The sequence below is a fragment of the Akebia trifoliata genome, chromosome 11, assembly GCF_017979445.1.
Source record: "Akebia trifoliata isolate Shusen 1 chromosome 11, ASM1797944v1, whole genome shotgun sequence".
Classification (NCBI taxonomy): Eukaryota; Viridiplantae; Streptophyta; class Magnoliopsida; order Ranunculales; family Lardizabalaceae; genus Akebia; species Akebia trifoliata.
This window is the reverse complement of record NC_141385.1, coordinates 39,267,947-39,340,035: the sequence shown is the minus strand read 5'-3', so window position 1 is coordinate 39,340,035 and position 72,089 is coordinate 39,267,947. Positions and strand designations below refer to the sequence as shown.

General features: G+C 33.5%; 2 protein-coding genes and 2 pseudogenes across 9 annotated transcripts; 2 read left to right on the top strand and 2 right to left on the bottom strand.

The window, feature by feature from the left end:
- Positions 1-5,456: 5,456 nt before the first annotated feature.
- LOC147391587 (CMP-sialic acid transporter 2-like) lies at positions 5,457-7,015 on the bottom strand. The gene is made up of 3 exons (XM_086460009.1): positions 6,594-7,015; positions 6,435-6,514; positions 5,457-5,715 (listed from the first exon to the last, which is right to left on the bottom strand). The coding sequence occupies exons 1-3, from the start codon at positions 6,675-6,677 to the stop codon at positions 5,565-5,567; spliced, it is 315 nt and encodes a 104-aa protein (XP_086316135.1). The 5' UTR covers positions 6,678-7,015; the 3' UTR covers positions 5,457-5,564.
- Positions 7,016-10,718: 3,703 nt separating this feature from the next.
- On the bottom strand, positions 10,719-13,285 carry LOC147391586 (norbelladine synthase pseudogene; annotated as a pseudogene). The gene is made up of 2 exons (XR_015182954.1): positions 12,970-13,285; positions 10,719-11,018 (listed from the first exon to the last, which is right to left on the bottom strand). The product of XR_015182954.1 is annotated as a norbelladine synthase pseudogene (transcript).
- Positions 13,286-28,252: 14,967 nt separating this feature from the next.
- Positions 28,253-29,044, top strand: LOC147391585 (aspartic proteinase 36 pseudogene; annotated as a pseudogene).
- An 8,065-nt stretch (positions 29,045-37,109) lies between these two features.
- LOC147391584 (uncharacterized) lies at positions 37,110-43,239 on the top strand. 7 transcript variants are annotated; one of them, XM_086460258.1, is made up of 10 exons: positions 37,110-37,249; positions 38,176-38,327; positions 38,683-38,754; positions 38,905-39,049; positions 40,885-40,959; positions 41,058-41,287; positions 41,754-41,910; positions 42,084-42,150; positions 42,254-42,488; positions 42,855-43,236. In XM_086460258.1, the coding sequence occupies exons 4-6, from the start codon at positions 38,957-38,959 to the stop codon at positions 41,253-41,255; spliced, it is 366 nt and encodes a 121-aa protein (XP_086316384.1). In that variant the 5' UTR covers positions 37,110-37,249; positions 38,176-38,327; positions 38,683-38,754; positions 38,905-38,956; the 3' UTR covers positions 41,256-41,287; positions 41,754-41,910; positions 42,084-42,150; positions 42,254-42,488; positions 42,855-43,236. The 7 variants fall into 7 exon arrangements, 6 of the variants coding, with proteins under 6 accessions (XP_086316384.1, XP_086316386.1, XP_086316388.1 ...); XM_086460260.1 differs by lacking the exon at positions 38,176-38,327; XR_015183343.1 differs by lacking the exon at positions 37,110-37,249 and having other exon boundaries at positions 37,324-38,327; positions 40,823-40,959; positions 42,855-43,239.
- Positions 43,240-72,089: the final 28,850 nt, after the last annotated feature.

The window sequence follows — 72,089 nt, the reverse complement described above, 5'->3', positions numbered from 1 at the left end:
CCACTCCTATGGACACATTAAAAATGGGTTAAATGCATCTGATGCTAAATGTTTGTTATCTGTGGTTGGTAGTTTGGTTAGCCACGTCAACTTGTTAAAACCCACTATTTCATTGTAAGGGATTTTTTTTTAAACAACGATTGCTTCAATTTTTTAATAATTTAAATTTAAATAACATATTAACAATTGGAAATTTGACCGTTTTGTTCTCATATACCTTACACTATAAATTCTTTTAAATGTTCTCCAAATTTTCTACACTATCAAAATTTCCTCAAATTCTTTCATTATTTGGTTTCTCCATTCCTCATTCTCCCACTATCGATCATCCACCTCCATTCTTCAATCAATATAACCACTCCCAAGTATGTTCACAATTTGATTCTCAGTATATGTTTAATCCACCTCAATTTTTTCTAATCAATCACAATTTTTATCTCATCAACCTTCTCAGACTAATGATACACAACCTCCCATAACCCCAAAAGAGAAAAAAAAATCAAACACAATAAAATGAAATGAATCCTAATTGGAGTAAGGAGGAACACAAAACATTGTGTAGAGCTTGGTTGCATGTTTCGAAATATGCAATCACAGATACCCATCAAGAAAGAGAAAAATTATGGGATCAAATTTGTGACGAGTTTGACAATATTTTGGGTTATACGACAAAGAGAATAAGCTTAGATTTGATGAACCGATGGTTGAACATCCAATTCCACCTCAATAAGTATTTTGGATACGTTCGCACAAATAAGAGATATCCATCAAGTGGATACAATGTTGAAGATTCAATAAGTTAGTTAGTTGACATATATTTCTCATATGATTTATTTAAATTAAGATTAATTTCAATTATTTCATATTTGTGATAGGGTTATAAATTAATTATATTATGAAAAAGAATCACATCATTTTAAATGGGATGGTTGTTGGCTACTGCTCAAAGACAACCTAAAATGGTTTACTTATACCAAATAACATAAACAAAAAAAGATTACACAAAGAAAGAGAGAAAGTATCAATGTGGATGTTGATGAAACTAGAGATTCATCGAATCCTTCTACTCCAACAACACTGGGTTTGGCTGTAGGATTCATTAGCCTCGACGCTAAAGATTCACCATTCAGTCATGAATTTCACGAGTTACCACAACTTCCTAAAAGAAAAACAACAATGAACATGCATTGAAAAAAGAATGTAGATGCTGTAAACTTAGTCGTCCAAGAATTTAAAAACTTGAGAAAAGACCAAAAGATGAAAAATAAATTATTATGGCACATGAAAGAGATCAACTGATAATTTAAGCAAATAAGAACAATAATGATTGATGTTAGATGCTAAATGCGAATAAGAACAAATCAAAATTGCCATCAAACATAAGCAAGAGCGAATGAGGTGGGAGAAATATATCATGATGACTAATCTAAATTTGATTCCTACAGAAAAAGGGAAAACCTAGGTTATTACACTACAAGAAGCAATTTTGACTTGAATACGAGAGTGCTTTGGAAATGGATCAACTGGTAGTAGAGTTTTACTTAATATATGTAATATGCAGTGATTTTAATTCCATAAATATATTTGGTACTACTTTATTTTAATATAAGTAATAGATAACGTTTTAATTCAATAAATGGAATTTGAATTTAAATTAATAGGTTTTAATTACTTAAATGAAAATATATTCTTTGAGAACAATAACACGATTGAAAAATCACAAAAATAACATAAATTTGAAATACCAAATAAGTCTCTAAATGGAGCAATATTTTAAATAATTTGATCATCGAACTGATTTCACAAATGTTCAATAAGATCAAATTTCAACAACTTATTTGATCTTCTATTACAAATCTCATTAAGATGAGATGTTATGTGTGCTACCAAAAATGTTGGGTTTCAACAGTATTCTGGAGGAAAGATAATCTCCTCTAGTGGAGGTATCCATCTTTCAACGTTGATGCCTCATTCGTTTTCAATGATCGTGTTGTGTAGTGTTAAGTGCCTAAAATTATGTATTTTTCCATTAGTTTATAAAGCACTTAATCATATTTTCTAACCTAGAGCTACAATTTCTTCATAAAATCATACATCATAGTTAATTTATATAAATTATATTTTACTGACTAAATTACATATATATTCACAAATTTTGAAGGTTTAATTATGTTTATTTTTGTAGACAAAACATATGAAAATTAAATAATTAAATAATGAGAAAAAATCAAATTTTAAGGTCAAAGTTAAAGTCAAAACACGGTCCAAGAGATTTGATAATACTGAATTGACATAATCAAAATTTGAATCTATCACATCATGCCATTTTATTAATAATTTTTGACTGAATTATCGAAATAAGACGATATTTTAAGGTTAGCAAATTAATTCGAAGGAAAGTAAATTCGTATTTCATGAAGCAAATCTCATTCAAACTTCGAATTATTTAAAAATGCATAACAAGTCAAAGACTCCAAATCTGTCATATTTGACCATTTTGGATATAATTTTTGACTCAATTAATAAAACAAAGCAAGCTCAGTGGAACTAGAACTCTAATTAAGAAGAGAACATATTTTTATTTCTTATAGAAGATTAAATTTAGACGAAAAAATGTATTGTCAAAGTAATCCTAATTTTATTTATGAAAAGATATTAAATCTCTAATTTTTTGTCTCTTTCTTTGACCTCTCTATTTCTCTTTCATTTCCTAATATATTTTTCTTCTCTTTTTATATTTTAGGTTTTAATTTATTTATTTTTTTAATTTGAAGACACATTGTTCAAGTTAATTCAAGAGATCCATAATAATTGAATATACTTTTGATTTTATGTTACTTATTGATTTCTATAATGAATTTTGACTAATATCCCAATCTAGGGAGATTGATGAAGTCAAGATTATTGTTTGTTTTTAGTTTATTCTTCTAGATCTTGATATTTTCATTGTTAAAATAGATTTCTATTTCAAATTTTATTTCTTCAGTATTTTCGATTTATTTCTCATTATCCTTCATCTTGATATAATTCGTTACTAATTGGGAGAACCCATAATATCAAATGTTTGTTGTGATGTAAGATCATTGGGTAATAAAAATTTTGAAAGAAAGGAAATGTTAGACAATTCTTAGATTTATAAAAACTAAGGATATTTATTATTATACTTTTCGAATCAAGAACTTCTATCAATTTCTTAATTTGAGTTATCCAAAAATAACTTGGAAATAAATTTATTTAAATTAATTATCCTTGGTGGAATCAGTCTCCTTAGATATTTTTCAATCCAGAAAATTTTTAGTTTAGTCTACAAAATCATATCATTTTTCTTTGATTTTCTAAAAATTTGAATATTAGTCCCTTAATTCTTAGTGAAACAACTTTACTTGTCAATTTAAAGTAGATTTTTAATTTTAATTTTATATTTTGTTCTTGTTCTTTTCAGAAACATCTTTACATGACGAACATGTAGTATGATGTGCATCTTCATTATGATGCAAAGATCATCTTTATTCTAATAACACATATGTCTTTGCGTTATACCCCAATTGATTTGCAAAATGCCAAACATTCATTCGATGTCCTTTTTTTTTATAACTTTTTTATTTTTTAGCAAACAATTTCACCTTTCCTGTTGTTGGGTGCTCAATCATTTGTATCAAAGTTTTCCATTGAGGATATATATCATTATTTAGATAATACCCTAGTGTATGTTGACACCTATTTACCTTGTAATTAACCAGAGAGATTTTATCATGGATGAGATTGTCGAGTAGTAAGGAATGATCTATGACATTCATGCCATTGTGAGAACCTAGCATACCAAAGAAAGCATGCTAATCTACAAATCTTTCGATGTAAATGCCTCCAATATGAGGGTAGGCTTATGATGATGACCTCTATGCCTGCTATGCCACGTAGTGAGACAGTTCTTTTACTTCTAAAGCATATAGTCTAAAGAGCCAAGCATACCTAGGAATCTTCTTTCCTTTCCTTCTTGAAGCAAACGTGCAATGTCTTGCTCATTTGATGAACGCATGTACTGTGCCTTGTACAATGTAATTATAGCCTCACAAAAACGCTTCAAGCTTTGGATCATAGTGTTCTAGCCAATCTTTAGGTGTACGTAACTATACGTATTGCAGTTGTCATCTTTTGTATGGAAGAACACTCCAAACAATCATAACAATCATTTTGTTTGGACGAAGTATTTGTTATACGCTTCAATGTTATTCAAAATGTGAAAAAGCTCTCATCGCATTCGGTAATGTCAATGAAAGTAGTCAGTTGGATATGTGCAATTCTCAAAGAAATAATCTCTTTATATCTGTAGATGGGTTCTTTCTTTATCACACTTGATAAACCGTCTGTTCCCTACTAGTTGTAAGAGTGTTGCTAGCATTTGAGCTAGAAATAAATTAGTTGTCTTTTGCACTCATTTTTTATAATGCTGGGTAGCCATATCTTGATCCTCAATGGATGAGCTCTCATTGTTTGAAGAAATCAAAGATTTAGAAGAAGTAGATTTGATCATAAGAATAAATTGGGATGATGAAGCCATATTTCTTACAGCACTCAACCCAAGCCCAACTAATCTAAAGACTCGGGCTTTTAGATCATAGCATAATCCCAAATACTCACTACTCAATACAGGCCCATGCTCATATTGTATCCAGTTAGATTGGATAGTAAATTTAACTAAGGATTCACAATGTGAAAATAGCCCAAATTTGACGATCTTGGGCCTTCAATTTTCATAAAATTCAATGGACCAAGAGGTTGAATTGGCGTCAAATTTTTCATTGTTAAAATTTTTTTTTTTTACGGGCTGAAACTATCAAATTAATGAAGGATGAGAGAAATTCGATAGTTCTAAGCCGTCAAATTTGATAACATCAAGAATTTCGACGGTCCTAGACCGTCAAAATTCAGTTTCTAAAATTCGTGGGCCTTGGCCCGTCAAATTTTCCAGTTTTTACGTAATGGTTAGTCATCATATGTTATCAATACTGTTCAATCTAAATCTTTCCTAAATCCTTCTAGAAAACACTACAACAAATATGACAATTCGGAACGGTTATAAACCGTTCCTAAGTCACTATGAAACGGATTATAGACCGTCTTTAATCGTGGCGTCGTTAATGAATTTAAACGGCTGGCAGCCGTTTTAGATCTCAACATTTGGAACCGTTAAAAACCGTTCCAGAACTCAGAATTTGGAACGGTAAAAAACCCTTCCAATCTGCCTTTATATACTAACCCCAAAAACATATTACACATCGGATTTTATAAGACTGATGTCCAAAGTTTGAGACTCTAGACCTCGGTTACAAACCGATATCTAAAATTGTCATAAACTGATATCTAAACTTTTTTTTTTTTTTTTAATTTAATGTTTTTTTTATATGCTCCTAGTACCCACGGTCAAAATAGACCTAAATAGAAAACATCAAGTTTCTGTATCACATTAATTTATACACAAAAAGAGTTATAATTAATCATAATTTACAAATCCAAATTACAATGCATCGATAAACCCTTCACAATCGTTACACAAGCATAAGTGCCTACAAAGAAGCAATACCATCCCTCCCTATCTTCTTTAAGATCCCCACAATGCCCGCAACTACCAATCGAACAGTCTTTCGTGTCACCACATTACATACTCTCACGATGAGCTTCCGCACCTTCAAATGAGTGTCTGAATAGCAAATGCTCCTGATCAACCAAAGACTATAAAGTGAGAAACCTTCATGTCCACTGTTCAACTCTAAAGGTAGTCCAATTAGAAGCATAAATAAATTGAATACAAATAAAAATACCTAAGATAAAGGACTCAGAGTCCGTGTTGACAACAAAAAATCAAATTTTATTAGATGTTATTATTTTTTAAACATTACCAAGTGAAGGATTCTCAATGAAAAAGTGATGAAAATGAAATTGATAAAATAAAAAACCGATCAACAAGCAAGAAACTAATCATGTTGTAATCATAATTATTATAAATGTGCTTTGAAGAGAAGCAAATATGTCAGCCAAGAATTTTCACTATCTAGTATGCATAAGTTACTTTTACCAAAAAACACAGTTCTAGATCTTAACAAGCAGTTCTTGAACACTGTCACCAAACAATCATGTTGTAATCATAATTATTATAAATGTGCTTTGAAGAGAAGCAAATATGTTAAAGCACTTCAGTAGAGGTGAAACTTGACTATAACACATTGTACTGAAGAAAAATAAAATGGAAACTAGAACTAGAAGACTTAAAATGTTTTAACGTGAACAGATGAGCCATGAGGCACTCATGGATGCGTGAACATCATTCATTCTAAGGAGGGAGGCTTGCACCTCACGCTGTTTTTTTTTTTAAAAATGCTACTAAGTTATGCTTCACAATGGTGACACTGCCATATGTCTACATAGAGAACACACACCTGTGGTTGTTCTGAACATCCATCATTTCCAGAGTTCCATTTTGCGGTTCGTCTTTGACTTTTGAAAGAGGTGAAAAAAACTGAAAAACAAAGAAAAAGAAAGTCAATATAAAAGGAGCACACACAATTCTCTGTTTCTTTACTTCAATGATTAATTACCTGGTGCATTGAGATAAACACAACAGAGATTCCTAGCATAAAGTTTATCGTCAGTTTATGACCAAATAATGCAGCTAATGCCATGCCCGTAAAAATTGTAGCAACGGTTGATGAATATTTCTTCAAAATTGTGTCTGCATGTATTAAAGAAAGTTTCGATTAAAATGGATTCTACAGAAATATTTACTAATGTATAGAACACTAGTTCATAAAAGCCACCAATTTAGAATGAGTGTACTAGAGAGTTGTATGTAAAAACTAAAGCAACAATGCATAAACAATAAAAATAAAACAGAAAAGATAAATTTATTAAGCATTTTCCCCTACAACTTTCTCAAGATGTCTGACATGGGAATTTTTTGTTCTCATTTTAGTGTCTGTGATACTTGATGCAGTATATCCTACTTAAAGATTTGGTGAAGAATAAGAAAATTGAAGAAGAACAATCTAACTTACATATTTGAAGAAAAATAAGTACAAAATTCCCTGCGCTGCATTGTTTAATATCCAAAGCATGGTAGCTTTCGAGTGTCCTTGAAGGATATCAAAGCTATTAGGCCTTAGAAACAATCAATATAAAATCAATTATGAATATGACATACACAAAAAAAATAATATTGATTGCACCACTGCTAGGGGCCACTGATGCTAGCAAAGACAAATGTAGGACAATTAACACATCAAAAGAAGAAACCACCTTATATTCCAACAAGCATGGACTCCAAAAAAGTACATTACCACAACTATCACTCAAATATATAAAATTTAAAAATAATACAAGTTGCGATTTCAAATAACAGAATATGTTATTTTGTGCTTATATAACTTGTAAACCTATTAAAATGGATATTGTGGCTAAAGTCCTGCATCCTACGATGGGGCAGGCATCTCAACAGATTTAAAGTGTTCCTTTCATATCACTAGTCCTCATAGTGATCCATATATAGAACTCATAAACAACTAGAGTAATAGCTCCTAAGCATATTTGGATTAAACATAAAGCATAGACTACTACTTAAGAGACTCTCTTGTCTACTTAATCAAACAACTCTTGCAATAAAAATGCACCTCATCTCTGGAAGAGAAGCACTTTATATCTATACCAATTAATCATGAAAACATACATATAAGATTAGCAAATTGTAGCAGCTTTAGTAATAAAACCATATAAAAATGAAAAGCAAAGAATAAAATAGGAAATCGAACAAGTTCACATGAATGGACATCATTTTTGTCAGGATTTTGCAGACTATATAGATATTCCAAGATTTTTCTCCCCCGCTTCAGGCATAGGCAACAAAGCCCATATAAGCTATTGTACCTGATATACACTAGGTTCTAATGCCACCCATGTGTTTTGGATTGATTAGCTTTCTGTTGCATGGTACTATAGCCTGCAAAGTTATATTACAAATAAATGTCCACACTTAAAAATAGATGTTCTCAAAACTGAAATATTGTGTTTATTACTAAAACGGCAGAGAATGGCCAATCGGACCCAAACAATCAATCTTGGTTTGAATCCCACCAGTTCCCAACCATTGCAAATATTATTCATATTAACACATTCTAATATCCCTTTGAATAAATTTAATATTCTGAAATGCCCATAGTTTGATGCACCTAGTATAGTCATGTGTAACAAAGCAGAATGGAACTCAAGGTAAAACCAAAATACTACTGTTTTATATGCTTGATTATAAGAAAGTACCTTTGCAAAAGTAAATTTCCTACTCCAACCAACACCTATTCAGTCATTATCAATATATTCCACAGGGCCAGAAATGCGAGTTGGAGAAGCATATTCAAATACACTGCAACTGTGATGTTCATCAATCAACACAATTGAGCATTTTTTGTAAAACATAGAATTCAATTACAAGCAAACAACTAGGTAATCCCTCCTATTACACAAGTTCTTCAACAATGACCACATTCAGTTTGGCCCGGTTTGCCGTCCATAGGGATACCCAATTATCAAAAAAAAAAAAAAGGATGCTGCCATGATCCAGGATCAGGATCACTGAATAATTTTTCTAATATCAGTTCTGTGATATCTTTTTGTAATTCTCTCTAAAATAAAACTATTAAGGCCTGTTTGGATTGTAGAGTTGGATTTGAAATTTCCATGAATCAACTCTAATTCGTGGATTAAGTAGGCAAGTTCCAAGAGTTATAAATTCCCAAATCCAAGAGGACTACATGCCCTCTAGGCCTACTGTGCCATGCCACCCAGATCTATTGAGCTGGAATTCTGTGTTGGAAAACCAATTGATAGGGTTGGGTGTCTGAGTTGCTAAACAAGCAAGAGATTAGCAAAAACCCTAAGTAAAGAAACAAAAAATATTCTTAAAAGATCAAACAAGACATTAAACCCTACATCGATCAGAATTCCACCTAAGAAATGCAACGATCTCAACTGAAAACTAACAAACCAAATCAGATCTAACTAAGAATCGATAATAGGGTTCCAAAATCATAAAAAATGATAGATCGAAAAGAAAATTAAAAGAAATCAAGATCTTACCTGAGGGACGAGGGGATTTTGACGATTCGAACCTTAGGTTTCGTAGATCTTAGACGAAGAACCGATCGACATTGAGGGACGAATGGATTTTCGCAGATCACCTTCCCTGTCCTCTCGATCTAACTCTTTCTGCCTTTCGTCTTTCATTCTAGTTAGAACGACAGAATAAGGACGATTTCTTCAGTCTGGTTCGGGTTAAAACCCATGGGTCGCGATTTAGAAACGGCTCCAAACATAAAAAACAGTTTAAAACCATCTTTTATTAGAAACGGCCAAAATCCGTTTCACTCTCCTGTTCCAAAATAGCCATTTTTTTTTGTAGTGAAAAGGAAATTCATCCAAAATTAATTATATATAGGACAAATTTAGTGCCTAGAAAGCTTGAGTTAAGACTTAGAAGAATGATAGAAGTTGTACAAGAAAATTGAAATGTATTACATATTACATAGTGATTAATTTTAGGTTGGTCAAGGTCATAGATCAATTAAGTGCAACATACATTTTGGATGGACTCGGGGAGCCAAGGCAGGTTAGGTTGTTTTTTTCCCGGGGGAGGGAAGGCAGAAGCTGAACGAGGAGGTCTTGAATTAGGGACCTTAGCTTGAAGTTTAAGTAATTTAGAAAGCAAGAAGATATGACCATAATATGACAAAAAGAAAATAAGCCAAACCCGATCAATGCCAACTAAGAGCCGTGCTATTGTCAAATTGAGCTCATCGTGCTTAAGTTGGGCTCATCCAAGTTCAGCTCGTGACGGGAGAGAAGTCCCCCCATCAAAACAGCTGTAAGTAGGTATTGTAGTTACAAGTTAGGGGCATTGATAAATAGGATGGTTAATTGTAGAAGTTTTTACAGTAAAAGACCAGTGATATATTTAAATATATGTAGATGATTGGTACAATAATATTGTTTTTAGATATTAAATGATCATTTTAGAGAGTAGAAAAAAAAGAAGTCATGCATGTAGAATTAACAAGGTATTTTAAACTAAATAGACAAAGAACCAATGAGCGTTGGGTGCAGTGGGCAAGGCATCCTTCCAAAAAGAAAAAAGTCCTAAGTTCAAGCCCCCTCTTTGGCCAACCACATAGATTTTTTCCCACTTCCTTGGTTTGTGTGATTTTGCATATGCTGGGGGATTAGGGTGAGAAATTGTGCTTTAAGAAGCAAGTTTGTGGGGGTATTGCATGTACCAAGGGATTTGGGTGAGACATGATGTTCTATGAGACCAGTTGCTTTGCCCTTGCTAGTTAGGCCTACAGGTCCATAACCCCTTCATAAAAGGAAAAAATACTAAATAAACATAATTTTTTTAGGGTGATTTAGACTTACCCAACTATGGGAGGATTTATGGACGATTTTTGAGTTATAGTAACAGATAACAATGGCAGATAAAGAAATCCGCCTCTATTGCCCCCACAATTTTTTTTCCATCCTTAGCTTGCCCCCACAAAGTTTTCCACTCTTAGTTGACCCCACGTGGGAAAAATTCTGGCTCCACCACTGTTAATCCAGCTATATGTTGGTGAAAATTAGAGATAACCCATGTGTTTTCAAATTGATGGGATGCCCCATTTGACAACGGTTATCTATATGGACTAATTAAAAAATGCCCAACTGCTTGCATTAGCATTCTTCTCGATCAAATACTTTCCAATAACTTGAGAAATGGCTTCCAATGGTTTGATAGAGACGAGAAACATTTGATGCTGACTCTTCATCAATTTCATACTCTATAGTTGATTTGATAATGGATGAATCTGTATCTTTCTCTATGATCTCGAAACTCACTCGATACAGACTATATCCAACCTCCAAGTATCCTCCTTCAACCACCTCTGCTTCCTTCAAATGATTCTCGTGGTCGATCTTTGTGAACTTTTCTTTGTAAGATGTTCCTTGAACCATTAGGGAAACAAGTTATTGAATTAAATTAAAATCCCATCAAATAAAGCATAACAAGCATTGACCAAGTCATTGTTTTAAAACTCGTCGAGTCAACTCGAAACTTGATCAAGTGAACCGAATCTATTTGGATTTCAAGGTGATTCAGTCCTACAGCTCGAAGAAACAAACTTGTTGAGTCAACTTGAAAATTCATTAAGTCAACTCATAAACTCGGTCGAGTCAGAGCTCAAAAAATGCAATGTGTCTGAGGTCCAGATCCACTTGGGAAAATTATGGTCTGGAGCCCGCAAAAGTAGGGTTGGGCTAAACATTTTCCAACCCATTATGTTTGGGTTAGGTTAGGGCCTAAACATTAGTAGCTCGATTCGATTAAAAATGGAGATTGGACTCTTATTTTGATTTAAATCAATTTCAAAAGGTTCTAAATAATTTTTAAAAGTATAGGAATTTAATATTTTTTTACAATTAGATGGATCAATTTGAGCCCAACTTGCATGTTAGGTCTGGTTTAAGGTAAAACCCGTCTCTTTAACCTTGTTTTAAAAATATGGGCCTAATTATTAGGGCTATTTGGGAATTTAAAAAATATGGGCCCAATTGGTAATTTTGTGAGGCCACATTTTTGGGTCTCAGGCCGACACATTTAAGTTGGCTTTAGCTGGCCTTACTTTTCTGAAACATATTTTAAAACAAAATCAATTCAAAGTTCAAAAACATGAGAAAGAGAATTGGAGTAGACCTTTCTTTGGATCAAACAAACAAAAGCACAAATCTGGTTTAATTTTAAAACCAAATCAGTCAAAGATTTAAAGATGATTAAATTCAATCACAGTAGTTAGAGGACTTTTTGATTTTCTTAAATATTTTTTTTTTCAATTTATTTGGTCAAAAATTCTAGCATGACTTGTCCTTTTAGAGTGAAAGATCAAACCTGAAATCTGATTTGTTTCAATTTGATAACTTAGGGCTCAAATCAAGGGTTTGGATTCTGACAAGATTCCAATTTGATAATCTATTGGATTAATTTTAGATCAACCATGTCACAATCTAGAAGAGATCCAATTGCATATATTCAACATATGCATTTGCAATCCAATTCTGATCTAATTCAATTTTCGGCTGACAAGGCTCAATCCAAATTGGGAACTAATGAATCATCAAGTTAATTCAATTCGATGGACGGCAGAATCGGGTGAACTTTTAAATGTAGCAGAAGATACCCATATCATTTAGAATCCCTATAAAGGAAACATTGTCGATTCAGAATATTCGGACTAGAAGTCAATTGTTTAAGGTAGTGAAAGCATATATAAAAATATTTTTCAATACAAAAAAACATAATTTTGGATGCACAATTAAATGGAAGAATATGATTCATTCAAATGACCCCAAATTATTTAGATGGTACTTTGATGATAACGGCCTAGACAGGAGTGAGTGAGTTAGTGTATTGTCGAGTTGACTCTCTATAGTTTTAGAACTTGATATTTCTTCTCATCTTATCTCGTTCCACATTGATATTGAGATGACTCGGTCAAATTTTTTTAACTTGGCGTATTGTTATTTATTTATTAATATATATCTTTATTTAAATAATTATATTTATGTTTTTTTATAAAATAGATGCATTTAGAAGTTTTTAGTCAAGTGATCAAATTTCTATTTCGATAATAAATACTTAAATTATCAAAAATTTAATTGACATTGAAAATCCAACTCGTTCACCAAGGATACCAAGCTGACTTGGATTTGTCATCTTGAAAGTCAAGTCTTCACTCGTCTGACGTGGTACAGACACCAATCCATAGATTCTTTTCCTCGGGAAACACACTTGTACAGATTTTACTCTTTTTTAAAACCATGGTTGACTCAAATAGTGCTAATAGCAATAAACCTACACAGATCATGACTGAATATCTTTAGAAGCTAAAACAAACATACCAGATGAAAATGTAAGTTTCAGAACTGTGTCAACTCCACCATCACCTTCCATGACTTCAAACTTTTCAACAACATCGGGAAGAAGTTCGCAGACAAGCTTCGCAAGTTTGAGTGTACTATAGACATCCCAGAGTTCGTTAGCCGACACGCTCACTTCCAACTCGGATGAAAGTTGTCCCATCACCATCTTCAATTCCTCCTCCAAGAAAACCAACCTAAGCTCCTAATTAGGGTTTGTGGTGAGGGTTATATTGTTTTGTTTATATGTTCATGTACCCTGCAAGTTGATATATTTATAACATTGTTAATTAAATACTTAGGAATCTTAGGTACATAGCTATTGAAGATGCCCTGACGATAAGAAAACAAATGAGAGCCTTAAGTTTCACCGACCAATAATAACAAGATTGTAATGACACTCCTTAATGTTTTGGTAAATTTTAAAATGACCCAGTGTTTTGAAAACTGATGACATACCCCTTTACCAAGGTCTTTTCTAAGAGACTAAGAAATAGACGATTATCATGCGTGGGAAATTAACTAGAATCCATGGATGGTTTTGAACTTGAAAAATGTTGAACTTCACATGTGATGAAGGTTCAGATAGGAGAGCTAGGCTCAGGCATTTCTGGTCTGCATGAACCTACGTGTCGTAAGTGTTGAAAGTAAAAGAATCTTGTATGAGCACTATTTATTGACCTGAGATCTTGAGCACCATAGGGATGAAAATTGTGACCTGCATTCAAATTGCCATCTATTCTATATAGAAAAGGAATATGATTAATAAGGAAAACCACTCAAATATAGTTTTAGCCATGACCAGGAAAAAGAAATGCATGCATAAAATGGGGAAATGATGTGAATATGCAATGGTGTGAAGTGTGGACCATCCGATATGTTTGTAAGTTCATGCTATTCAGGACAATAAGCAAGACCCAACATAATTGGATAAATGATACCCACTCCTGTAGGAAAAAAAAAAAAGTGAAAAGCCAATCAACATAAATCCATAATGTGAAAAAATCCCAAATTTGACAGTCTTAGGCCGTCAAATTTCATAAAATTCGACGGACCAACATTACGTGAAAATCTCAAATTTTAACCAAAAAATTTGTTGGGCCTGGTCCGTCAAATTTTAATACTCCAATTTCACGGCCTTCGAACCTCGTTTCTGATCTCATGCTCGATCTCACTCGCACTCTCACTCTCTAGATCTCATCTTTCTCTCTCTCTCCCTCCTTCTTTGTGTCTCTCTCTCACTGTCTCTCTTTCTCTCTGTCTCTTTCTCACAATCATCAATCGATCGACCTCTCAATATCTCTCTCTCATAGTCTCTTTCTCGATTAACCTCGCTCTTTATCTCTCGATCGATTGATCCAACTCTCCATCTCTTTCTCATAGTCGCTCTCTTGATTGATCGAGCTCTCCATCGATCTCTCTCACAGGTTCTCTCTTGATCGATTTCTCATTCGATTTGTCTCCTTCGATAGATTTCATCTCCCACTCTATTTGATCGATTGATCTCGATCTAGATCTAATCTTCGTTCTCTTTGTATCTCATCACTACCTGTCTCTAATAGCTCGAATTGACCTATCGATCTCCCTATCTGTCTCTGATAGTTTGAAGTGATCAGATTGGTCACAAAGACACTCTCACCTGATGCATCACCTCACGCGACAAGCTAGGAATCATTGCGACTATGGGCTAGGTACTCTCCCTAATCCATCTTTTCTTTATATAGACTATATTAAGGTTTTTTATCCGATATATTTAGATTTGAATTGAAGATTTAAGTTTTTTATCCGATATATTTTGTATCAATCTCGATACCAATAGATTCCTATATTTTGAAGTATGTAATTTCATAGTCTTTCTTCCAGATCTAGGGCGCACGCTCAAATAGTGAGGATTTTCCCATCTTAAAATGAAAAAAAGAAAAGTGATATGTAGATGTAGAGGCAGTAGCCTTCTCTTCACAATTACTCAAAATTAAAATCAGAAATCGTAGAAACCAAATACTAGTAGTAATAGTAGTAGTCAGTTGCCTTGCCATAAGGATCACTTCCATTTCTAGAACCTCATGAACTTCCCTCTATGCTTCCAACGCTTACTGAACTTCCCGTGCTTAAATTTTCCATGCTGAACTTGCCGTGATGCCCAAGGAAACCATGTCCATAGCCCCCATAAACAGCAGCGACAACGGCAACACCACCAGTTAGCATTCCCCCAATGCCAGGTCCATGCCCTGTTTAACATTTCATTAGGATTCAATCGAAATAGAGATGTATAACTTCCTAAATAGGGGTCTTGACTAGTCTTGGTCAACTCTGAAGGTCACCAAAAAACTCGAATTTTAACTTGTCAATATATATATTCTAATGTCAAATTAGTCGGTTCTACAACTTATCACATCTAGAAATTACAGTTGTAAGTAGGATAAAATACCGATCACACACCACATCGAGCATTTCTTACATGTCAGGGGGGGGGGGGCAAATTTATATGATAAATGTGTTTATACAAATAGAAGTATTTTAATTTGAGCATTTCTTACTGTATGATGTTTTGACACTTCATACTATCGTTGGATACCACAACACATGAGGTTATAGTTGACAGTAATTCAAAAACAGATTTAAAATTTCACAAATGCAGGTATATCATGATATGTATTACACACGTATATACAAGAAGAATGCAACTGAATTAGCTGATACACATTTAAAAAAAAAGGTAATCTATAATCACGATATAAATAATAGGTGGAAACAAAATATCTAAAAGAAATTGAAATATGTTTAAAAAATTGTTGGCATTTGTATGCACATGATATGACACGGTGTTTGCACAACAATTTTTTCTTGATTAAAGAGTATCCAATGATTGATTATGAAACTCAAGAGCATGTTTTCTCAAACAACTACAATTCAGAAAATTCTAACGATAGCAAGTTTCCACAAACTCCTCTATAAGTGGTTGAGGAACCTTGTGTTATGACAAAAAACAATGGATATGGGTAAACCATGAAGACAATGAACAAAACACAACATAATTGGATCATAAGTTACTAAAACAATGGATATGGATAACAATCACTTATTATGTCCTTTCATGAAGCCTTTTTCATTATCTAATGAGGTGTGATGAAATAGATTATGGGAGGATACTAAAACTGGGTCAAAGTGGGCTATTGTGAATAGGTGTTACTTTCTTGTTGACCTACCAGAACTTGTTGGCCAACCATGTACTCCTAAAAATAATGAGGTGTGATGAAATAGATTATGACCTTTCTTTGTACTATTTTATGTTTTTTGCCTTTGTATTGCTTAAATTTATTGAACTCCATGTTATTGCAAACTAAAAAGTCCCCACAATGGACAATGAAACCGTGAGCGGCTTCTTTTTGAACTAGTTTGTTCAATGTCTTATCTATTACATGTGGAAGTTTATAAGATGTTATACTGTTGCAGGTGTATGAATTTAATCATGGTAGTACTGTACAGTAAAGGTTGTACAGTAAGGACTTACATGTAAGGGCTGGCTTAAATCTTTCCGTTTATTGGTGTTCGTTGCAACTCTTTTGGTGCTAGTTACATATGAACTATCATTTTAAAGGTTTATACTAGAGGATGCATTTTGAAAGTGAATGGTGAAAATTTGACTGGCTGCAAAATTTTGATTAGTCTCATTAAAACCTCAAGAGCTTTGTTTGTGTGAAATGTCAACTTTCTTCATGTTTCAACTTCCCTTGTTAAAACAATTCTTGCTCTCTAGCCATAAAGGAATTTCTTGTTTGGCAGAGATGGTATCAAGTAGAGCACCGAAGACATCCTTTCCATGCATATATTCCAGATAATCAAGGTTCTAGAATATATATGTATATACTGAAATGGTGGTCTCATCCATAAGATTGGTTTTGTAGGTTTTATTTTTTGCTTTTTGTTTTTTGGAAACTGTAGCCATAGTTAGTTGATTCCCAAATAAAGGATTAACTTGATAAATTGACACACACACACACGCCCTTTATGAGAACTGTTGTAGATATAAGAAACAACACCTAAACTTTAAGGTTGTGGGTTTGATTTCAAATGATCTATAAAAAAGAAAGGAGGTTTCGATATCTATATTGCACCAACTGTATGTCTGATCCATGACTTAATCGGTTCAAATACACTAAATGGAGTTCACAATCATTTGCTGTCCAAGCTTGTCCTTTACATATTTGTATTGTGTATATGCTTCTCATTCACAATCATTCTTTTTAAGACCAAAACATTGTTTTGCATATGGTTTTATGATGAACCAAATGGGCTTTTTAGACCTGTTACTGACTAAACCATGTTCAGTCTTAAGCTTTAGTATCTTCTCTAGGCTTTCCTTATGGGGCCATTTTGAGGTGCATCATGAGACCATTTTGAGGGCCATTTAGGATTTTATAATTGTCTTTCGTTACAATTCGATGAAAACTTGAATTGGGTGTCCTACTTTATATCTTGTTTCCTTTGCTGTTTCTTTTTAAGGATTTCTTTTGTGAATCTTTTTAGAGTTCTCTGTTTCTGTTTGTCACAGGTATATGTACTGGAAGAAGTCTTCAGAATTGACAAGAAGGGCAAGTCGATCTATGGCTTTCTCTTGCACACTAAGTAGCTATATCCCAAATTATATCCTTCACTTAAATTGTAATTTTAGTCTAGAGCTTCGGTATTTACATCATTTCAATTCGGATTTGGAAGGATTTATCTCAGCCATTGAAAACCAAGTGCCTGAAACTAGGTTTAAAATATATTGCAGCCTACAACTAAAACTAGACTTACATTTTCATCATTGGCCTCAGATTGTTCTCGCCAGCCACCAATGCGTCGATATCTGTACCATTTGATGGAAATGCAATCTTTGGATACATGATATTAGGTGAACTTTAATTTCCCTTATTTACTTGCTAATTGTAGTTTGCATACAAATTCATTGACAAAAGAGATCTTAAGGCATTAAAGTTGTTTGAAGGCGACTACGGTCTTAAAAATCATCCCAATCACTCTCTATTGTTTCATTCGAGTGGGTTTTTGTATATTTTGGTAAAATAATTAATTTTTTATATTTTATTATTTTAATACAAACTGCCATTGAAGTTATTAAAATATTCTTGCAGCATTCCTCTTGATCCATTATTTATGGAGGACAACTTGCCACCAACTCCTTACAATGTGGTCAAGGACCAAAAGTATTGTGGAGAGATTAGAGTTTGCCTCACATTCACTCCTGAAGTATTTGTCTTGATGCCCTTTAATCTATTTATATGCTAACTACTATACAGTAAACAACCTTCTCCATTAGTCACAAAACCTAGATGGGAAGAGAAATGAGTGAAAAAAAAACAAAAACACAACTTAAGTTCAAGCCCCTATGTGACTCAAGCACTACAAGATGGGCATAATATATGACTCAAGCACTATGGTTCTGTGCACATTCCACGTCAATTGAGTGTGTTTGAGTTTAGTATTATTCTTTTTAATTAACTACAGAACATGCTTTGTCTGTATTCCATCTTTTGTATGATCATTGATTTCTTCTTCTGCTTCTTGTTTTGTAGCTTCGGCATTGAAATCAGAAAAATGTCACACTTCTGTCGATGAACCTTTGATATTGATGGTATGGAATGATATCTTGGTAATCATGTTTAAGTTACATCATATAATTATTACATTTTAACCATTATATAGGTGCTGCAAATGTATATTTCTGTTCCCTCACTATTACTCAACACATTTGAGTTTGGTGTCTCCTTGCATTGAAGTGGATGGCACTTTTATTGCTTCTCCCTGCCCCCTCCAAAATATATATAAAGGTAATCTGGGATTTTTTGAAGGACTTGAATCAGCAGTTCATTGGTTTTATAAAAACTCAAAGACTTACCAAATCGGATTTCTGGTTTCTTTCCAATCTTAGCTTGTTAAAAGAACTGAACGTGGCATTAGGAAGATCTATATGGCTTTTTGTGTAAAATCTTATATCTTAAGAAACCCTTGAAACATTTGAGAAAATTGAGGGTCCACTTGATGTTGTATCTTGTATCTAACATCTCAGTTTAAGGAACTCTCTATGAACAGTTGCATCTGCTTCAGTTCATTTATTTTCTTCTTTGGAGGTTCAATGTTTTATGGGATGCTTATGGTTTCAATGGGACTTTTGGTGGGTGATCTGTTCTCGATTAATTTTTCTGAATAGGATGCTGTGTCTGGAACAAGTTTTGGTTGAACCCGGAACACCACATGGATCTAGGATCCTATCTCAAATGAGATATCATATTTTGTGGATGGAGAAAAGGGTAAGCCTATTGTTTCCAATCATAACTCTGATTTACGTTATGATCTCTTCCATTGAGGATGCTTAATCGATATTTTTATAGGAAGACACAATGTTTTTATTGATAAAAAAGGGAAGACACTATGCTTTTATCTATACTTGTGGATTTAGTATATATACTGTGTAGTTTTGCAGAGTTCTTTTAGTGCCCTTTCTATGTGTATACAAATTGAATGTTCATTGCTTTCAAGAAATGCTGTAAATTTGATAATCCAACTAATGAGGCTTCGAAGGACTTGGTGGCTGTAAAACATGGTGCATTTGTGGTTGCTCCTCTGAGTTTCATAGTTTCAACTGTCATCTCTGTTTATTGTTAGATATGTAGAAAATTGAAGCCAAATAATGCGTTATCTTTTGTTGTGGTTTTGTTGCTCTAGGTTCCATTGATTGGATTTGAAGAGAACAAAGAAAAAGATACAGGATTTTACAGATTATTACTCATTTTGAAATGTTGCCTTCCTTGCTGCTACTTGAACCAACTCTAGGCTGCCCATGGTGGCATTAGTGCGTATGATCGCTCTCATTTGTTCTTCCAAATGATGAACATGACCGACCACTTCTTGAGGTAAGTACCCCTCTTTCACCAAGCTCAAGCTGGCCAACATCTTGTTTGTATTGCTGATGACCCACTTTGTTCTACTTTCTTTACTACTAGTTTTATAATCATCAACATCGCATATATTCTAAATCTCCTTTTTCAGGTTAGACTTCTTTGTTGTTTTATATATCACCTAAAACTTCAACAAATGCTCTTTAAAATCTCATTCAGTAACTATGTTCTTAAATGGGTTTGAAAGTGATATCTTTTCATTGATGTACTTGACAAGAGAATACACACTCATGCAGTTTTCAAAGAAGGGGTCTTTCAGTAACTCATCTGTAGCGGGTCTCTTTGTTGGATCTTTAGCCAGGCAAGGAAACATCATTTCTTTGAATACTTGTGTAGAAACTGTGAACCTCCACTTCTTGTAATCATAGATGAGTAATGGGCTTCCTATCATCGTGAAATCAAACATGATAAAATGTTGGTCATTTTCAAAGAAAAGAGGAGGTTTACTAGAAATGAGTTCTAAAGCAGTCATCCCAAACAACCATATTTTTGACACGGCGGTGAAGTCTTCAACCATCGCAAAATCTAACCAATAAGGACTATCTGATCTAGAAAACAGTGGCAATATAGGGAAAATCCAAACCTTAAGAAAAATAAGAAGACACGATAGAGCGGGGAGAGCCAAAAGAGATAAAAGACATCACAACCATTTGCTTCTGATTGTGTTTTATTTCTAAGTAATTATGTGACTCAATTTCATTTATTAGTACCCAATTGTTTCTATTAAAGCTTGTTTAGTAATGGAATTTCAATATAAAATATGAATTTTGAGTTGTTTAACTTAATTTGGAGCTTTTTTTTATGATTTTTCTTTTGTTTTTTAATTTTCTGATTTTTTTTTTTAATTTCTTTTATTGTGATTGGTGAATTAGAGGATACTGCTATTGTTTGTTAAACCTCCAAATTCGACGGCCATACTCTATGGATTTTTTTATATTTTTTTTGAAGCTCATTCTCCAATAATTTGATAGTCCAGGGCTGTAAAAAAAAATTCTATAAGAAAATATTTGACGGGAGGGTCCGTCAAATTTCTCAAAATTTGACGGGCTAAGACCATCAAATATGAGCTTTTTTCACATAGTGCAAGGGGTCAAATTGGAGTCGAATTTTTCATTATCAAAATTTTTTTTTGACGCGTCAAAACTATCAAATTAATGAAGGATGGGAGAAATCTGACAACTCTTAGCCATCAAATCTAGGAACATCAAGAATTTTGACGGTCCTAAACCGTCAAAATTCAATTTCTAAAATTCGTGGGTCTTGGCCCATCAATTTTTTCTGTCGAATTTTCCAATTTTCACATAGTGATCCAATAGACAAATATGATCCATGCCTTCCTTTCTTGATAAAAAAATTATAGTCGTCAACTAGCTATTTGATCGGATACAAGATGAGGATTTTAAATTTTATGTCCACATCATTCATATCATTCTAATTGACTTTTATAGGATTTTTATTTTAATTTGTATGTTTATTATATGTTCCTATGAATTTTTATTGATTGGAGGCTGTGAATTATGGTGTTCATAATTAAGCTATGGGAGTGCAATAATGTTAGGGTAACAAATTTCTAGTAGTTGATTTTGTTTCTTAATTATATTTTCTTTGTTTACAATTGTGTGTCTCATTTGGTAGTTGGTTTTGTTCTTAATTCTGTTGTGTTTTCTTCTAAGTGTCAACAAGATGAATAAATGTAGAAATTCTTGTATGTCTGGTTTCACTTTTGTTTTGTCTATTAGGAGAAGATTAACTAAAAATGAGCAATGTTATCTACAAAATGGGATATGATTGTATACAGGTACATATATACATGGTTTATAATATATATATTCACTCGTCATAATGGACTAATAACGACTTCAAATGTGCGAGAAAAATGACTGTCATAAGCTATGGATTTTAGTCAACTTATATAATCCATCATACCCATTATTTTGCTTCGAGATTTATGTCGGTATTAACGATAGATCTTAGTTGTTTTTCAACTCGGTTGTTTAGCAAATTTGAAATAAAATGATGATGATTGGACCTTAGCTTGACTCTAGTATTTGCTTGTTGACCATAGGATTTTCTTGGATCGTAATAGAAATCGATCATCTCGATCGAGTGGGTTCGGTGCCTAGTACCTTCTGAAACCTGTAATCCGACCCCTTACCCATGTTTCTTGCCTGTGGACCGATTCAAATCTATTTTGGAGTTATCTATAATTTCTAGACTTAAACTAAGCGACGACTCCCTATTTTAATAAAATCTCCCCATTTTTATTAGATATTTTTTACTTTTTTGTAAAAAGTGTCGAGGTGATTTCAGTAGCGACTCCACTGAGGATTTTAAGGTCAAACTTGACCCATTCCAAGACTATCCTTAGGTTGGTTTTTCACTTGAGTCAACCTAGTTGACTCAAAAAGACCCTCTAATTAGGCAAGATTTTGTCATTTCTTTCTTCGGTATGTGATTGGATATGGATGATTGATTATTTCTTGTGATTGGTTTGATGATTGAATCATGTTGCTTGTATGATTGACTATTCTTGAAAATGCCTTAGGCGTACCTTTTCCTTTTGCACATACTCACGAGCATGCATAATCCTGTTTGCATCATGATATGTCCCTAAGCTAACCTGGTCCTCTAGGACATGGGGGGACGCATTTGAACGTTACAACTTCAGATAGTACCTTTGGGTATATCAAATTGGAATACCATATACTATTTGACTAGGTGAAACTGGGAGGTATATTGGTATTTCGGGCTGAAATGACCTTTGTTTTGTCTTAATCTAGCCTCAATCTTGTAGTGAACTTAGAAACTTGAACTTAAGTGCGGTTTCATTAGGCCACGACTCAAATCAACCATGGGAATTCTCAGATTGCTCTATTCAATCCAACCAAAAAATAAGTAGGTGGACCAGTCCATATCGCTTAAATTGAACCCATAATATCGGTTTAACCCAATCGACGTAATTGATGAGACATACCATATAATACTAATTTAAACTAGTTGGCCAAATTAGTAAATAGATATTATGGATCAATACATGGACCAGTTGGACTAATTGACTCAAAACATATTCGATGAAGTGATTCAATTAGAATATTTGGATCCATTGGGTCGAACTAGCCCAAACCCAAATATGTATATAGTCCCAATTACTTTGTATTAGCCAGTTTAATTCAATTGATTGAATATTTCATAATTGACAATATCGAAATCAATAAAAAATCATATTAAGGGTTGTACCAACTAGCATAACCTGGATCTTACTTTTTTAAGATGGTACAACCCTTAATCATGGTTTGAAATTTTTTAAGATTTCAAATCACTTGACAAATCATCTTCATGTAATATTTCTTGCTTGGAATGTTTCACTAGTTTGAGACTCTGAATCTAGGGGTTAATTAAACAAATGCTATCAAAAGGGACCTTTATTTTTTTAAATTGTTAAACCTATTCTTAGGTTTGCAAATAATAATCTACTTTTAACGGGGTTCCAAGGTTATCATTGCGTTTAAGCTTAAGCGTTCGCCACCTAGTTGGAATCATGAGTCATGTCGATTAAGACGAACATCAGTACCAAGTAAACCATCAGAAATGGTCTCAAAATCCGAATTCGTAGAGATCTGCAAGATCTTGGCAGTTTTCATCATGGACATAAATAACATAAAGACCAAAATAGAAGTATTAGAATAGATCTCAGAGTCAACAGGAAACCCCCTTGACCATTTAAAGGAAAATGGACCAGAAGGCAACATAGCCAAGCACCCATAAGAGAATTTTGAGCTCAATGGAGATGAAAACCCCATAAATGAAAGTCCTATTTTAACCAACAGAATGACTCAATTGGAGACAACCTTGAAAAGTATAAAATGGATTGATGAGATAACGGTAGAAATCGAGGCTCTGAATAAAATCCGTAGGATTATTTTTAGGATTTTTTGCCTGAAGAGTTTACAATGTCGAAGATGAAAAAGTTCAATGGAGTAGGTTGTGCAAGAACACATCTCAAGGTATATGTCACTAACTTGTGAACTTTGGGCCTCAATGATGAACATATGACGTTACTTTTTTAATGTACTTTATCAAGATCAAAATTGCAATGGCTGATGTCTTAAGACCAGTCTGTAATTAAAGCTTGGAAAAATATGTTAAAGCTATTTTGGCATCAATACAAGTATAATATTGAAAGTAATGCCCTAATTTTTTATTTCGTATCTCGAGAAAATTAAAAAATGAAAATTTGAGAAAATCTTGAAAGAGGGACTTTTAGTAAAACACTCAGATTTTGTTCTATTCATTTTTAACAAAATCTGATTTGCTATTGGATTTAAAATGATTGAAAAAACATATTTTAGCCTATAAGCACGCTTGAATTCAAGTTCGGATGGAAAAGTTATACAATCATTGAATTTCATGTCGAGTGAGATCTAAAAAGGTAAATTTTTGTTAGAGTGAGAATTCGTAAAATCCGATCGTACCATTAGGTTCGTAACAAAAAATTATAAAGAATGGAGTATTCATTCATCGTTCTTCGAATCTGAAAGTAGTCAGTTGGATATGTCAATGAAAGTAGTCAGTTGGATATGTGCAATTCTTGAAGAAATAATCTCTATATCTGTAGATGGGTTCCTTTTTTATCACATTGAAAATCCAACTCGTTCACTAAGGATACCAAGCTGACTTGGATAAGTCATCTTGAAAGTCATGTCTTCACTTGGCTGACGTGGTACAGATACTAATCTATAGATTCTTTCCTCGGGATACACAATTGTAATGATTGTATTCTTTTTTAAAACCATGGTTGAGTCAAATAATGCTAATAGCAATAAACCTACACAAGCCATGACTAAATATCTTTAGAAACTGAGACAAACATACCAGATGAAAATTTATGTTTCAGAACTATGTCAACTCCACCATCACCTTCCATGACTTCAAACTTTTCGACAACATCGGGAAGAAATTCACAGACAAGCTTCGCAAGTTTGAGTGTACTATAGACATCCCAAAGTTCGTTAGCCGACACCCTCACTTCCAACTCAAATGAAAGTTGCCCCATTACCATCTTCAATTCCTCCTCCAAGTAAACCAACCTAAGCTCCTAATTGAGGGTTATATTGTTTTGTTTATATGTTCATATGCCCTGCAAGTTGATATACTTATAACATTGTTAATTAAATACTTTGGAATCTTAGGTACATCGTTATTGAAGATGCCCTGACGATAAGAAAAAAAATGAGAGCCTTAAGTTTCACCGACCAATAATAATAAGATTGTAAAGACACTCCTTAATGTTTTGGTAAATTTTAAGATGACCAAGTGTTTTGAAAACTGATGACATACCCCTTGACCAAGGTCTTTTTTAAAAGACTAAGAAATAGACGATCCTCGTGCATGGGAATTAACTAGAATCCATGAATGGTTTTGAACTTGAAAAATGTTGAACTTCACATGTGATGAAGGTTCAGATAAGAGAGCTAGGAAGCTCAGGCATTTCTGTTCTGCATGAACCTACGTGTCGTAAGTGTTGAAAATAAAAGAATCTTGTATGAGCACTATTCATTGACCTAAGATCTTATGCACCATAGGGATGAAAATTGTAACTTGCATTCATTGCCATCTATTCTATATAGAAAAGGAATATGATTAATAAGGAAATCACTCAACTATAGTGTTAGCCATGACCAGGAAAATATCTCAACTATAGTGCTTATACCATTTTGAAAAGTTTGATCTGATAAGGATTGGGACAGTGGATGCATGGATATGCAATAAATCGAGAACTGAAATTTTATAAAAATAATGCTTTAATTAGTGCTTTCAATTATGTTACATAATGATGTACTTATTAATATCATCTAAAATTATCCGTTAGGTTAAACTAGGTATATTTATTGTTTACTCATCAAAGGGTAAAGACTAATTTTATTCAACTTATAAGACTAACATAATTTATTCAGCCAATTTTGTTACCTTTGGGTATCTAATTCTAGTTATATTAAATTATACAGATTATATTACCTTACTCAGAGTTCAATTAGCTAGTTAAATGAAATCTTCCTTTGGGCTAATGTAGACACCTCATTTTCGCACTCGTCTGATTAATCAATTCGTCAACCTGATTGCGACGATTCTCAATGATAGATGAATATTCCAATTATTTTTTTTGTTACTAGATATGTTTCAGAATTTCATATTATATATTTCAAACAAACAAACTTTAGAAACTACGTTACGCTAGAAAAATATGACCCAAAACATATAAATCATTATTCTTGAGATAAAAAGAAGCTTTACGAGATATGTTTCTACAATCGTTAACCCGATTGTGATGATTCCCAATGATAGATGAATATTTCAATATTTTTTGTTGTTACTAGATATGTTTCAGAAATTCAGATTAGATATTTCAAACAAACTTTAGAAACTACGTTACGCTAGGAAAATATGACCCGAAATATAGAAATCATCATTCTTGGGATAAAAATAAGCTTTATGAGAAAGATCATAAAAATGACCAAATTACCAAAATACCCCTAACATTAAAACATCCTTAGAGCTTACATTACGTTTAGAAAAATCTTTTCAAAAACATAAAATGACAAATTAAGATCAAATAAATCGTTTCGCCAATTTTCACAAAATTCGACAACATTACGAAATTGTCCTCATAGGGTCCACGATCATTTCACGCCAAAAACCCATAAGTAACAAAAATCGATACTCTCATTGAATTCCTTACAAAAAAATGATTTTAAAATGTCAAAAATTAACCTCTCAACTGTAAAATCCTTTTTGATGGCAAAACAGTAATTTTTCAAATCCTGAAAATCAAATATTTGAATCGAATAATTAAAATATTAATTAACGTAAAGTGAAATCTTAATAAATTAGATTAAAAATTTTGAACAAATAAAATTAATTAATTAAGCTCATGGGTCAAATTTTAAGTGGTGGCCCATTTATTTAAGTGAGGCTCACATGATACTTATTAAAGAACCTTTCACCGGAGGTCCCAAAGAATTAAAAATATAATTTAATAAAGAACCTTCCATTAGGGGGTTCTCCAAAAACTAATTTTTTTTTCTCATTTTACGTAAGATTTAAAACCATAATTCAAAATCCTAATTAAACAACTTAACCTTATCTTGAAGAGACCTAATCAAATCCTAATTTCTCTAAAGGCTCTAGAAAAAGGAGTCTTCACAACCTAAATTCGGAGGTCAAGAAAAATCATAAGAAAGAGAAACTAAAAACTCTCCCAAGACTTTCCAAAACCCTAAATCTGAAGCCCAAAATCCATACCTAATACCTAAACCTTTTTTTTTTAACCTAAAAAATACTTAGAAATTCTGAAAAACACATCGAAAAATAAAAAAATATTCAGATCTAGAAGGATAATACATCATCTCAGAGATCGGAAGCAGATTAGCGACGGAAACAAAAGCGAAAATATTCACACGAGGAACGCTCTTTGCCAGTTTTGAGGGAATCAACTGTCGTAATCACTCAGGTAAATAAGCTGATTTTTTTATTTTAATTTTTAGGCCATTTTTTCTTGCTATGTAAATTTTTTAGGAAAAGTAAAGATCGACGTTCGTCGGGCGGGATTGGTGCCAAACACCTTCCAATCTTGTAACGTGATCTTCAAACTCATTTTTTTTTTGTTCAGTACCTTTTATTTGTTTAGAGTCATGTTTCGGTTCCTAGATCGTAAAACTAGGTGGCGACTCCTAAAAAATAAAAAGCGGATCTACACCCGCGGATCAAGGGAGTTTTTAGTGGCGACTCTAGTGGGGATAATTTTGAGGATCAAATTTGAAAATCCAAAATATTAGTGCAAAGCAAAATCGACCTAGTTTATTTAGTTTTATTTATTTATTCATTTTTATTATTATTATTTTGTTTATTTTTGTTCTTTTGACTTGATTGTGGATCATTTGATTGGTTTTTAGGTATTTTATTTTTAATTTTTTTCTTTATGATCTAATCGAGGGTCACCTTTGATGACTCAAAATAATTCAAGATTTCAAAAAAAATAAAAATAAATTAAGAATGGAAGGATGGTGATTAAGATGAGGAGCCATGGGATTTGAAAAAAAAAATAATAAAAAAAATATTTTAGTATTGCGGTGCGGTTAGTAAAATTTTTTTTCTCAATTCGTGCGTGATGAAGGGATCGATCCCTTCAAAGAAAAGGATAAAAAATTCTCTCCCTCTCTCGCTCTCTCTCAAATTCAATTGAAAATATAATTAAAATAATCAAAAATTGAAAGAAAGAAAGAAAGAAAGGAAGAAAGAAAGAGTTTTGTTTCATGGGGACGACGATGGATCTCAGAAGAAGAAGAATAAGATCTATAATCTCAATAATGGTGGTTTTGTTCTTTGTTTCTGGTGTTTCTGCAAATTTGGGAGTAATTAAGGTTTAACATAAATTTGCTGGACGAGAGAGGTCGTTAAATGCTCTCAAGGCGCATGATAGCCATCACCACAGTAGGATTCTATCCACAGTTGATCTTCCTCTTGGTGAGAATGGCCATCCTGCTGACACAGGCCTTTATTTTTCTAGAATTGGGATTGGGTCACCTTCAAAGGACTACTATGTGCAAGTGTCCACGGAAGAGCGACCTCGGTATTGAACTCATGCTCTATAATCCAAAGGATTCAGTGACTGGAAAAGTGGTTACTTGTGATCAACAATTTTGTTCTGGTACATATGGAGGAACCTTAACTGGTTGCCAACCAAACATTCTTTGTGAATATAGAGTGGTGTATGGAGATGGGAGCTCAACTGATGGATATTATGTAAGTGATTTTTTACAATATGAACTAGTAGTATCTGGAGATCTCCAAACCACACCTGCAAACTCAAGTATTATATTTGGATGTGGTGCTAAACAATCTGGGGATCTAGGTTCATCTGGTGGAGCAATTGATGGAAATCTTGGTTTTGGACAGTCAAATTCATCCTTGATTTCACAGCTAGCTGCATCTGGAAAAGTGAAGGGATTTTTTCCCATTGCTTAGATGGTGCAAATGGAGGTGGAATCTTTGCCATTGGACAGGCGGTGCAGCATGATACAATGTATCCCACAAATAAAAAATAAAATAATAAAATCAATTTGGCAAAAAAAAAAGGAGTTGAGTGTGGCAGCAACATGATAATAAGAAAAAGAGTTTAGTATTATGTATGCTGCCAACAACATAATAATATTTTTAATGGAAGTTTGTTATTCCAAACGAATTTTGAATGGGACCCCACTTCAATTTTTTTTTTTTAAATTCTTCAAATGTGATTTTTAATAGTTATTTAATCCTTTACAATACTGTGGGTCCCACCCCAAACTTTGGGAATCACAATCCTTACAAAGAATTTTTCACCATAAATGGTATAGCCTAACTCATTTAGTAAGATTTTACTTTTACTATGGGTCATTAAGCTCACACGTGGCATGATCCAATGTCACCAATTCAATGAATTTTGAAAGAAAATTTCTCAATATATATATATATATATTATATATATATTCTCTCTTTCAATTGGGACTTTGGTTGAAAATTAATAATTATATATTTTTAAGAACTTGGATCTAAGTCTATTATAAGCTCGTTAGATCAAAAACCTGAAAAGGTGATCTAGGCAAAAACTAGAGTACGCTCGCTAGATTAAAAACCTGAAAATACGATCTAGGCAAAAGCTAGAGCAACCAAAAATTAAAAGAAAATCTCCGTTGAGTTGAAAAGCTAAAAAGACGGTCCAAGTCAAAACATCAGAAATCCGAATGATCAAGTTTTAATATCCAGCTTAAACCAGACAATGACTTAGAAGCCACGAGTATCTTGTCTATGATTGATATAAATTTTTTTGTTTCCCTAAGTACACTAAGAGGGAGAAGGGTAGATTCTTGAGCCTGACTTAAAATCTTCAATATAAAAAGTTATAATTAAAATTTGAATCTTTATTGCGTTTGTGGTAATCAAATATTTCAAACCTTCATAACAAGGAGCACTTTCTTTTTCTATAGCATGTAATTTTTTCCTTTACATTAAGGGTATTTGTTTTTTCAAATTGTGTTCAATTATCTCTAGTACAATGTTTCTTGTCAAACTAGGGGTATTTTGTTATCAAGTTTGATCAATGTTGATCTTAAAGAATAATGGGAATCTCGAATTAAAAATTACCTTTTTGATAGTAATGTTTTGAAAACCTCTGAGATTCAAAGGAAGTTAAAATTTGGGTTTAAAATTCATAAAATTTTTGGAAAATCTTGAGGTTCAAACAGAAACATTTTTTATTCCATATTTAGTTTTTCCCAGAGAATAGCTAATCACCCTTTCACCCAGAATAGTAGATAGGGCATTCATTATTTCCTAGATTTATTCATTCTTTCTCAGATTTATTCATTCTTGTTTAGATTCATTTATTTTTTTTCTCTCTTCTCAGATCCCATTGAGATTTTTCCTAGATTTTGCTCAGATTATGCTTAGATTATGTTCAGTTATTGTAACACCCCGAGTTTTCAATTCGTATTTCGAGAAAAAATAAATATTGAAATTTTAAGAAAATCTTGAAAGTGGGACTTAGGGGTAAAACTTTAGGATATTTCTGATCATTTTTAATGGAATCTGACCTCACCATTCAATTCAAAATGATCGAAAAACATACTTTAGCCTGTAAGCATGCTCAAATGTGAATTCGAATATAAAACTTGCAAAATCCTCAATTACCGAGTAGGACCAGGCTAAAATAGTGACTTTTAGCTAAAGTAAGAATTATTAAGATTCGATTTCACCATTGGGTTCGTAATGAAAAATTATTGAACATGGACTATTTATTTGTTATTTTTGGAGATCAGGAAGTCGAATTATCGTCAAAAACGAAAACGACATCAAGTTTAGGGGTTACTTCAAGCAAAAAATATAAACTTTTGATAGAGAAATAATTTGTAAAAATTGACTATACCATTAGATCCGGAATGAAAAATTAGGCAAAATAGAATATTCATTTGTCAGTTTTGAAGTCCGGATGGCCAAGTTATCGTCAATCAAAACAATAGACGAAATACCAATTTCGTTCCAAATTTTATATAAATAATATTTTAATTTTTTTTTTATATCTCATCTTCTCCAACCCGTCAAAATATAGCCAACGAAACATTTTAACAAAAATTTTGTTTTTCTTCAAAATTTCAACCTCGAATTCACCGCAAACGATCTACCTTTGACGATCGCCGCAGAAGGAAAAAAGATTCGTAACTTCGATATCTATAAAACCCACCCAAGATCCTTTCATTTCATCTTCTCTTTCACCCCATATCGTCAAAAATCAGTCGTATACATATATGGGGGTTTCGAAACTTCGACCTTAGATTTCGCCTATTTCGGGGTTAAACCGTCCTCCGCCGTAGAAGGGAGAAATGACGACCACATCGAGATCTTCGAAATCACCGGGCCGATTTTGAAAATCAGCAGCCTTGAAGTACGAGTTACCTCGATTTCTGCGCCATTCGCCTTGATTTCCGCGCATGTGCTTCAATTCCGTCGCCTAGTGATTATAAGAAACTCTCAATTTCTATTAGTAATCGTAGATTGTGAAAATTGTATTTAGGATTTTATCGAAAAATTTTGATGTATTTCCAAAATATAGAATTCTTATTTATTTTAAAATTCACGCTAGAAATTGCATGTTTGATATGTTTAATTATATTTTTTAACAAATTATACATGGGTAGGGTATTTTAACGGGTTATTTCCATCAATTGGGTCTTGTGCACTGCTCGGACCCCGTTTTAATATAAAATTTGTATTCTTTTTCATTATTATTGATAAAAATAAATTCTATAGTTGAAAAATGTGATTTAATATTCAATGAACTCATATTGAGTTGATGAATATCAGAAAATTGATATTTTATTGAAGAGATTGAAAACTGTAAAAATCGAAAAATGAGAAAAATGGTATGAAACGGTAAAAATGTCAGAGTCAAACCCGAGGGGTGATGTCTGCATTTTACGTTGTTGTGTTGTGTGTAGGTTAGTAAATAGATATCTAGGGATAATATTGCTGGTTGCATGTTTATTTAAATTTCTGTTAGTGTGAGGCGTTATTTACTTTTCCGTTATGTTATTTATTTTAGGTCGGGTGGCCACACTTGCATAGTAGGAAACTGGATATCCATTCTCAACCTGGTATTGTTAATTTCTCTTTTGTTTTCAAATGAAAGTAATATATATATGTAGCTATTTTGTCAACTGTTAAAGAGTCTGTGAATGCCTGAAGGGATAGTGCGTCATATCATCCGGAGTGGTGTACTGTTCTGGGATGTACGGTAGGGACCACCAAGCTCATACGTGGTATGGGACGCGTATGAGAGTGGAGTCACAACTGGAATCCAGGATATTCCTCTCTATCTTTACCAGTGAACTTGTAATGTAAAGGTGGTCGTATACGAATGGTTTGTATATTTGAGAATCACATGCACGCCTGATAGGCATAGACGAAGATGATTAGTCAATAATCACTAACAATCTATAGCAGTCAAACGTTCTGACACATCGAAAAAAGACCCATTGCTTATGGTCACGTCAAACGGCCAACCTAAGCCGGATAAATGGTCAACCAAGCGTGGTAAGTGCAGTGACCGGCCACAAAATCAAGAATTAAAAGTTAGAGAAGAATTGTAACATTATGTCCCGACTGGGAGTGATCCAGTCGTGAATCCCAACTCTCTAATTCTAATACTCCACCATTATGTATTATGTATATATTGTCTTATTTTGATATATAAAATAAAATGCATGTTTAATGTTTCTATTTGGTCAATTAGATTTGTATATAAAGAAAATGCTATAGTGACTGCTGTTGATTGATGTAATGTCAGTTTTAAAATGTTTAGTTGCTTATCCCTGGCTATATGTACCAGTTAATCGTAGTTTATTCTGTAAAATTTTGCATGTTTTAAAATGATTTAGCATGCTTATTCGTTCATGTTAGAAGTGGTTATTGGTAGAAATTGTGTTCTTCTTTACTGGGTAACCATTGTTACTCACCATTTTCTTCTCCATTTTTTTAATTTCATATCTGAAGCTTGGCGAGGCAGGTATAGAGTACGAGTGAGAATCATCTGGTAGGTCAGAAAGATAGCCAGAGTTCGTTACTTGGTGAGTATTGGGACTATACCCCTCTAGTGGTGTTAGTTTGTCTAGGTAGTATTATAGATTTTGTTATGAGCGTTAGGACTTTTGTTAGAGTGAGAAATATTTGTATAATCTTGTATTCTGATTATTCTTTCGCACTCTAATCTTTCGTTCATTATTAGATGTATGTAAGCTTCCGTTAATATTATATTTTATTTGTTTATATGCAGGATTGTATGTCGTTTATCAGGTGCAGGTTGAATTTCTTGGAATGCTAACATAAACAGAGGAGACCATGCCGAAATTTCGAGGTGCCACCTAGTACTCGAGATCTGACATAGGGATTTGTGTTAGCTTTTGGCGGGATGTCACAATTATGCTCAGATGTCGCTCAGACCTCGATGAGATTTTTCTTAGATTTTGTTCAGATTATGCTCAGATTATGCTTAGATTATGCTCAGATTTTGCTAAGATTTTACTTAGTTTTTATTCAGATTTTACTTAGACCCTCTCAGATTTATCTCAAATTTTGCTTAAACCCACTAAGAACTATCTCAGATTTCGCTTAGACTTACTCAGACCTTACTGTTATTTATCATACTCAATTTTCCATTTTGAAGTTCATCATCCTTTCATCATGAATGCACAAACTGGAGGCGTATTTTTCAAAATCATCATTACATAAGTACACACACGTGCACATTTATTCCATTAGTCAGGGAGAATTTTCTAAAATTCAAGGATCTGACGCCGTTAGTGAGAGTTCACACTCGAGGACCTGACAACTTTTAGTTCGGGGAGTGTTTTACCCTTGAAGATCCGAAAGTCTTGACGAATTACTGAATCAGGCTACAAAATGAACTGTCACTAGCTTTGGCATTTGGATATTACATTATCTACCAAAGTAGATTTGCTGTTTAGTTTGCTTCAATCCTCTGCCAAAGAGGAGCATCTGTAGACATCCCATTTTCGCACTCGTTTGATTAATCAACTTGTAACCCGATTGCGACAGTTCCCAATGATAGATGAATATTCCAATGTTTTTTGTTGTTATTAGATATGTTTCAGAAATTCGGATGAGATATTTCAAATAAGCAAACTTTATAAACCATGCTACGCTAGAGTCATGTTTCGATTCCTAGATCATAAAACTAGGTGGCAACTCCTAAAAAATAAAAAACGGATCTATATCCGCAAATCGAAGGCACTTTCAACTAATCCTATTTAACAAATTGAGTCTGTGATTGTAAACATTATTATTCTTTAATGTCATCCTGATGATCAAATTTAATACAATTAGATATTGCATAAATTTTACTAATTAAGATTATTTTGGTGGCTATAAAATTAATAAAATTTATGTTTCTCTAAATTATTCAATAATATTTACATAATATGGTAAATCAAACTTTATTTTATTTTATTTAATCTTAATCTTTACCAAAGCAAAACGATGCCAATAAGCAAAATTGGAATCACATGCTTATAATAAATCCGAATTTCAAGAATCCAACATCTAGAATTATATACATATGTGGAAATCAAAATTCATGAAACAAATTGAATTGTATACACACGTGGCATCAAAAATTTCAAAAACCGTAATTGGCAATGTACATATAAGTGAAATTAAATCCATAAATCAAATTGGAAAACATATACATAGATAAACTGAAAATCTGAAATTGAATATATATGTATAAACCAAAATTCTGAAATTGAATATAAATGGATAAACCGAAAAACTGAAATTGAATATACATGGATAAACTGAAATTTTGAAATTTGAATATACATAGATAAACTGAAAGTCTGAAATTGAATATACATGGATAAACCGAAAAACTGAAACTGAATATGCATGGATAAACCAAAAGTTTGAAATTGAATATACATGTATAAACCGAAAATCTGAAATTAAAGATAAATGAATAAATCAGAAAAATTGAAATTGAATATATATAGATAAACCGAAAATCTGAAATTGAATATACATATATAAACCAAAATTCTGAAATTGAATACGCATGGATAAACTGAAAAACTAAAATTGAATATACATGTATAAATCGAAAATTCTGAAATATCGATTGCATATATGTACGAAATCGAAAATTTCAAATACCAATTGAATATAGAAACCTATATCTATATATATATATATATATATATATATATATATATGGAAATTAGAAATTCCAAGAATACCAATTGAATATATATGAAAATAAAAAATTCCTTAAATACCGATTTGAATATATATGAAAATCAGAAATTCCCTAAAAACCGATTTGAATATTCATGAAATCAAAAATTCCAAAACCAATTGAATAAATAAATTTATATATATATATGTATATATATATGAAAATCAGAAATTACCTAAATACTGATTTGAATATATATAAAAATTAAAAATTACCTAAATACCAATTTGAATATTCATGAAATCAAAAATTCTAGAAACAATTGAATTTATATATGAAAATCAGAAATTCCCTAAATACCGATTTGAATATTCATGAAATTAGAAATTCCAAAAATGATTGAATATATATATATATATGAAAATAAAAAACTTCAAATATCAAAATTGTAATCATGTACATACATGAAAAGATTCAACAATTATGGTTATACAACGTGATCAAGAAATTCACACAAGAATTTTATTATAAATTATGGAAAACTTTTATTTATGAATAGTAGTCAAGATATGGAGATTCAAAAATCGAGGCTATAATACCACATGTTATAAAATTTATATATTCAAATCTTAAACTTGACTTTTAATTGTCTCAATATAATTTAATCAAATGCATATCTCAAACATACCATTCACGTTAAATTAAAACAAGGATATAGTTACTTACCTTATACCATCGCAAAATTGTTGATTCAATGTGTTGGAGGTGTATTGTACGATCCACGTTCCTTGTAACCTTCTAAATCCCAATTAAGTTGATCTTTTATTTCTATACTCACCTTCCTCCCTTTCTCTCTAAGTGGATCTGTTGAATTTGTGATTGATGGATATCACTTCTTTTATGACTTTTTTTTATTGTGTGTTCTACACAATACGTTCTCTATTCCTCATTTTTAATATGGGTAGCCGATCCCTTTTATAAATAAAAGTCGAGGGCCTAGAATCATTCTTTTAGTAGATTTTCTATCTGTCAAGGTTTCCTACTAGTTTTTAAAGAAGGTAGAATTCTAATTATTTTGGATTTCCAGCAATATTGATATTTTATTATATTATAGAATCCTTGTGTATTTTGGAAACTAAGAATCGTGGAAGTCAATGAAGCCACACCATTATGTGGGTTTTAACAGATAGATGGATAGATAGGAGATTCTTCCTTTAGACAGGTTAATATCTTTTAATTAACTAAAAAGGGAAAAAAAAAATCTAGGATTGCCATATGTCATCCTCTATATTTTCCTCCTGCAATTTTTCAGTTTATTTCGTTTTTAGGTTCCTTTATTCTTGTTCATGGAAAAGAAATAATCTAAGATAAATCAAGACATTCTTAAATAGAGGATATCAAATAAAAACTTTTTAATAAGAAGATTAAGCCTATTAGGATAAATTTAAAATTTTAAAAAGAAACTTTGAAAGAGAGAAGATTTCAATTTATTTCCAATGATTTTCTTCTCACACCCTAATCAATGGTGAGACACCTCCACCTTCTAAGATTGTTTTTCAATCAATATTAAATGATCTTTAGGTCCTATATTAATATCCTTGAGATATCCATAACTATAAATTTGCCATGCTCGTAAATTTCCTCATTAGTAAATTTAAAATACCCTTGAAGTTAACTAACTAAAAATAATAATCATTACAAGAAAATAGTGAATCAGGGACAAAATTATAAAATGGACTTTATCCATTTCTAATTAAAGACGGTTTTAAACCGTTTTACATTTAAAAACCGTTTTATCCCCATTTTATCCGACCCGATATCCGTCTGTTTAGCTGGAACGAAAGTCTTTCTCTCTCTCGATCTCTGCTGCTCTCTCGTCTCTCTCTCTCTCTCTCTTGATCGCTCTCCCTCGATCTCATCTCTCTCTCGCTCAGTCGTTCGCTCGATCGTCTCTCTCACTCGCTTGATCTCAGTCGCTCTCCCTCAATCTCATCTCTCTCTCTCTCGCTCAATCAATCTCTCGGGCTAGGTACTCTCTCTAATCCCTCTTTTTTTTTTTATATAAATTGTTTTAGGGATTTGGATTGAAGATTTAGATTTTTAGATGTGATTAAACACAATTTTTTTAGTTCTATTATCTGTTGAGTATAAATAAGCTTCACGAGCTTGAGCTCTTCAGCCGTCTCCATCTGCAACCAAACAGCTTCTCGATCGATCTTTTTAGATCTGAATTCTTAATTTCATGTTTCTTCAAATTTTTGTTTTTATTTGTTGAATTTTTGGCTATATATGGAAATTAATTGTTTGAAAAATCAAATATGTTGTGAATTGTTTGATGTTTGTGACATCTTTGAGGAATGAAGGATAGGAAAGCCGGATTTTAGTTTTGTTGTAGTGTGTGGTTGTTTGGACTTTAATTGCAGGAACTTATGGTAGTTTTTTTTTAAAATAAAAAGCTACTTTTATTCGGTTTGATTATCGATGTAATTAGAATTTTTCAGTTTTATTCAAGTAAGTGTAAAATTATTTGATTATCGAAGTGTACTCTGTTGGACTTCTCTGTAATTTGAAAAATCTGTTATTTTTAATTTCTTTGATCTAAGGGGATTTGATTTTCTATATATTTTGCCTATTTGTTCTCTCTCAACCGAAAAAAATAAAAATAAATCACAATTTAGCTGTTAAACCTTATTATGGTCATGGTGTTCCTCTTACACTATTTATTCTTGGGTTTTCACTAGAATTTTTGTGGTTACAATTTATACAGCTTGCCAAGTGAATTATGTATTTCTAATGAACCACTTTTGATGGGTAAACTTTAGTGGACCTCATATCTCACGATCATTTAATGGGTGAATGGGTGGATCTGCATTGGTACCTTGATTGATTTGTGTTTTTTTTGTACTTTTGTATCGATATGGGTGCATTTCAATACTTCCAAGTTATCTTGAACAGAAGCCGACTTGTTGAGCTTGTATTTGATGCTGTTGAGGAGAAATGGCTTGACTAATTTAGCTCATCTTGGGAAATATTGCACTTCCCCACTCACCCTAGCAAACAGTAAAATGGATAAGCTTTCGCATGGTCATATTTTTCTTTCTGTTTTGGTAGGTCACCTCAATCTCCATCCTCTGTATCTTCCTCTCATTTTATAGGATCTCTTTTATTTATAAACAAAATGCAACCAATGAACTGGTGGTCAACTTGATCCTCCACTTCCTCAAGCTATAAGTTCTAAGATTACAAGGGGATTGTTCAAAGACATGACCCTTGATAGAGTGGAATGGAGGAACAGGATTCATGCAGCTAATCCCATATAAGGCTTTCCTTTGATTGAAAATTTGCTGATAGGCCTTCCCTTGATAGTTCACTTGTTGTAGCATTTATTTTTTTGAGGGCCATTCTTGAAAGGATGGCATGTGTGGTCTTTCAGTTTACATTTAGAGGTTAATCTTATTTCAGGGTGCTACTGGCCATCTCCTTGGAGCAGCTGGAGCCATGGAAGCAATCTTTGCAGTTTTAGACATATACCATGTAAGGATATTTTCATTGGTGCTCATGTAATTTAATATAAATTTCTTATTTATTGTACTTCCCAAAAATCCCCTTTGCTTCATTATAAACAGTTATCTATCTAGTTTACATGTTTGAAATCACACTCGAATCCAATTCCTTATGTTGCAGTGTTTGGTATTTGGCACCAAGGCTGAAAAAGAAAATTGCTTGATAAAAAATTATGCATAGAGAGACGAACAAAGCAAATCAGGCGCAACAAACAATGACCCACACATCTGGAGCAAAGAGTTTCACGAGGAGATATGAAGAGGAGGTTTGAGATTATAGCTTCTCTCTCCCATGTTATTATATCGGCTTAGCTTATATATTTTTTCCTTCTTGTTTTTGCAAATATGAGAAAATAAAAAGAGTATGTTTAGAAGAAAAAGCAGCTTGAGCTTTATTGAATAGTTCTAAACATCACATTGTCTGGAGTGAAGGTTGTGGTTTCATTTAGATTTATTCTCTGACGTACGCCCCCATCACAGAACCGTAGATCATTTGCCTCACGTTGTGATTTCCATTTTTAAGATTGTATTATATTCCTTTATTATAATCATTCTTTAAACCTGCAATGCTTGATGCACATGAGTAGTGTCATTTCTGCACAATTTGCACTATATTACAAACTGATGAAATCTCACCTTAAACTTTTATCTTCAGCCAAGTAACAGAACCTGCCCAATCCCCATCTTTACTCGTCTCTTAATCAACAAGTCCTTACAAGCTTCAGTGTCCAACCTCGGTAACCCAGCCACCCATCCATAACAAATTCGATATGTTAATATCCGTATCTGATAAAGATTCGAAAAGATAAAAATGTTCGAATCAAACAAAATCCTTTACATCTCTGTTTTAGGAAGAGACTCCCTCAACAACCGCATTTTTTCCTAAACCCTATAAAATCCTTTACATCTCTGTTTTAATTCTTCAGGGCCTCCCCTTTTCTCCAAACAAACAAAGAAGAAAGAAGAAACAATGGCTCTCACAAGCAACTTTGCCATCTCCAAGTATGGTTTATTAGACTGGCCACACAATCAGCTATATATATTATGTGATAGCTAGAACTGAATCCTGTTTATTTAAATCATTGTTCAAAATGATTAATTAATATCTTATCATTCTAAATATGATTTTAGTTACCCAGTAATTATTATTGGAAAACTTAAATGTTTGAACTATTAGAATATTTAACCATGTATGCTATAACTATACGTTTGAAATGTGATTTTTTTTTGGATAACTTCCATCAGTCACCCTACCACACAAAAAACTTGTATGTAAACTTGTGATGATAGAATATGTTGAGGGCATATGTAGATGTCACCAATGAGCCAAAGAATGTCGTGTATCACTATCCCGATGTCTAAGAGTATAAATTAGGAGTCCATGTATAGTTTTGAGCGATAAACTTACAATATTTTCAGCCCCTAACTATTGTGGTGAATTTGATAATGCTTGAAAAGCCAAAATCATTGATTGGACAATGCATTGAGAAAACCCATATGTTAACTTTGAATCTGAAGGCAGGGGTGAATTCAGAAGTATGACTTCGGTTTCACGTTCTTTTTCTCTTTTTCGTTTATCTGTAGACATGAACATGTGTCACATAGATAAAAATTGTCAAGCATAGAAGCCCCCCCCCCCTCCCCCCTTCCCCTAAGAATCTAGAATCGACAACATCGGTACACAGATGGATCCACACAGGTGTCATGCATGTGTAATAAAAAACAACTAGAGGTAAATTGAGTCAATGACATAGACACAAAGATGAATATACACTGAAAGTGTCATGTATGTATAATCAAAAGAATTAGAGATAAATTATATTTTTTATAATGCCCTAGAGATTTCATTGTTCTCTAGCATCCTTATCCTTTATGATATTTCTCTATTACTTCCTAATAATTTTAGTATCAAAAACAATTTTTATGGTTTAGACCATGACCCATCATACCTACTATTCATGTTTCAACAATTCGGCCAATCCATACTCTTCTTCTTTTTCCATTTTTCCCTTTTCTTAACTAAGTTCATTACTTTCCAGGACCTCATGGAGTGTTCATGTTTACATCAATCTGAGTCATTAAATATGTGTTCCTACTCCAGGTGGTCTTGGATTCTGATGACAAACTGTTTGGTGGCTTCGATAGAATCAATCATGAAGCAGAGTACTTCAGCTATGTAAGAAGATTCAATTAAGATCCCATTTACAGCCCTAATTTATTCCGAACTAACCTGGAAAAATAAGGTCCTTAAATTCTACTATTGGTTCTTTGCAGGAGGGCTTTTATGTCAACAGGCCCAATTCCTTCATGGTGTACACACCATGTAGAACTGCAGTTGTTTATGCCCTGATGGATGACCGAATTGAGACCATTTGGGCTATGGAGTTTACTTTAAAATGCTGCTTATTTGTAAATAAACAACTACTATCATCTCTGCACGTGGCTTTTGGGTTGAGATCATCAAGACACTGAATGGCTGTATCACCGGAACTTTCATTTCAGAGGTACTATATTTGGGCTGATACAGGAGTTAAAAGAGGCCATAGGTGCAGATTCCCCCTCAACTTTCTGCTGAGCATGGAGACTTTCCACGCACTTTCTTATATATATATATATATATAAATGTCTTAAATCGATGGGGCGAGAAGTTATTCTATAAATGACATGTTATTTGAGAACTAAATGTATTCAATGTGGGATTCTAAATGTATCTCTAATGGGTATTTTTGCTGTTATTCCATTTAATATGTATTTTGGAGGGCATTACAATATGTTTATGCAAATTATGCACTCCAAGTAGCCAGGACAGAAGAAACCCACTTGTGGATTTTACATGATCCAAAACAAGAGCAAATGCAGTTGCCAATCAATTTTTTTTTTTTTTTTTCATGTAGGATTGTTGTATTGGTATATGTTGTTTATGGGCGAAGCTGAAGTGGGTTTTGATGGAATTTTAATTTTTTTTTGTAGGGCAGCTGCAATACCAAGAGCCAAGGGTGGTGCTTCTCTTTAGATGAAACTTGCTTACAATGAGTTGGCACCAATCTTTGTGTTTTTGGTCCAATGGATGGATTTTATGTGTCGACTCCCAAGATATTCAAGCCTTTTCTACATAATTGTACACAAGGTGGGTTGTTATTTCATTCTCTTAATTCTTAGCTCTAGTGCAAGTTTAGAGAAATCATGAGGGAGAGTTACTATATCTTGTTTTAGATTGAATGTTCGAGCAAACGTGGAAAAAATTGGGTTTTTTGCTTCTCCATTGGGTACTCCCTTTAATAGCTCTCTTGACTTGTACAGGTACATGCAGATGGAAGGATGAATATATCTTCTCATGGAAGAAAAGCGACTATTAGGGAGTTATAAGGTTCATAGACTACCCCTTTGTTTCCAACTATTTCAATGTGCTTATTGTCAAGTTTATAATTTATTTTTCCTTTTAAGTACTAACATAAATAAAACAAATGCAGCCATGATATTACCATCCCTTGAACATCTCCAAGATAACTTAATAGAGCTAGATTCTATTCTTAAGAAGGTTTGATGAATCGAGATGCTTGGATGGAAGAGAGTGGGAGAGAGGAGAAAGCTATCTGATTTGGATTTTCAAAGAGAAGATGAATGTGGGATTTGTATGGAACCTTGCACCAAGATGGTCTTGCCTAATTGTTGTCACTCTATGTGCATTAACTGCTACCGTGACTGGTAACTTCAAAATTCATTCTTCCTTTCTATGTGTCCAATGAGGCATCTTTATGAAAAATGGAAAAAAAGCTTATTTGAAGTTGTATAACCTATGTCAAAGTCATTTGTTAAGGTGCAATGACATGATCTAAGCTGCTGTTATTGAGACCTTAGGTATCCTGAACTTCACTATTTTGTTTCATAATAGGCATAGCATAGTTTTTCTTCGATGATGTTTATTATTGGTTATTGGTCTTTTTACTCTTGGTCTTATAGTTAGATGGATTGATGTAGATAGTTGGTGCTATCGCATATGTCCCATGATGAGGCCTATTTTCTTTTTGCAACAATGGAATTTATCTGATGCATTGGAATTTGGGTTTTCAGATCTCAAACACTCCTTTGAAGGTGCGGAAGCTCATCGTGAGAGTATGCAATGTGGTGGCACGAAGAGCTGCTTGATTGGCAGTTGTGGGCATTGTGGGGATCTTAAAGAAGATAGAGAGGGATGGGAGTGATGGCATTGCGAGTGGAAGAACCAAGAGTTCAAGTGAATCAAGTAGCAACATGAGGCGAACAGTTGTGACAATTGGAGGTGAGTCTATTTTCGATGTGCTTGTGTAACGATTGTGAAGGGTTTATTGATGCATTGAAATTTTGGATTTGTAAATTATGACTCATTGTAACTCTCTTTGTGTATAAATTAATATGATAGAGAACCTCGATGTTCTCTATTTGGATCCATTTTGACCGAGGGTAATAGGTGCATAGAAAAGAAAAAAATATTACTAACTTAAATTTTTTTTAAAAGTTTAGATATCGGTTTATAATAATTTTAGATATTGATTTGTAACTGATGTCTAAAGTCTCAAACTTAGGACATCCGTTTTATAGACATCGAATTTTCAAAGTGATGTCTAAGATAATTTTTTCGTAGTGTAGAAATGCACATTTGGAACGGTTTTAAACCGTTCCAAATCCTGAGATCTAGAACAACTTCCAACCGTTCAAATTCATTAACAACGCCTCGATTAATGATGGTCCATCAACCGTTTCATACTCAGTTAGGAACGGTTATAAACCCTTCTTAATTCGCATATTTGTCGTAGTGAATGAATTGGATCCATTGGACTTTGGATTATGGGTTTTCATAGTCAACAATGCGAAGAAGAATGAAACACGAACATAAATGACATTAATGACTTCAAACACTAAGGGCCTGTTTGGATACCAGGAGCAGAACTACTCTTCCAAAGAACAGAAGTTGAAGTACTCTATGGAGGAGCTGGAAAAGTAATTCTGTGCAGAAATGGCGTTTGACAATCAACTCTATGAAGTACTGGCAGAAGTACTTTTGTGCTGGAAGTCTGTTTGGGAACCATACTGACTTCTCATGACTTCTAGAAAAAAGACCAGAATACCCTTATATTATACTAGTTACTGTTTTTTATCTTTTAGTGTCATAATATGCCTTCAAACTATACTGTTTTTTTACATTTTAACTATAAATATTAATATAATATAATATAATAAATATTAATATAATATAATATAATATTTTAAATATTAAATATTAATATAATATGTTTAAATCCATTATACTTAAAATTTAAAAAAAAAAATTGACTGACTGTTTTTGACATAATATGACATAATATTTATAAAAAAAAATTGACAGACTATCTTTTAGTGTCATAATATGCCTTCAAACTATATTGTTTTTTACATTTTAACTATAAATATTAATATAATATAATATAATAAATATTATTATAATATAATATAATAAATATTATTATAATATAATATAATATTTTAAATATTAAATATTAATATAATGTATTTAAATCCATTATACTCAAAATTTAAAAAAAAAAATTGACAGACTGTCTTTTAGTGTCATAATATGCTTTCAAACTATATTATTTTTGACATTTTAACTATAAATATTAATATAATATAATATAATATAATAAATATTAATATAATATAATATAATAATTATTAATATAATATAATATAATATTTTAAATATTAAATATTAATATAATGTGTTTAAATTCATTATACTCAAAATTAAAAAAAATAATTTAATATTAATAAATGTTTCTTTTGTTTGATTTAAAAGCAAATGAATTAGAAATATTTGCATAGAAAATTAATAAAGTTAGGGGTATTTTGGTAAAACGAACCGTTAGATTTTGACTCCCCGCAAGAAGAGTTTTGAGAAATAGGTTTTCTTGACTTCTTCATAAAGAGTAATTTCTTGCTCTTGCGCGGAGTAACTCTTCGAGGGAGTAATTCATACAAACGCATCCAAACGACTTCTAACTCCCCGCAAGAGTCAGAAGTAGCCAAGGAGTCCTATCCAAACGCCTACTAAGAGTTGTACCATCAAGCATTCAAGAAATTGAAATTCGTGCGTGGAAGGGTGCAATTATCAAAATCTCTCGTCCTAACTATTAATCCACATAACCCATTAAAACCGAACTCAAACCGTACATTGGATCAATATCCATTAACCTACTGTAATTTACTTGTGTTTTTATCATAGTCATTAGATGAGATCTCAATCTAATGGTTAGGATAAGTTTGTCTTTTTAAATCTATATTATTGTTCTAGGTTTTGAAAGACACCAGGAAAGAGGCGTGGACTTCCCATGGACATAGGCATAGTTGCCAAATCAAATAAAATATGGATGTTTTTTTGTTTGATAATTATTTTATTAATAATCGTATTGAGCACATATTTCCAAATTGATAACACCAACTAAATCCTATTAGCAAAAATCTATTAATGCTTCTAGACCCATCAACTGAGAAAATTCCACTTAAATAGCACAAGTCTTCCCTCTCCCTTAATTTGTTGGGAGTCCGACTTTGAAGCGGACTTCCCACATCAAAAATTCAGGGGAACCCACTTCACAACATGACATGCGGCTTTCAAAAATCTTTTTCCCCTTTGTTGGAGAAAATAAAATTTGTGTGTGTGGGGTTGTGATAGCTTCTCTTCATTTATTTAGGGGGCGATTGATTCAGCTTCTTAAAACTGCTGTCAGCTTCTGCTGTCTGAATCTGCTGTCTGATTCTGCTGTCTGAATCTGAAAAGCTGAAAAACTTGTTTGATAGAGCTTTTTAAAACTGCTGTGCTGTTGACTAGAATCTGACTGTGGACTGTTTGATACAGCTTCTAAAATCTGTTGTAGTAGGGTAAAATGACCAGAATGCCCTTAAGGTTGATAATGCAACCAGAATGCATAAAAATTGCCAGAATACCCCTATACATATATAATTACACTAAATATATATATAAATATAATAAAATTATATAAAAAATTAAAAAAATAATTATTTTAATTTTAAAATGTTTATAAATCTATAAAAAATCACACTACACCACACTACCTTTATAAAAACAGAGAAAGACAAAAACAGAGAGATAGAGAGAGAAGAAAACAGTAAATAAAGTAAAAAAATCTTCCGATATCAAGTTACGCACAACAAGACACGTAAAACACAGGGAAAGAACTCCAAAGACAACCACTAATTAAGACACATTAGCTAATAAATGATCTAGTTGGCCGATGAACACTACTTCATATTATTAGTAAAAATATTAAAAAGTCAATATATTTTAATAATTAAAAATATTATAAAATGGAATCTCTTTACAAGGAGCATTTGCAGCCTCAAGTTTAATTATATTCCAATCCTTGTTGCAGTTGGATTGTATTGGAATAAAAGAATCCATAAATGTTGGATCAAAATATTAGATAAGTTCGATTCCTAATGTAGGATGAGCCACAAATGTATGACAAAGTTACAATAGTCCACATGGCATGATCTCATTGGTTAAAAGATAGTAGTATTAGTCAACATGGCACTTAGTCATTGGATGACATAAACATATAGGCGTAGGCATTATGAGCATAAAGATTAATAGAAAAGCTTTGAAATTAAAGCTGAAATTTTTTCTAAAGCTGTGGACATGGCATGATCTCGCCATTCATGAAAATCCTCTCCAAAGCTGAATATGGGCTTGGAGAGAGAGAGAGAGAGAGAGAGATGGGAGTTTAACGGCTTTAATGGGACGTGCACGTGTTAGTCACCAATTCTTCCTTGTATTAGTTCCCAGCTAACCCCTTCCCTTCCCTTTCTCTTTCTAAATATCTTTCAAGTCTAAAAAAATTTGAATGAGAAACAAAGAACCAAATCTCATGGCCAATAAAGTTCCACAATTTGTTTCTTAGGTGAGGTGTGGCGTGTTCTTGACTGTGTGTTGGTGGTGTTGTCGACCGACCCTTCTTTCCTTCTTTGAAGAGAGAGAGAGAGAGAGAGACAGACAGACAGGTTGCTTGCCCAAAGTCACCATCTGCCTTATTGAAGTTATATATATTACAATTTCGTTTTAATCTTCTTCAACGTAAAAATTTCACGCACACCAATTCATGAAAAATCCTCTCTAAAAGGCATTAATCGATGCAATTTCTAACAAAAAAATTTCTAAGAGGCGTTAATGAACAACAATCAATCACAAATATTTCTAACAAAAATTTATTTTAATAAAAATCAACCAAAAAATTACAACCTAACAGAAAAATTTATGTTAATATGCAATTTCGTCAAAAATAGATAGTGAAATCGATGAGATAGAGAGAGAGAGAGCTCACACAGATGAATGGTGTCGATCAACGGTGGGTTTTTCAAGTCGGTGGGTTTCGTTTGACCGAAGCTAGCGTTGTCGTCGTCGAGGGTTTCGTTTGAACAAAGATACCGGCGTCGTCGTCGATGGGTTTCGTTTGAACAAAGTTACCGGCGTCGTCGTCGTCGTCAAAGACTTAGATCGGCGATTCGGTGGTCGTCGTCGTCGATGAGATCGGTCGGCTGGTCGTCGTCTTCAATGAGATTAGTCGGCTATCAGTCGGCTGTGAAATCGAATGGTAAATGTGAACGAGGTTAAAATCGCGGATAGGGATGTAAATATTAAAAATGTCGAAGGGCATAACGGTCTTTTCATATCATTGCGTTTTAACGCGGTTCCGCGAAGCTCCTCACACCCGCTTTTCAAAACAGCGGTAAAAATGGTAAAACTGCGTTAAAAACTTCAAAACGCTGCGTTTTAATGTTGTATCAAACACTCAAATAAAATTAAAATCCCGCGTTTTGACGCAAACGCCGGTAAATTTGCGTTTTGAAGCGCAATCAATCGCACCCTTAGTATCCAAAATTTTCCCCATTTCACATTTCATAGGTAAAACTACCATGACCCATCACAATCATTCCATCTAAATATTTAAGAGGAGTTAGGATCATGTCCTTCATAAAATTAGATTGTAAAATAACACCCACTCTTTTGGGCCCACTAAACACTTTCGAAATCAATCTGATTATAGTCTATGCTTAATTGATCCAAACTTCGTATTCCCAATCAAGGGAACTTTTCTATCTTCAGTTGGGCAAGAGGTGGGCCATGCATTCATGACTAGTAACGCCCAAAGATTTTGCCACTTGGAGTGAAAGTAGTCAGGGAGTTGTGTTGCAATATAAGTCCTTTGAGTGCCAGATTTTAGTCTCTTGTGTTTAGTTTTCCAAAATTGCCAACACACATATTTAGTCTCTTGCGTTTAGTTTTCCCAAATTGCCAACACACATAGTGATTAAAACGTACAGTTCCACGAGCCACCACCATTCATCATAATTGAACACTAACCAACCACCCATTATTCAAGATAGATTTTATTGCACACCAACTTTTGCTAACGGCACCCCCATTCATATGCACACGTCTTGGGGTGCCGTTAGTAAAAGTTGGTGTGGCAATATAAGCTCTCTTATTTAAGGAGAGTGTTGATTCTGAGCCACGTGTACTTATGTTTTATTAAAAACACTCACTCTTACTATAGGGTACCATACAACTCTTGCCATTACCTTTGATTGCATGATTTTTTCGTAATTTTTACTCCATATCTTGTATCTTAAATTTGAGTCAACGAGAAGTATAATTGGTCATAGTTACTTTTAGTTGTTAGAGTTTAATTAAAATCATGTAATGGAGTTCTATTATAATTCTAAGTCATATTTCTTACAGGGTCAATGATTGTGAGAATATGTACTGATTAGTCCCTTGGAAAAGAATACAATTTAAGTCCCACTTAATAAACTATTCACCTATTTTGGATCTTTTAAATTTTTTTTTTTTTTTATACAAAAAAAAAACCTGGAATACCCTTTTAACAACTTTACAAAGTGGTTTAATCTTAAAAATATACCGAGTCAAATAAAACACTGAGGCAATTTATTTGGATTTTTGTGAAAATAAAAAATATTAACGATTTTTTAATTATTAAAATCTATTTATAAATTCAATATAATTTTATTTGACTCATTTAATTAGACTTGCTATTTTTTTCGTTGAACCAATTAGATGAAAATTCAAGTCGAGTTTTAAAAAAATATTTTAATAATCTAAAATTATTTATATTTTTTTAATAAATCTAATATGCATAGATCAAATTAGTTTGATGATGATGATAATCATACTCGTCATCATTATCTACATGAGTTAAAAATCACTAGTTTTGGGAAAAGAAAACAAGGAATATATATATATATATTTTTCCATTTAGATCTTTTTTCTTTCATTGTTATAAAAGAGATGACTATAGTCAAGGGGCATGTTGTTAATTTTAAAACATAGGATTCCTTCAAATATTTTCAGATAAACACGTTTCTTTAGACCTCAAAATTCGTTGAAAGTGTAATTGTGGCATTTTCACTTTAAAAATCTTTTTTACGTTAATATTTGATAAAATGAGTACTAAAGAGTCCATATTTTTTTAGAAGGGACTTTTTTGTACATATTTCAAAAAATAGATCTTTGGGGTCATTGTCCCTTTGTTTTTATATACAATTGGCATCCATATCCATTTGTAGAACAATGAAATTTGAATGATTCCCTAGATTGAACTATAATGAACCTAATAGGATTTGTATAGAGAGAATTTAAAACAAAAAAACTAAATAAAAATAACTAATAGATAGACTAGACTAATATTGATTTTACCATAATCTTCACAAGAAAAGATTAAGTTTATCAATATACACCTTAATTTATTATAGTGCACCCAATGTCACACATACTAGAATACAATTAATATTAAATGATGAGTGTTTTTCACGTTGGTCGTACATGGAGTGTGTTTCATGTTGGGTTGGGAAGTAATTAATTTATATTGACATTGGCATGGACCTTATCGCAATCTTCTTCGATTTCATTTTTATACAATTGAATCTTATTGCTATAATAAGAAGGATGTGAACGTGGAAACGTACATGGTATGGTCGATGATAGATGTTGTGGAATTGGGAGACGGCTATGATGTTCGCTTAGGACATAACCACTTGAGATGGTTACTTGATCACAATCTTGTGTAGCTTTTACTTTTTTATTTTTCACAATCATAATTGATGTGTATATTTAACATTTGGTTGGATGTGGCATTTATGCATTGGAAAAACATAAATAAAGAAAAGAAGGTTTTATTTATTTGTGGTTGTCATCATTTAGTTTCATTACCACTATTAATATGTTTTTCTTAAAAATAGCTTTTAAGTGAAAAAAAAAACTATAGCTTTTTTTAAATGCTATAATATAATAAATAATAGCGATTCTCAAATGCTATAATAAGAAGAATAATATCACTTTTTAACGCTATTGTAGGAATGGAAATCTTAAGGTCTTTATAAATTTTAAAAATCAAAATAAAATTCTTGAAATCCAAAATGGGCCTCATACATCCAAATTAGGCCCATTGGTTAATATAGGCTAACCCAAATGGCGTCTACCATCAATAGGTTGACAAAAACAATGGAGGAAAAAGAGGTTCAAATTTCCATCCTAGTCAGTCGTTTGGGGCAGATGGACAAAGCAAACGAATCAAGCATTAGACCCTCACATCCTTGAGGATTCACTCATGAAACGAACACGACTCCGTGAGAAGATGAGCATCAAGGGGATCATTCTTCACGTTAAGATAGGCATGAAGAAGATTATTCTGGTTTGCGAAATACTATGCGGGACTCATCACAGGGATTTATCACCTTGCTTTCTGTTCAACAGCTGCAAGCAATGATCACTGACACCATCCATACTCAATATGGAAGCATGCCACATTCTTCAATAGTCTACTCAAAACCATACACTCAATGCATCGAACAAATGAATCTTTCGATAGGGTACCAGACGTTGAAATTTCAACAATTCAAAGGAAAGGGAAATCGAAACCTGCAACAACGCTGGTACATACGATGACTTCATGGTGAAATAGTTCGTTCATTCTCTTTGTGGTAATGTGTTTGATTGGTATATCGACCTAGAACCCAACTTGATAGACAATTGGGATCAACTCAAAAGAAAGTTCCTCACTTGCTTCTACAGTACTAGAAGGGTAAGTGGAACTTGATCGTAGGTCGTCATTACTTCTATCAGAAATTAATATGTTTATATTTTCCTTAACTTTTGAGCAAGTAAGGGATTGAACCCAAGAGAAAGAGGGGATGTTATCAAACTAAGAAAAATGAAGTTAATCTAAGTTACAATTTTAAATCTATTTTTGTATTTTTGTGAAACAAAAATGGAAGTAAGAGTAAAGGTTACTGAAAAATAAAGCAATAAAAATAAATTTATACTAAGAAATAAGATAATAAAGCCATTAGTGATTAGAGTAACCTAGGATTAGCAAATAAGACTACATCTAAGTTCTATCATTCTTTGCACTCAATCCCAAGGGCTTGGTGTGAGCTTCTTGGGTTGGAAGATATAGTATGAAGCTTGAAATAATACAATAGTTAGGAGACTCACTAATATGTGAAGTCCCTACTACCAATTATCTAGATTAAGTATGTTTTATCATGATCTTATCTAAGAATAAAACATCTAAGTTAAGTACAAGAGGTGTAGAGATTCATCTAAAGCTTTGATTCATTAGAGTTAGATAAAACCTTGAAGAAAATCCAATAATCATTAAGAATATGGAAGGATAAAGAATATAAACACAGAATTAAAAGCTTGCTCATAAGCTTCCTCCTCTTATTAATGGAGGGAGTCTAGCCTATGGTTATTGCAAGGATACAAGAAGAAGTTATGAAACCAACACTTGTATTTATATAGTAACCAATGTACACTATCTCATTTTTTGAGAAATTACAGAGAGTTGTTGAAATAAAATCTATCTAAAAATAAAAAATTACAGAGAAAATGCCAAAGGCATTTGGGGCAAAAAAGAGAATGGACCAAGGGCCAAAGGCCATTTTCCAATTGGGAAAATGATCTATTTATAGGCCTTAGGTGCTCTAGAAGGATAAAAAAATAGTCACCATCACTCTTGCGTATAATATCATGTGCGGAGCACACTGGAGCAATTTTAGGGCGTTCCATTCGAAAAGTACTGTGCCACATTAGATTTAGATTACGCCATATTAATCTAGAAACACCTAGATTTCCAATTTTGCATGGTTGCTTAATTGATCTTCTAGATTATAATGTACACTTGATTGATTGATTTGGTGTTCATCTTGATGATTTGATATTTGACCTGTATAGTGAATACATGTAATTAGTCTTCTGATAAATACATTAATTTTATGTAATTAAGTCTAATTAGTATAGTAGAATAGGTAATGTGATAAATTGAGGCTTAACACAATTATTTACCTAATCTAATGAAATAGGGATGGAAATCAAGATAAATACCTGGGAAAAGTGTGGATAAATCAGTGTTTTAAGACACTGATCAGAACTCACCATTATCAAACAGATGAAGAATGAGCCAATGATTAAGTACATCAAGCATTGGGGGAATCCATTTCTTAACTATATGGATTATCTATCTCTCAGTCATTCACCATCGAGATGTGCATCCATGGGTTGCATTGATGACTTTTGTATATCTTAAAAGCGATTAAGCCCCACACCTTCGAAGAGCTAGCCACACAAGCCCATGACATGGAACAAATTATTGCTACACATGATGATCTAAGGCTAAGCACATTTCAAAAATCATATTTAAAGGAAAGAACACCATCTCAAGAAGAAGGGGTTATGTTTATCTCATTGAGAAAAATGTCTACAAAGAAAAGAAGTGCAAAACCCAAAATTGACAAGTTCCAAGACACATGGACAACTTTGCTAATCCCAAAAGTTCTCGAAATAACAGAATACCCTTTCCATGAGTTTGATATCCCCGGCAAGTATAGTGACTTGCTAAAGTTGGATCTGATCGAGCTGCCTCTTTTTAACAAACCAAAGAAATAGGGCGTGATGATCATCAAAAGTATTGCCATTACCACCAAGTGACCAATTACCCACTTGAAAAGTGTTGCATTCTAAAAGAAGATATCATGGATTTGGTGTATCAAGGAAAAATTGAACTCAAATCTAAAAATAATCTAATTGCCATACACATGACGACAATTACATTTGAGTTCAAGGATGCAATACTTTTGATAAGTTTGTATGCAATATTAACTCTATTCCCTCAAGATAAAAGAGTGTTGTTATTGCCAAAAAAACTTCTATTGGAGTCCTTTAATGTCATTGTACTTCGATCCGCATTGGGGGCATTATCAAACTAGGGGCAAATCATTTCCCCTTTACCTCCACGACAACAACACTCTTCAAATGGAAGACTATGCTCATCAACGTTGTTGCATTCACATACGATGTTATGGGCCACACATCAAAGAAAAGAATATCCTCATGTTCCAATCTTGCTTTCTTCAAGATCAACTTCTAATAGAAAGAAGACTTTACCCAAAGCTTGGTCGAAGAAGAAGAAGAAGAAGGAACTGCACATGTTAGTTTACACCAATGTATGTAATCAAATCAAAATAAATGCTTCACAAGAAAATGATGGCAATGTGTCTAGCAAGCACTCCACAACTTTAAATCTCTACGAACAAAAATCTAAATAAGAAAATGTCATCTCAAAGTATGCACAAGTACGATTGAGCATTTACGATGCACTTCAGTCAACGAAGGACTGGTCAATTACTGCCTTTGATGAAGATCTCCAACTTTGTTTTTGTATGTAAAGCAACCAAAAATATATCTATCGAACCTACACTCTGGTTTGATCCCACATTGGGTACGTAGGCAAATTGCAAAGTTACACTAGGTTCAACTACAAGAAAAACTGAAAGAAAACATATATATATCGAACTACACTTTGGCTTGATCCCACATTGGGTACATAGGAAGTTGGTAAAGTTACTCCAGCTTCAACTAAAAAATAAATCGAACTATGCCCTGGCTTGATCCCATATTGGGTGGGTACATAGCAACCTGCAAAGTTACATCAAATTCAGCTATAAAAAAAAAAACTTTGAATATTCCCTAGTTTGATCCCATATTGGGTGGGTATGTAAATAGCCTAACAAGTCCCAACTGGTTTAGCTATCGTAAAAAAAGACTTTTTCAAATTTGATGTCATAAAAAAATAATCAACAACGTTCCTAGGCACAAGCCTAAACTATTGATGATGTTCCTTGACATAATCCTAAATTGTTGGTGACGCTTTTCAACATAAGCCTTGAAAGCTGCCTCGATCCGTGGGGTGAGCGGATCCACTTTTGATCTTGAGGTTTGGGAGTCGCCACCTAGATATTACGGTCTAGGAACCGAACATTGACTCAAAATGGATAAAAATAACTAATTTACAAAAAGAAACTAAGTCCAGGGATCACGTTACGGGGTAGGAAGGTGTTAGGCACTAACCCCGCCCGGCAAACGTCGGTCTCTACTATTTCCTAAAAAAAACTACATTGCTAAAATACCTAAAAAAAATAAATAAAATAAATAGAAGAAAAATGTACCTAGATGTTAGCGACGATTTGTTCCCTCAGATTTGGTGAAAAAATTTCTCGTATGAGATTCTTTGCTTCGTTTTCGACATTGAATCCGTTTCTGATATCTAAGATGAAGTATTTGCTTCCTAGATCTATGTGTTTTTGAAGGGTCTCTGGGTGTTTTTTAGCAAAAGTTAGGGTTTGGATGATAGGTAAGGGGTTAGGACTTCAAAATTAGACTTTTTGATCTACTTTTTCTAGGATTTTCTTTGACCTACGAAATTAGATTGTGGAGGCTCTATATTTATAGAGTTTTTTGAAAGAATTAGGGTTTGACTAAGTCTCTTTTTAGATAAGATGAATTAGGATTTTGACTTTAGTCTTATAAGATTGACTTGGTCTTTTTAGATTAGGGTTTTGACTTAAGTCTTATGAGATTGACTTGGTTTCTTTAGATTAGGGTTTTAATTAGGATTTTAACTTAAGTCTTATGAGATTGACTTGGTTAGGGTTTTGACTTAAGTATTGTGAGATTGACTTGGTTTCTTTAGATTAGGGTTTTGACTTAAGTCTTATGAGAATGACTTGGTTTAGATTTTTAATTTTATTAAAGCTTTATTTTACGTTAATTAATATTTTATTTATTAATTTCGAAATTAAAAATTTTAAAAATTGAAAAATTATCGTTTTGCCCCTGAAGAGAACTTTTGTGTTTCAAGTTGATTTTCGATATTCAAGATGTTTTGGAATCAATTTTTCGTAAGGAATTCAATGAAATTATTGGTTTGTAACATTTTCGAATTTTTTTGGCATGAAATGATCACGAACCCTATAAGGGGTATTTTCGTAATTTTGTTGAATCTGGTGAAAATTGGCGAAATGATTTATTTGATTTCATTTTATTATTTTATGTGTTCGAATGAATTTTTCTAAGCATAAAAGGACTCTAAGAATGTTTTGATGTTTTTGGTAATTTGATAATTTTTTAGTGATTTTTATCGTAAAGCTTCTTTTTGTCTGCAAGATGATGATTTCTATGTTTTTGGGATTATATTTTCCTAGCATAGTGTGGTTTCTACAGTTCTGTTAGTTTGAGATACCTCATCTGAATTTTGAAACATATCTATTAACAAATAAAGTATTGGAATAATCATGCATCATTGGGAAACGTCGCGATCGGGTTAACGAGTTGATTAATTAGGCAAGTACAAAAATGAGGTGTCTACAAGCCTAAATTGTCTAACAATGCTCCTTAGCATGAGCTTAAACTGTATAACAATGCTCCTTGACATGACTCTAAACTGTTTGATAGGGCGTTACTCTTTTGACCTACGTTATGATTTGATCTCCACTTGGGGTATGTAGGTAGCCTATAAAGTTACTTTAGGTTTAATCACATGAACAAAAAAGATTATTTATACAAAACTTTTATGTTTGATTTGATAGTGCTTTAATACTAGTTGGCATTGTCCATCCTTGAGCATGACCAATACTGGCCAACCAGTATTAATCAAGATGTCTCACTTCTGCAGTGCTCCAACACCAGTTGGCGTTGTCTGGCCCAAAGTGCTACTGATAAAAAATTGCTTTACAGACTGATCAACCAACGTATATATGTCTCTCGTCACTTGTTGCTTCTAATAAATTTGTGTTGTCCACCCCCGAACACCATTGATAAATAACTACTTTGGAAACTAACCAACCGGTGTGTACATGTCTCTCATCACGTGGTGCTTCTATCCAGTTGCCGTTGTCCATCCCCTAATACCACTGATAAAGAGTTGCTTTATAGATTGACCAACTGGAATATACATCCCTCATCATGCAGAACTTCTAACTAGTTGGCGTTGTCTGTTTTTGAGCACCACTAATAAGTAGTTGCTTTGAAAACTGGCAAACTAACATGACATGTCTCTCGTCATGCAATTATTCTAGTTAGTTGGAGTTGTCCACTATTTAACACCACTGATAAACAACTACTTTAGAGATTGGCCAACCGGCGTGTACATGTCTCTAATCACACAGTGTTTCTAGCTAGTTGGTGTTGTCCACCCCCGAACACCACTGATAAATAATTGTTTTAGAGATTGACAAACTGGAGTATGCATATCTCCCTTTACGCGACATCTCTACTCAATTGGCGTTGTCTGCTCTCAGGTACTATTTATATACAATTGCTTCAGAGATTGGCCAATCAACGTATAAATATCTCTTGTCATGTAGTACCTCCATTGGCGATTTCCACCATCAAACATGACTGATAAATAATGTTCCAAATATTAACTAACAAGCATGGATCTTGTTCTTCGTCTCCAATGCTAATTGGTTACTACTCTACAAAGAAAAAAAATGGAAGAAGTAAAAAAAAATAAACAAGGTAAATAAAAGATGGAGCCACAAGTTTATCATTAAAGCTCAAGTGTGGATTGGTAAAAAAAACTTTCTTTGCTTGCTCGTTTAATTCACTACTTCACGACGACTCTCGAAAGGTTAAGTAAATTTGCGTAAGCCCTTTGAAGTAAACCAAACTGACTATGGAAATTAAATCGGGTATGGAATAGGGGTAATGCTGTTCTCTCCTAAAGGATGCCACATCCCAATCACTATTAAGTTAGTCTTCTCCAACACCAATAATGCAGTTGAATATGAAGCATGCACCGTCGAGCTCGAGGCTACCTTGAATATGGGTATCACAAAAATTTAAGTATTTGGGGATTCAACATTGGTTATACATCATTCGTTAAAAGAATGGAAAACTAGGGACAAGAAGTTGAAACCTTATCATGAGTATCTATTAAACTTGACAAGTAAATATAAGACCATTCTATTCCAACGACTGTCCAAGGAAGATAACAGAATCGTTGATGCCTTGGCTACTCTTTCTTGAAAGATCCATTTACCTCCAAGTATAGAGTTAAAGCCTATAACTATCGAAGTCAAAGATAAACTGACATATTGCTATCAGATCGACAACACTGGCCGACTCCCTAGTAGAAAGCTATGGTATATTGACATCAATAAAGTGTTAAAAAAACAAGAGTTCCAACTAAACCATCAAGGAAATAACGACAAACCCTATAAAGATTTGGATCACAGTTCATCTTGTGCGTAGAGAACTTGTATAAGAGATCTTATGATGGGATCTATTTGTCATGTGTTGATGAAAATCAAGCTAAAGAGATAATAATAGAGTTGCATTATGGAGATTGTGAACCTCATAGGAGCGGGAAGATGTTAGTCAAGAGAACTATGAGACAAGGGTATTACTAGCCAACAAAGGAAACCGATTGTCATCATTTGGTTAAAACTTGTCAAATATGCCAAATACATGCTAATCTCATACACATACCCCTGTTTCAACTAGTTGGTCTGATTTCTCCATGATCATTTTTTATCTGGAAAATTGATATAATTGGTAAAATCACACCTAAAACGTCGAATGGACATGAGTATTTCTAGTGGTCATCGATTATTTTACTAAATGAGTGGAAGCCGCCTCATACACCATCCTCACTACATCCAGAGTTCCTAAGTTCATCCAAACGAATATTATCAATTGGTATGGGGTACATTTTGAATTGATATATGATAATGGGTCGCACTTCAAAGTTGAGGTCAGTACTCTGTGTTCAAAACTCAAGATTCAACATCACAAATCATCTCCATATCGCCCTAAGACTAATAGAGTAGTTGAAGTAACCAATAAGAATCTAAATAAAATCACCATGAAGATGTGTCAATCGTATAGAGATTGGTCGAAAAAGTTATCATTTGCATTCTAGGCATATCGCACCTTGATACAATCTCCCATCAAAGCCACCCATTATTCTCTGGTGTATGGATTGGAAGCAGTCTTACCAATTGAAATGAAAATCTTATTCCTTAGGGTTTTGATAGAAATTCAGTTGTTAGAAGCAGACTGGGTTTGTCATCAGTATAAAGAATTGAATTTGATTAAGAAAAAATAACTTAGAGCTCTGTATCACGTGTAAGCTTATTAGAAAAGAGTCACTCGTGCGTTTAACAAAAAGGTTAAAGTTCATAACTTGCAAGTTGGGAATTTGGTACTCAAAGAGAATCGAGCACCTATCTTTGACCATAAGGGTAAGTTCAAGCCCAATTGGGGAGGTTTTTTCATCATCAAAGAGATACTTGTAGACACCCCATTTTCGCATTTGCCTGATTAATCAACTCGTCAATTCGATCGTGACGGTTCCCAATGATGGATGATCATTCCAATGCTTTATTTGTTACTAGATATGTTTCAGAAATCTGGATGAGCTATCTCGAACTAACAAAATCGTAGAAATCTGAAAGCACCCTCGATCCGCGGGGTGTGCGGATCCGCGGTTGACCTTTGAGATTTAGGAGTCGCCACCTAGTTATTACGGTCTAGGAACCGAATTTTGACTCTAAAAGGCAAATAAACTGATCTACGAAAGAAAAATATGGGTCCGGAGATCACGTTACGGGGTTGGAAGGTGTTAGACACTAACCCTGCCCAGCAAACACCGGTCTCGACTAATTCCCAAGTAAAACTACATTACTAACAAGACCTAAATAATAATAAATAAAAAAATACTCACATTTTTTGAACGCAACGATTTATCCCCTCAGATCTGATAGAATAGCTCCTCGTATAGTATTCCTCACTTTGTTCTGCCCCCGGATCTAATCTCTGAGCTCCGAGGTAAGGTATCACTTTCTTAGATCTGGATTCTTCAAATTTGTTATGGATTTTGGGGTGTTTTTGAAGGCTTTCTAAGTATTTTTCAAGCTAAAATCGAAGTATAGGTGTTAGGTAAGGAGTTGGGACTTCAAAATTAGGGTTTATGGGAGGCTAGAGAAGTTTTTTGATCTACTTCTCTTAGGGTTTATTATTTGATACGAAAATAGGGTGTGGAGACTCCTTTTTATAAAGTCTTTTAGGAGAATTAGAGTTTGATTAGGATTTCTTTTAGGGTTTCAATTAGGATTTAGACTTTGGTCTCATGAGATTGACTTAGTCTTTAGGGTTTTAATTTAGGGTTTTGACTTTAGTCTTATGAGATTGACTTGATTAGTTTAGATTAGGGTTTTGATTTAAGGTTTTGATTTTAGTCTTATGAGATTGACTTGATTAATTTAGATTAGGGTTTTGATTTAGGGTTTTGACTTTAGTCTTATGAGATTAACTTTAATACTTTGACTTTAGTCTTTCTTGATTGGCTTTTACTATCTTGACTTTAGCCTTACTTGATTGACTTTAAGATTGACTTTAGTCTTACTTGATTGACTTTAATGTTTCACTTTACATTATTTAATGATTTATTTATTAATTTTAAAATTTTAATTATTAAAATTGTAAAATAACCGTTTTGCCCTCGAAAATGATTTTTTACGTTTTAAGTTATTTTTCAATGTTCCAAGATGTTTTGGAGTCAGTTTTTCATAAGGAATTCACTGGGAATATTGGTTTTTGTCATTTATGAAATATTTTGTGTGAAATGGTCGTGAACTTTATGAGGGGTATTTTCGTAATTTTGTCAAATTCTGTGAAAATTGGCGAAATGATTTATTTGATTTCGATTTGTTATTTTATGTGTTTGAATGGGTTTTCCTAATCGTAATGTAGGCTCTAGGGTTGTTTTGATGTTAGGGTATTTTGATAATTTGGTCATTTTTGATGATTTTTATCGTGAAGCTTCTTTTTGGTCTACAAGATGATGATTTCTATGTTCCTAGGGTCGTATTTTCCTAGCGTAGCGTGGTTTCTAAGTTTTGTCTATTCGAGATACCTCATCCAGATTTCTGAAACATATCTGGCAACAAAATAAAGTATTGGAATAAACATCCATTATTGGGAACCGTTGCGATCGGGTTGACGACTTGATTAATCAGGGCAATGCAAAAATGAGGTGTCTACAAATGCCCCTCTTTGGCAGAGGGTTGAAGTAAACTAGATAGGAAATCTATTTTGGTAGATAGTGCGATATCCGAATGCCAAAGCTAGTGACAGTTCATTTTGCAGCCTGATTTAGCAATTCGTTAGGACATTCGGATCCTTAAGGGTAAAACTCTCCCTGAACTAAAAGGTTGTCAGGTCCTTGAGGGTAAAACTCTACCCGAACTAAAAAGAATGTCAGGTCCTTGAGCGAAAACTCTCACTAACAGTGTCAGATCCTTGAATTTTAGAAAATTCTCCTTGACTGATGTAACAACTGTGCAAGTATGTGGACTCAAAATCTAAGATAGATTTCAAAGAGTTTGAGTTGGAAATGAGTTAAATCTGAGCATGAAGTGAATATAAACTGAGCATAATTCAAAGAAACCCTTGGCGGCATCTGAGCATAATTCCGAGAAAATCCTCGGCGGCATCTGAGCATATTTTCGAGAAAACCCTCGGCGGTAACTGAGCATAATTCCAAGAAAACCCTTGGCAGCATCTAAGCATAACTCTGAGAAAACCCTCGGCGGTATCTGAGCATATTCCAAGAAAATCCTTGGCGGCATATGAACATAATTCCAAGAAAACCCTTGGCAGTATCTGAGCATAGTTCCGAGAAAACCCTCGGCGACATCTAAGCATAATTCCAAGAAAACCCTTAGCGGCATCTGAGCATAATTATGAGAAAACCCTCGGCGGCATCTGAGCATAATTCAAAGAAAACCCTTAGCGGCATCTGAACATAGTTCTGAGAAAACCCTCGGCGGTAACTGAGCATAGTTCCGAGAAAACCCTCGGTGGCATCTAAACATAATTCCAAGAAAACCCTTGGCGGTATCTGAGCATAATTCTGAGAAAACCCTCGGTAATAACTGAGCATAGTTCCGAGAAAACCCTCGACGGCATCTGAGCATAATTCCAAGAAAACCCTTGGCAGCATCTGAGCATAGTTCCTAGAAAACCTTCGACGGTAACTGAGCATAATTCCGAGAAAACCTTCGGAGGCATCTGAGCATAATTCCAAGAAAACCCTTGGGGGCATCTGAGCATAGTTCCGAGAAAACCCTTGGTGGCATCTGAGCATAATTCTAAAAAAACCCTTGGCGGCATCTGAGCATAATTCCAAGAAACTCCTTGGCGGCATCTGAGCATAGTTCCAAGAAAACCAGCTGTGGCATCTGAGCATAATTCCAAGAAAACCCTTGGCGGCAACTAAGCATAGTTCCGAGAAAACCCTCGGCGGCATCTGAGCATAATTCCAAGAAAACGCTTGACGGCATCTGAGCATAATTCCAAGAAAATCCTTGGCAGCATTTGAGCATAGTTCCGAGAAAACCCTCGGTAGCATCTGAGTATAATTCCAAGAAAACCCTTGGCGGCATTTGAGCATAGTTCCAAGAAAACCCTCGACGGTAACTGAGCATAGTTCTGAGAAAATCCTTGGTGGCATCTGAGCATAATTCCAAGAAAATCCTTGACGGCATCTGAGCATAATTCCAAGAAAACCTTGACGGCATCTGAGCATAGTTCCGAGAAAACCCTCGACGGCATCTGAGCATAGTTCCGAGAAAACCCTCGGCGGCATTTGAGCATAATTCCAAGAAAACCCTTGGCGGCATCTGAGCATAGTTCCGAGAAAACCCTCGGCGGTAACTGAGCATAGTTCCGATAAATTCCTCGGCGGCATCTAAGCATAATTCTAAGAAAACCCTCGACGGCATCTGAACATAATTCCAAGAAAACCCTTGGCGGCATCTGAGCATAGTTCTGAGAAAACCCTCGGCGGCATATGAGCATAATTCCAAGAAAACCCTTGGCGGCATCTAAGCATAATTCCTAGAAAACCTTCGGTGGTAACTGAGCATAGTTCCAAGCAAACCCTCGACGACATCTGAGCATAATTCCAAGAAAACCCTTGGCGGCATCTGGCTGAGTAAAACTGAGAATGAAGGAATAAATCTGGGAAATAACGATTGAAAATGAATCTGGAAAAGAGGGGTTGAATCTGGGAATGAATAGATCTGGGACAGAATGAATGCCCTATCTCCTATGTGAGATCCAAAATGTATTTGTTTGAACCTCAAGGTTTTATTCAAAAGTTTTGTGAATTTAAAAATTGAGTTTTTATTTCTTTTGAACCTCAAGGGTTTTTCTAAAAACTATTATCAAGAGGGTAACCTTAAATTTGGGGTTCCCATTATCTCTTAGGATGAACATTGCTCAAAAATAAATTGCCCTTAGTTTGACAATAAACATGGCATTGAAAATAATTGGACACATCATGCAAAAAAATGCCCCTAGTATTAGGGGGAAAAGTTACATATTTAGAGGAAAAAGAAAATGCCCCTTGTATGAAGGCTTGAAATATTTGATTACCACAAGCGCAATAAAGATTCAACTTTTAATTTTGATTAATTTTATTGAAGGTTTTGAGTCAGGCTCAAGAGAACAAAATTATTTTCTTTTGAGACTCATCATAGAATTCACATTTTTCTCCCTTGGTTTGCTTGGGGAAGTTAACATTTTCAGATCGATCGTAGACAAGATACTTGTGACTTCTGAGTCTGTACCTGGTTTAAGCTAAGTATTGAACTTGCTTACTCGGATTTCTGATGTTTCAGCTCGGACCGCTCTCAGCTTGGGATTTTCTTCTATTTTTCTTTGTTACTCTAACTTTTACCTAGATCGCCTTTTCAGGTTTTCAATCAGCGAGCTCTAGCTTTTTCCTAGATCGCCTTTTCAGGTTTTCGATCTAGCAAGCTCTTTCTTTTTTCTTGACTCTGATTGTTGCCAAAGTTGTCCTTTCAGATTTTCAACCTTGCGAGCTTGCCTTAATTTTTGCCTAAGTCGCCATTTTCGGATTTTCAACATAGCAGGTTTTATCATTTTTTTATCTTTTTCTTCTCCTCTGAACTTCTAGAATTACTGTCTGATCATGCTTTGCTACCCTCCTTGACTTTTCCACACGGTACTTAGGAGGACTTTTATAGGTAGGTTTGGGACTAGGCATAAAATGAAAGGGATTTTGAGGCTCAAAAACCCAAATGCCCTTTGGGTGGCATTTCGTTTAAAAATTTTCTTGAATTTTCTTCCCCATTTTGGATGATATTTCTTTTTCTTTTGAATTTTTTCTTTTTAGATTTTTTTTTGGGGAATCTATTTTTTTATTTTGATGTGGTCGGGCTTGAAGTAATTTCTCAGGTTGCCTACATACCCCAAAATTTTGGGATCAGACCAAAACGTAGTTCGAATTTTTTCCTCCCCTAGGTTAGGTGATCGGGTTGAGAAAGAAAAATGCATCTTTTTTTTAAAAGGCTGCGAAGGGCTGAGAAAAGAGATATTGAACTGGGTAGCAAGAAAATTGATTCGACTAAAGATGGCCTCCTTAAATGTAGTACCGTTTGATCTGGTCAAGGTTGGTTGACTCTGGTAATTTGATTCCATCATGATCTTAAAGTCTAACAGTTTTTCCAGATAATATTTCTTTGATGATGTACGGACCTCTCCAATTTGGTTTGAACTTCCCTCTAGGGTCAAAGATAGGTGTCCGATTCTCTTTGAGTACTAAATCCTCGACTTGTAAGTGACGAGTCTTGATTTTTTTGTCAAATGCGCGGGTGACTCTTCTTTGAGAAGCTTGCACGTGATACAAAGCTCTCAGTCGTTTTTCTTTGATCAAATTCAATTCTTCATACCACTGGCGAACCCAATCTGTTTCTGACAACTGACTTTCCAACAAGACCCTGAGAGATGGAATTTCCATTTCAACTGGCAAGACTGCTTCCATTCCATACACTAAGGAGTAGGGAGTAGCTCCAGTGGAGGATCGAATTGAAGTTCAATATGCCTATAGTGCAAATGAAAATTTTTCAGACCAATCTTGATGTGATTGACACATTTTCCTTATGATAGTTTTAAGATTCTTATTAGCTGCTTCGACTGCTCCATTAGTCTGAGGGTGGTAAGGAGATGATTTGTGGTGTGAGATTTTGAACTTTGAACACAAAGTAATAACCTTAGCTTTGAAATGTGACCCGTTATCAGAAATCAGTTCCGAAGGTATCCCTATATCGACTGATAATATGTGATTTGCAACTCAAGATGTAGTGAGGATAGCACTGATACATTTTATAACATCTTCTTTGATTCCATCGATATAGATGAGTATCTATTCCATGTTGAACAACACCCAAGCTTGTACCTAGCATACTCTCATATGATCACACGAACAAGTCTTTTGAAATTTCTGAGTAAATTCATTATCCCCTCGTGTTCCTCTAAGGATAAGATGATTTCTATTTGAATTTCTTTAGGAATTATTTTCTATTTCGAGGTCAAAGACCTTTCCTTTCTAGATTAAAGGTTGGGTCCGACTCTTATCTTCTTGTTCAGAAGAGAAATCTATCAAATTATTAGTTAATTCGTTAATGCGTTCGAGGTATTCAAAAATTTCCTTTATCAGATCAATTTCAGATGGGGCGACAGACACCTCTATAGACTCGATGAACTAACTTGACTCAATAGGAAAAAAGTAGACTCAATCTAAAAAAGACATGACCTTGCTAAAAAAAAGGACTCGAGCTAACCTAAATGACTCATGAAAACTCAAGACAAGTACCCATACGAGTTTGATTAGGACTGAGGACTAAGATATTACTTACAACCGGTAGGATTGAAGCACTATGATCTTTAGGGAACAACTGGGCGATGTTGAGAAATTCTGAGATCATTTCTGACTGTTGATTTGATATTGACGTTTACTCTAACTGACCGGATTTACAACCCTAGCTAAATGATGGACGATTGAGCTTAGATACAATGATAACCTAGTAACCCCATCAAATGTGAATTATCAATTCCAGTGTTACCCCCTTGGTAATATTTTAAATGAACCCTGAGATTTTATTGAATTATATACACCAATCCATTAAACAATTCATCCATAAAAGGAAAATAATTTTATTGCACTCTTGAAAATTATTGAAAAATAATGTTTTTATTGAATAATAATTTTCACAAACATATTTCAATAATTTTTCATGCAAAAATAGATCTTTTGTAAATCATTTTTTCTTTGAAAAATATTTTTTTTCCTTTTTTTTTAAAAATATTTTCTTTTAGAAAACTTTTTTGGGAAAACATTTTCTTTTGAAAAATCTTATACTTTTGGAAAGCATTTCTCTTTTGAAAAATATTTTTCTTCTTTTAAAATAGGTTAAAAATCCAAATTAGAAAAAAGTTTGAATTTCATTTTGATTTAAATGGCTCGGCTCATAATGATCGTTGGATTAAGATGGACTGGGTCAAGTTTAAAATAGATTTTTTATTGGGTTGGTGTACCCAGTGATACTGTAATTTCAAATCAGGTTAAACAATAAAAAATTTATCCTTAAGGACAAGCCCGCACATTCCTGATCTCATCATTCATATACATTCATCTCATCATTCACATGCATTCTGATCTTATCATTCACATACATTCATCTCATCATTCACATGCATTATGATCTCATCATTTACATACATTCATCATTCAGAAGGTTACATTCAATAAACAACCCGGGAACACCCACGATAAGTTCGAGTCGTGACTTATAAGGAAAGTTTCTAGACTCTAAGCTTACTACGTGCAATGCATTTTATCTGGCCACCCTTGCCCAAATACACCTATATACCTCTCGATACGTGGTGACTTGGTTTGATATACCGTATAGGTGATAATCTAAAATCTCAACCCACTTCTCTGAAGCCAAAAATAGTTAGTTTGATCTCCAGTTGAGAGGTGGAGCACGATGCTGAGCAAAGGCCCACTTAAATACCTCTCGTCTAGAATAGACGTAGTCTATCCCCCTCGAACAGTAGGGTACAGCAGGGTAAGATCTTGCTTAGGCACCGATTTTGACCAAGAAGTGCAATTGATATACTTGGATTATCTTTCACATACCTATGGGTACGAGTCAAGGGTTGTAGCTTTCATAAATGGTTTGGCATCCCACGAGGGGATCGACCACGTACTAGTAATATGTTGGCAATCGGAAATGTGACTGTGTGGCTCACAATAGGTCAAAGGCTCAGGTCGCTCCAGCCTGAGTGCATCAATATACCTCTCAGAATCACCTGATCAAACGGTATTGATGCCCTCAATTTGATATACCCTAAGGTACGTGACTGGAGTTGTGATTTTCATGAATGACGTCGCATCTTCGAAGAGACCGGGCCACGCACTAGTGCCATATTGGCTATATGGGACATGCAAGCGTGCAAAGTAATAAACGTGCTAGTGGTGTGTGCAAAACAGGGTGGGGTGTGCCTGGGGCCTTTTCCAAACACTGGGCCCATGGACCTGATCATACCATCATAACATTGATACCACATAAACATGAATCAAAATAAACATTATTCCAATCACATTATTAAAGATACACACATCAAACATCTCAAAATCATGGCAACGTTAGATAGGCAATTGAGACAATGAATAATAATTGGATCAAATCGTTGGCACAAGCTCATTATTTTTAGTCTAAACCAAGGAGATTCTTTTTATGGTCCAATCAAGAGTGGTTTTGGGTGACCCGAAATAAATCCAGGCTTCAATGAACATTAAATTGAAGATAGCATGATAGTTGTTGTGATTTGGAGTGATGAATCCCTTTTTTATTTTTATTTAAAAAAAAAAACTTAAAAAAAAACTAATTGATTTTAAAGAAAAGAAATTCTTTTTTTTTTTTTTTGGGTTGCCAATACATAATTTTTTATTGCTGCCAAAACATCCAACATGGCGTCAGCACACACAACACTCATTTTTTCGTATATGTTGCTGCCTAGCAACACACAACAACAACAACAACACACAACACACAACAGCAATACCTAGCAACAACAACAACACCCAACAGCAACAGCAACAGCAACATACAACAGCAACACCCAACAGCACCAGCACATTTTTTTTTTGTTGCTGCCAACAATACACAACAGCACATTTGGTTTTTTTTTAAGAAGAAAGGAAAAAAAAATGCTGTCAAAGGTCAAATCGACACGTACCTAATGAATAGCCAATAAAAATTTCTTTTCTTATGTATACCATCAAGGAACAAATCGGCACACACCCAAAACTTTAAAAAAAAAAAGGACAGATCCAGATAAAAAAAAATAACAAATAAAAAATAAAAAAACAAACAAATAAATAAATAAAAATTTGATCTGATAATCATTATTTTACCATCAACAAAAATCACCTCTTTGCAATCTTGCATTATTTTTGGTTATCTTAAACGACCCTCAATTGAACCACATAAATAATACTTGATTGAACCAAAATAATATGCTAAAAAAAAGGCTAAGACAATATAATACAAACCTAAAAAATAAACGAGTCAAATAAACTAAAATATAAATTTAGGTCAAATGGCAATGTTTCCATTCTTGGGGCTTTTCAAGTTTGATCCTCAAAAGTCCCCAGCAGAATCACCATTGAAAGCGCCCTCGATCCACGGGGTGTGCAGATCCACTTTTGACCTTTGAGGTTTGGGAGTCGCCACCTAGTTATTACGATCTAGGAACCAAATTTTGACTCTAAAAGGCAAATAAACTAATCTACGAAAGAAAAACATGGGTCCGGGGATCACATTACGGGCTTGGAAGGTGTCAGACACCAACCCTGCCCGGCAAACACCGGTCTCTACTAATTTCCAAGTAAAACTACATTGCTAACAAGACCTAAATAATAATAAATAAAAAAATATTCACATTTTTTGAACACAACGATTTATCCCCTCAGATCTGATAGAATAGCTCCTCGTATAGTATTCCTCACTTTGTTCTGCCTCCGGATCTGATCTCTGAGCTCCGAGGTAAGGTATCACATTCTTAGATCTGGATTCTTCGAATTTGTTATGGATTTTAGAGTGTTTTTGAAGGATTTCTAAGTGTTTTTTCAAGCTAAAATTGAAGTATGGGTATTAGGTAAGGAGTTGGGACTTCAAAATTAGGGTTTATGGGAGGCTAATGAAACTTTTTAACCTACTTCTCCTAGGATTTATTATTTGATACGGAAATAAGGTGTGGAGGCTCAATTTTATAAAATCTTTTAGGAGAATTAGGGTTTGATTATGATTTCTTTTAGGGTTTCAATTAGGGTTTAGACTTTGGTCTCATGAAATTGACTTAGTCTTTAGGGTTTTAATTTAGGATTTTGACTTTAGTCTTATGAGATTGACTTGATTAGTTTAGATGAGGATTTTGATTTAGGATTTTGATTTTAGTCTTATGAGATTGACTTGATTAATTTAGATTAGGGTTTTGACTTTTGTCTTATGAGATTGACTTTAATACTTTGACTTTAGTCTTTCTTGGTTGGCTTTTACTATCTTGACTTTAGCCTTACTTGATTGACTTTAAGATTGACTTTAGTCTTACTTGATTGACTTTAATGTTTCACTTTACATTATTTAATGATTTATTTATTAATTTTGAAAATTTTAATTATTAAAGTTGTAAAATTATCATTTTGCCATCGGAGAGGATTTTTTACGTTTTAAGTCGTTTTTCAATGTTCCAAGATGTTTTGGAATCAGTTTTTCGTAAGAAATTCAATGGGAATGTTGGTTTTTATCATTTATGAAATTTTTTCTGTGAAATGATCGTGAACTTTATGCGGGGTATTTTCATAATTTTGTCGAATTCTGTGAAAATTGGCAAAATGATTTATTTGGTTTCGATTTGTTGTTTTATGTTTTTGAATGAGTTTTCCTAATCGTAATGTAGGCTCTAAGGTTGTTTTGATGTTAGGGGTATTTTGGTAATTTGGTCTTTTTTGATGATTTTTATCGTGAAGCTTCTTTTTGATCTACAAGATGATGATTTCTATGTTCCTAGAGTCGTATTTTCCTAGTGTAGCGTGGCTTCTAAGTTTTGTCAGTTCGAGATACCTCATCCAGATTTCTGAAACATATCTGGTAACAAAATAAACCATTGTAATAGACATCCATCATTGGGAACTGTTGCGATCGGGTTGACGACTTGATTAATCAGGCGGATGCAAAAATGGAGTGTCTACAAAATCACGTTACGCTAGGAAAATATGACCCCAAAAATATAGAAATTATCATCTTGTAGACAAAAAGAAGCTTTACGATAAAAATCCCTAAAAAATGATCAAATTATCAAAATACCCTAACCTCAAAATATCCCTAGAGCCTACATTACGCTTAGGAAAATCCTGTCAAACACATAAAACAACAAATCAAAATCAAATAAATCGTTTCGCCAATTTTCACAAAATTCGATAAAATTACGAAACTACCCCTCATAAAGTTCACGACCATTTCGCACAAAAAATTCATAAATGATAAAAACCAATATTTCCATTGAATTTATTATGAAAAATCGATTCCAAAACTTCCTAAAACATCAAAAATTGACTTAAAACGCAAAAAGTCCTCTCCGAGGGTAAAACGATAATTTTACAATTTTAATAATTAAAAATTCTAAAATTAATAATTAAAATATTAATTAATGTAAAGTGAAATCCTAATTAAAATTAAAGTCAACCAAGTAAGACTAAAGTCAAAGTTTTAAAGTCAATCTAGTAAGACTAAAGTCAAAATCTTAAAGTTAATCAAATAAGACTAAAAGTCAAAATCTTAAAGTCAATCAAGTGAGACTAAAAGTCAAAACCCTAATATAATTCTAATTAAACTATAACTCTATTTAAAATAATTCTAATTAAAATATAACTCTATTTAAAATAATTCTAATTAAAATATAACTCTACCTAAAACAATTCTAAATAAATAATAACTCTCTATAAAAGAATTATAATTAAACACTAACTCTATCTAAACGAGACACCTAAAAAATCTATAAATAGGGGTCCTTACAACCTATTTTCGTATCAAAAAATAAATTCTAGAAAAAGTAGGTCAAAAAGCTTCCCTAACGTCCCATAAACCTTGATTTTGAAGTCCTAACTCCTTACCTAACATCTATACCCCAACTTTAGCACGAAAAATACTTAAAAACCCTTCTAAAACACCTTGAAATCCATAAAAAAATAGAAAAAATTCAGAAAAAGGTACTTTATCTTGGAGATCAGAAATCAGATCCAGTAACAGAACGAAGCGAGGAGTGCTGAATGAGGAGCTGTTCTATCATATCTGAGGGAATAAAACCGTTGCATTGCTAAAAGTAAGTATTTTTATTTTTTTATTTTTTATTATTTAGGCCTTTTTTGCAATGTAATATTCTTGGGAATAAGTAGAGACCGGCAGTTGCCAGGCGGGGTTGGTGCCTAACACCTTCCAACCTCGTAACATGATCCCTGGAGCTAGTTTATTTTGTAGATTTGTTTTCTTTATCTGTTTAGAGTCCAAGTTCGGTTCCTAGATAGTAATAACTAGGTGGCGACTCCAGACCTCAAAAATCAAAAGCAGATCCGTACACCCCACGGATCGAGGTCGCTTTTAGTGGCGACTCCACTGGGGACCATTGAAGATCAGACTTGAAAAGCCCCAAGTATGGGAAGCATTGCCAGTAGAGACCTTTTTTATCTTTTTATTTTTTTACTTATTGTTTCAGTTTATTTGTTTATGGTTATTTTTCTTTTGGCTCTATTATTGATTGTTATGTTGAATATTTTAATCAGCACATTTTTTATGGTTCAATCTAAGATCATTCGGAACGATTGTAAACAATGCAAAATTTCAAGAGAGTAGTTTCATTGAGGATAAAATAATGGTTGTTGGATCATGAGGTTCAGTTTATTTTATTTATTTATTTATTTATTATTATTATTATTTTTTTTTAAATAAGTTTTTTTTTGGTTTGTCTTAGGTACGTGTGTAGACTTACTCTTTGGAAAATTTTTATTTTTTAGATGTGTGCCGATCTGTCCATTTATATAAAAAAAAAAATTTGCTTGGGGCGTAGGTCAATTTGTTTTTTTTTGACAGAATATGTTTTTTTTGGGGGGGCATGTGTTGTTCTGTCGATTGACCAAATAAAAACAAATAAAAAAAAGAAGGGAGAAAGGAGATTTATTTTAAGGGTACTGTAAGCGAACAACACCTACTCTTGGTTTTAAATCAATTTTAGGGTGGGGTGCCCCAAGTAGAAACCCGTTTTCAATCAACAAACCCTTAATGCTTTAATGTGGTGTGGTGTGCCGTTAGCGAAATAATCTGTTTTCTATGTTCTATCTTCTTCTTCAATTAGAAAGAAGATGACAACAAGAGGAGAGGCGTCCCTCTCTCTCTCTCTCTCTCTCTCTCTCTCTCTCTCTTTTCGTTTTCTTCTTCTAGTCTCTCTTCGTGAATTAAGGTTTCGATTTTCTTCCGCAGCTCTGAAAAACTCCTTTGGATCTCTGAAGATCGAGTTTGATCTCATCTAAAAACATGTTTTTTATGTAGTTTTTGTTCGTTTTGATGTAGTTTTCATTATCAAGTGCTTGAATCAAGGTTTTTTCCATCTATGAGGTGAGCAGATCGGGTTTTGGACTGTAATGCTGGTCACTTGATGAGATTCTTGTTTAGGTTTGAGTACTTCAAAGTCTGATCTTGACAAGCTTCAAGTATGTTGGAAGAGATTTCAAATTATCGGAATTGGTTAGTCTTATTAAGACATTTTATTGGTTTGAGAAGAACAGTTTCGTTTGAGAATTACAAAGAGGGTTTTGTTAGGGATAGATTAAAAACACAATTTATTGTGTTCCTATTCCATGACTCTTCATTCTGGTTAATTAGTTGGAGGGCCATTGACGAGGATTTCTTTTGTTGCTTGGTGTACTGGGTATGAGATAGCCTTGCAACATTATTTTGAAGACAGCTACAAAATATTTTACATTACCGTAG

Excerpts from the sequence above, each read along its gene's own strand:
- LOC147391587 (XM_086460009.1), bottom strand. The coding sequence starts at position 6,677 with ATGGCATTAGCTGCATTATTTGGTCATAAACTGACGATAAACTTTATG. Across the intron at positions 6,515-6,593 it reads TGTTTATCTCAATGCACCAG|TTTTTTTCACCTCTTTCAAA; the intron begins GTAATTAATCAT and ends TTTGTTTTTCAG. Across the intron at positions 5,716-6,434 it reads GATGTTCAGAACAACCACAG|GAGCATTTGCTATTCAGACA; the intron begins GTGTGTGTTCTC and ends TTGGTTGATCAG.
- LOC147391584 (XM_086460262.1), top strand. The coding sequence starts at position 38,957 with ATGCATAGAGAGACGAACAAAGCAAATCAGGCGCAACAAACAATGACC. Across the intron at positions 39,050-40,884 it reads CGAGGAGATATGAAGAGGAG|GTGGTCTTGGATTCTGATGA; the intron begins GTTTGAGATTAT and ends TTCCTACTCCAG. Across the intron at positions 40,960-41,057 it reads AAGCAGAGTACTTCAGCTAT|GAGGGCTTTTATGTCAACAG; the intron begins GTAAGAAGATTC and ends GGTTCTTTGCAG.